Source organism: Elgaria multicarinata, chromosome 6 (genome assembly GCF_023053635.1).
Source record: "Elgaria multicarinata webbii isolate HBS135686 ecotype San Diego chromosome 6, rElgMul1.1.pri, whole genome shotgun sequence".
Taxonomy (NCBI): Eukaryota; Metazoa; Chordata; class Lepidosauria; order Squamata; family Anguidae; genus Elgaria; species Elgaria multicarinata.
The window spans coordinates 120548072-120609019 of NC_086176.1; the positions used below are offsets into that span (position 1 = coordinate 120548072).

At 51.8% G+C, this 60948-nt stretch overlaps 1 protein-coding gene across 1 annotated transcript; it reads left to right on the forward strand.

The window, feature by feature from the left end:
• Positions 1-27516: 27516 nt before the first annotated feature.
• PHF24 (PHD finger protein 24) lies at positions 27517-60208 on the forward strand. Its single transcript, XM_063128723.1, has 9 exons — positions 27517-27563; positions 44968-45074; positions 45759-46158; positions 54276-54464; positions 55503-55581; positions 56124-56326; positions 57793-57959; positions 58373-58474; positions 59906-60208. Exons 3-9 carry the CDS (start codon positions 45763-45765, stop codon positions 60003-60005), a joined length of 1236 nt encoding a protein of 411 aa, XP_062984793.1. The 5' UTR covers positions 27517-27563; positions 44968-45074; positions 45759-45762; the 3' UTR covers positions 60006-60208.
• The last annotated feature ends 740 nt before the right edge of the window (positions 60209-60948 follow it).

The window sequence follows — 60948 nt, forward strand, 5'->3', positions numbered from 1 at the left end:
TTATTAAGACTGGAAAGAACGCAACTTGGTCTGGTTAGTGACTGGGAAACTGTTGTCAAAACAATTTACAAATTGCTTTGGGGCGGCTTCTCACAACAGCCCTGAAAGGTAAGTTAGGTTGGGAGATGATGATGATGATGATGATGATGATGATGATGATGATGACGACTTCCCAGTGAGCATCCTGGTAGAAACTCCATCTTCCACATTCATCACAGCACGGCCTCAAATTGCTGCAGGTTACTCTACTACTCCCTCCCTCCCTCCCTCCCTCCCCCCCCACCCCCACCCCACCACTGTCTCATCATCTGTAAAAGAGAAGAGCTGGAACAAGGGTGACCTGGCTCAGAGGGGGGTTGTAAGGATGAACCCAGGAAAGGCTAAAGGGCTGCAGGTCAGTGGCAGGGCAGCAGTTTTACATACAGGAGGTCCCAGGTTCAATCCTTGGAATCATCTCCAGGTAGGACTGGAAAAATCCCTGCCTGGAACCCTGGAGAGCCGCTGCTGCCTGTCAGTGTCAGCAAGACTGGGCTGGTTGGACCAAGGCTGGCAGCTTCCTGTGTCCCGAGAGCCCCTCCCATGTGGCCTTTCCTTCCTGAACCCCGATGACGACGCCCCCCATTCCTTGCTCTCCAAGCTAAGGCGGGGCTTCTTGCACCCCACATCCTCTGCTGCCTTCTGCCTTGCTCATCCCCTGCGCAGAACGTGCTCAGCTGTTTTGCTTTTCTTGAGGGGGAAGCAGGTGGCAGCAAACCGGTGAAAGTGAGCAGATGTCACATCTTCAAGACATGAGATGTTAGGTGCTGTCAGTGCACCATCCTCTGTGTGTGTGTGTGTGTGTGTGTGTGTGTGTGTGTGTGTGTGGTCTCTCTCAGTCTTTGTGTGGGTGAGTGATGTGCTGCTAGCTCGGTTTCCACTGTTCTCCTTGTCACTTCAAATGAGGTTTTCCACATGTGATTTCCCCCCTCCTGTGACAATATCCTTGAGCTGTTACAAATCCATGAACCAGAGAGGCTTTGATTGTGTTCGCATGGCCCCTGGGGAAGGCAGGTCCTTGGCCCAGCCATGGCCTGCTACATCGTAGCCCAGGATGATGCTTCCTGGTGGAAGGAGCCCGTACAAGGCCCTGGTGGAGTCGTGGACTTTGGCTGCCTTCAGAAATGCTGAGCGATATAGCAGGGTACAGAAAGATGGCAGCAGGAGGGAGAGTCCTGGACAGAACACACGTGCTTGTAGGGGTGAGGAGACCTTGGGACTTAGAGGTGAAAGAGACCCATAGCCATGGCTTGGGACCCAGAGACCCCAAGGACTGGCTTGTATCACATAAGCCTCTCCAAACTTTGTGGTCTTCTTCTGAGCTCCCCTCCCCTCCCCACCCCTTGCTTCCATGTCCACGGTGATGACTTTGGGGAGAGAGGGCCTTTGGGGGCCTTTGGTGGTGGCCCCCATCTGTGGGATGCCCTCCACAGAGAGGCTCATCAGGCGCTGACTTGGATGTCATTTCAGCGTTACATTTGCTTGGGCATTTTAGCACGTCATGCAAGTTAGCCTTGATTCTGTGTTCAGCAGAATGTTAAGGACCTCCTTGAATGTCTGCATCGTTTCTATGGCGTCCTCACTGTTTTATTGTACCCCGCCCTGAGAGAGTGGTGAATGTGTCTTTTAACCAAAGACTGCCAATACAGGCATTTTCAAAACAGAATAAATAAACGCAACCCTGAAATGTGTGGTAGGACAGACACCAGCCTTGCATTCAACCCATTCCCAGGACTGCTGGTGCCCCAGGGATGCCAAGGGGGGGGGGGCTCCTTTGCAGATAACTCTGGCAAAGATGCTGAGGCACATCCACCAAGGCAAGGTGGCTGGAGGCACTAGCCACGCTCAGGGGAAAGCCACCCTGACTCTCAATATGGCGGCCCGTCAGATCCGGACGTGGTAAGCACCCACGGGGCCTCTTCCTGACGCTACCCGATGCCTAGAAAAACTGGGAGGGGGAAGAGTGGTTTGCTTTTGCTCTTTTTTTCTGTATTTTTTGAAAATAAAAAGAGAAGAAGAAGAAGAAGAAGAAGAAGAAGAAGAAGAAGAAGAAGAAGAAGAAGAAGAAGAAGAAGAAGAAGAAGAAGGTGGATCGTGTTCAGAGGAGGGCAACCAGGATGATCAGGGGTCTGGAAACAAAGCCCTATGAAGAGAGACTGAAGGAACTGGGCATGTTTAGCCTGGAGAAGAGAAGATTGAGGGGAGACCTGATAGCACTCTTCAAATACTTGGAAGGTTGTCACACAGAGGAGGGCCAGGATCTCTTCTCGATCCTCCCAGAGTGCAGGACTCAAGGGGCTCAAGTTAAAGGAAGCCAGATTCCAGCTGGACATCAGGAAAAACTTCCTGACTGTTAGAGCTGTACGACAATGGAATCAGTGACCTAGGGAGGTTGTGGGCTCTCCCACACTAGAGGCCTTCAAGAGGCAGCTGGACAAGCATCTGTCAGGGATGCTTTAGGGTGGATTCCTGCATTGAGCAGGGGGTTGGACTCGATGGCCTTGTAGGCCCCTTCCAACTCTGCTATTCTATGATAAGAAGAAGAAGAAGAAGAAGAAGAAGAAGAAGAAGAAGAAGAAGAAGAAGAAGAAGAAGAAGAAGAAGAAGAAGAGGAAGGAGAAGAGGAGGACGAGGAGGAGGAGGAGGAGGACGAGGACGAGGACGAGGACGAGGAGGAGGACGAGGACGAGGACGAGGAGGACCACCTTTCTTGAACCCAATGGGCCACTACTGTAGGGTGACCATATGAAAAGGAGGACAGGGCTCCTGTATCTTTAGCAGTTGTATTGAAAAGGAGATTTCAGCAGGTGTCATTTGTATATATGGGGAACCTGGTGAAATTCCCTCTTCATCACAATGGTTAAAGCTGCAGGTGCCCTGCCCTCTTTTAAATCTGGTCACTCTAGTATAGCTCCTGCACGTTTAACTGCTGTGATGAAGAAGGAATTTCACCAGGTTCTCCATATATACAAATGACACCTGCTGAAATTCCCTTTTCAATACAAGTATTAAAGATACAGGAGCCCTGTCCTCCTTTTCATAGGGTCACCCTAACTATGGAGAGGTCACAGACTGGAGAGAGACCACCTCCCCTTCTTTAAGTGCACTCAGATCTTTGGCCGTGAAACCATTCCAAAGTTTTCACTTGGCCCCTGTCTATACAACAACGGGATTGCTCCTCATTGAATATAAACCCAAATTTTCATTGATTCAAATCTAGGTAAAGAGCGTCCCACTGCAGCGGCAACCATGATTTATGTCCTGATTTTATATATATATATATATATATATATATATATATATATATATATATATATATTTGCAGTGCAGTTATTAATGCACATATATGCACATTCACACATATGAGGCTATGGATTATAGACGAGGCAAGCTATAAATTTTTATATGCGGAGCTCCGCAGATTCATAGAAGAGGAAAAGCGAGTGTGGAAAGGAACGAGGCAGCAGAGGAGGATGCGAGTGGGGGACTGAACAGGTCTCCTGTCTCTCACTGCCCATCCCCCTCTTTGTTTTCATTTTAAAAGCGCCATCTTAATTCAACATGCCAACGGCGAGAAGAAACGAGGCAGCCAGAGGACACGTTAGGTGGGAAGGTGGGAAATCAGCCAATCACTCAAAGCTCCACCCACATGTCAAAATGTGATTTAACTCCCCCAACGACACATAACCATAACGTGGTGCAAATTCAGCCGTGATCCAAAAGTCGCAGTAAATCGCAAATGCGAATATGCGCATTATAGCGGTAAAAAACACGGCACTATGGCAAATGGACGTCTGCGTCATGTGTCCTGAAATGCGAATATGCGTATTTAGGTTGGGGTAAACAAGCCGTATAGACAAGTCACTGGTCCAGTGGAACCAGTAGAGGGGCGTGGCTCAGGGGTAGAAGCCTCTGCTCTGCAGGCCGAAGGTGCCAGCTTCGATCCCTGAGCCGCTGCTGCCAGTCAGTGCAAACAATACTGGGCCGGATGATGCACTAAGGGGTTTGTGTGTCTGACTCCGCATATGGCAGCTTCCGATGTTCTAAGCACATGGCTCCCGTGCAGATCCCAGAGTGATTCCCCGGCTTGTCTGCAGCATGTGGGCAGTTGTACCCTGGTCACAAGTAGTGCCCTCATCACCACAAGGAAGCAGAGGTGTCATGGCTCAGGCCCTGCATCTTTCTGCTTCTAGTTCTGCATTTCAGGCGCTGCTGTTAATAATATTAATATTTGCAAACAGCCAGGATTTCCCCTTGGGCGAAAGCTGGCCACCGGGCAGCGGGTGTTGGGGAGACTTGTGCACAGTGGGCCGAGAGGGCAGAGAAGAGGCCGCCCGGCATGGTCTGTGCCCCGCTCAGCCCCCAGAGCTGCCTTCCTCCGTCTTCCCGCCCCCTGCCAGGCAATGAGGATCAGCGGCCTGCAGAGGGTGGGAAGCTGGCTCCTAATCACAGACGCAATTAGAGGCTGTAATTTCAGGTTCATTAGAGGAATTCCTTAATCAACAATGCAATTACTTCGGCAGTCCTCAGAGGAGGGGAAGCACCGATGGAGTAGTAGCGAGAGGGAGGAGACAGCTGGAGCAGGAGAAAGCCGGGCAGAAAAATGCAAGAACGCAATAAATCATCTTCAGGTCAGGAATTCTTGTCCCAACAGTTTTTGTGAACCGCCCAGGGAGCTTCAGCTGTTGGGCGGTATAAAAATGCAATAACTAATAATAATAAATAATAACAGCGGTTAGAAAGAAGCCTCCAAGACGCCAACGGACATTAAAGGCCTCCCTCTGGTATTTGCATCCAGCACCTGGCATCCAGAGAGAGAGAAATTGCCTCTGACCATGGAGGTTCCATATAGTTGTCACAATTAGGGCTGTGCTCCGCTTCGTTTCGGGTCGTAGAAGCGGGAGCGGAGCGGCCTGATTCACCTACACCAAAGGCGGATCCAAATTGGGTTGGGGGAGCTTTGGATCGAGGCGAAGCGGTTCGCCTCCATCCGGAGCTCCAAACGCAGGTAAGTGTGGGGGGAGGGGGTTCACCTGGTGGCGGCAGCGGCGCAGTCCATGCGGCAACAGCAGTGGAGCCAGGTAAAGGGGCTGGGGGTAGGGGGCTTATTCAGGCCCCATTTTTCCCCCTTCTCCACCTGCCTCCGCCGTCCACTGTGGAGGCAAGTAAATAGGGAAGGGGGCAAAATCTCGATCCACCCCTCCAGATCTCACTCTGCAGAGCGGAGCAGGGTTGGGTAGATCGACCCGAAGCGGTTCGGGGGCTCCGTGCACAGCCCGAGTCACAATGAGTAATAGACATAGACGGACATCTCCATGATTTTGCCTGGTCCTTTTCTAAAAAGCCACCTAAACTGCTGGTTCTTGCCACATCATCAGATGGGTGCCAGTGGGGAGGAGGCAAGAACTTGATGTAATATCTCGGTCTGACCCAGCAGGGATGTTCTTATAAAGGAACTGGGTGACGTCGACTAGCAGCTAAAGTAAAGAGGAATCACCAAAAAGTCACACATAAATACATTTCAGGAGGCACAAAAGGAATCACAAATTGTGTGCTAATGCCCAGAGACTCAGAGCCAAGACAGGTTATTTCATGGGCATCTTATTCCTCACTTACATCTGCAGGAAGGGTAGGAATGGATTGCTCCTGAACTCCCTCGGGCCAGGAGAAAACAAGGCCAGGCTGTCCAGACCGTTACCAGGGGAGCAATCAGCTCCCCCCACCCCCATGCAACGGCACTGCTGTCGTGGCCCACTGATGCCTGCAGAACAGGATACCTGCAAGAGAGCTGGCATCACTCCAAACAGGACCATAGGAGTCCAGGGAGCGCCCCGGGTGAATGTTCCCTGCTTCCCACTTACCTGTGCGAACACTGGAACCCATCCTTGCACGGCACCAGCAGTGTATAAGCCAGGCTCTCTGTGGGGACCAAAGGGTCCCATGCACGGGTCAGGAGGAGGAAGGGATCATGCCGTGGGTATGGCCCTGGGAGACTAAAAAGGCCTCGTCATGGGTTCCAGTTGCTAGCGTGTTGCTGTTTGGAGGGGAAGGCTATGTTCCGGCCATGCTGCCCCTCCCTTTCCCCATCTGAACGTAGCGTTGCCAGCAGGAGACGCAGAGAGAAGGCTGCGCGTCATTCCCATGTGCCCAGGGGAGGTCACAAATGCCTCCTCCCGGCTATGGGCCATTCTGAGGGCAGGCCCTACCCTTAGACAGCATGCTGCCATAGCCTTTGTTTCAGTCGCTGGATCTGAGGGCTGTGAGTACATCTCAGCATACGGTGAACATTTGTCCGACTTTACAGAGGACAGTTCTCTATATGATGGGGGATACTTGGCTCAGCAATACTACAAACGAGAAGGAACTTGGAATTGTTGTAGATCACAAGCTGAATATGAGCCAACAGTGCGATATGGCTGCAAGAAAGGCAAATGCTATTTTGGGCTGCATTAATAGAAGTACAGCTTCCAAATTGTGTGAGGTACTGGTTCCTCTCTATTCAGCCCTGGTTAGGCCTCATCTAGAGTATTGTGTCCAGTTCTGGGGTCCACAATTCAAGAAGGACACAGACAAGCTGGAGCGTGTTCAGAGGAGGGCAACCAGGATGATCAGGGGTCTGGAAACAAAGTCCTATGAAGAGAGACTGAAAGAACTGGGCATGTTTAGCCTGGAGAAGAGAAGATTGAGGGGAGACATGAGAGCACTCTTCAAATACTTGAAAGGTTGTCACACAGAGGAGGGCCAGGATCTCTTCTCGATCCTCCCAGAGTACAGAACACGGAATAACGGGCTCAAGTTACAGGAAGCCAGATTCCAGCTGGACATCAGGAAAAACTTCCTGACTGTTAGAGCAGTGCAACAATGGAACCAGTTACCTAGGAAGGTTGTGGGCTCTCCCACCCTAGAGACCTTCAAGAGGCAGCTGAACAACCCTCTATGATTCTTTGAAGGGCTGTCACTCTATGTTGGAGGTGTTCTCTGTTTGAAGAACTCTCCCTCTAGTCCGTGTCCTGTTTAAAGACAAAGAACCCCAAGAAGTGGGGGCAGCAGCCTTGAAGTTGCCCACCAAGGCTTAGCATAGAATCATAGAACAGCAGAGTTGGAAGGGGCCTACAAGGCCATCGAGTCCAACCCCTTGCTCAATGCAGGAATCCACCCTAAAGCATCCCGGACAGATGGTTGTCCAGCTGCCTCTTGAAGGCCTCTGGTGTGGGAGAGCCCACAACCTCTGTAGGTAACTGGTTCCACCTGGGCAGCAGACTGAGGAGGGTGCACAGGTTCCCCCGCACACACACATGCTATTGCAGCAGTGCACTTAATCCTCTGTGACATAGCTGTCTGCCATGGATTGTCCGTCTTGACCCCCTTTTGACTATCTCATTTGTTCTTTTAAAAGGAGAAAACGTGTACTTTGAGCATCATTATTTCAACCTGTTTGGTTTACAAATTGGTTTGTTTGCTGTTTGCTACCTTTCTTCTGTTGAAAGTTTGGAGCATCGAGGCCAACTGAATATCCAATTAACCTCCATCACGCCCCTGACCTCCTGCCAGCCTTCTCTCAACAGGGTAACTGTCGCAGACCCAGCATCCACCTGGTTTCCTTGGATTCTCAAAAATGGTTGAGTACAGACAGGCCCTTTCATAGAATCATAGAATAGCAGAGTTGGAAGGGGCCTTCAAGGCCATCGAGTCCAACCCCCTGCTCAATGCAGGAATCCACCCTAAAGCATCCCTGAGAGATGGCTGTCCAGCTGCCTCTTGAAGGCCTCTAGTGTGGGAGAGCCCACAACCTCCCTAGATAACTGATTCCATTGTTGTACTGCTCTAACAGTCAGGAAGTTTTTCCTGATGTCCAGCTGGAATCTGGCTTCCTGGCAGAGGTTGCCCTCCTCTCCAGAGTCAGTGTTCCCCACTAGGCCGGACGGCTCACCACCACTCACAGGCAGTGAGGAGAAATCCTCCGTGCGCCAGCTGGCCTGCTTCGTACAAAAGGATCCTTCAGCCCAATCAAGCTCCTCGGCTCAGCTACGGAACAAAAGGGCCTTGATTGTGTGGATAAATCTCGCTTTGTCCTCCGTCATGTGGAGGGTCCCCATTAAGCATTTTAGAGATCTTGGCTGTTGGCTGGAAAGAGGTGGGCGGGTGAGGAATAAGCAATGCAGAGTCCCTGGTTGGTCCGCAGGATGGCCAATCCCCTTGGAGCCTTCCCTGCTCCTGGAATATCAGCCAGGAAGTCATGATAACTAGAAGGCCTCTTCAGCTTTCTCCCTTCTGGGATAATGTGGATTTACATAGCTATCCTGGATAAGCTCAAGGACCAACTGCTGTGATACTCTCCAGATAAAATTGCCCCTCAGAACAAGTATTCAGAAGCTTCAGCCATGAACAAAGGAAAATTCTGGAGGAAACAAGGCGGGAAGAACATTCTATGGTGTCAAGGGGCTTAAGCTCCCCCTCCCCCCTGCCCCATGAGCTCCCAAAGGAGGGAGGGGGGGTTGCTTCTTCCCCAGGTTCTCCTTCCATTCTAGGAGTCGAACAATCTCACAAGATTCTCTGTGGCCGTGTCTCCATCTCAGTATTCCCACCAAGAGCCCTCCTGGGCATTGCAAGTGGCTTTCAACCCATCCGTGGTGCCTCTCCCTATTGCAACCCATCACACGCCTGTTCACATCTCCAGGGACAGATCAACTTGATGGGATTTGATTCTCTGCGTGTGCATTTAATTCATAAACTGCTTTCCACCAAAAGTGTTCCAAGCATGTACACCAGATCAAGAAAGAACAATAGTTAAAGAAACCACAATGTCAACTTCCTGACTGTTAGAGCAGTACGACAATGGAACCAGTTACCTAGGGAGGTTGTGGGCTCTCCCACACTAGAGGCCTTCAAGAGGCAATTGCACAGCCTTCTGTCAGGGATGCTTTAGGGTGGATTCTTGCACTGAGCAGGAGGGTGGACTCGATGGCCTTGTAGGTCTCTTCCAACTCTGCTATTCTATGATTCTATGAACAGGTGTAAAATGTTAAAAGCAAATTGCAACAAACCTCATGCCAGATGTGGAGTGAGTAAAAGACCTCTTGGAGCTTGCAGTTCATGAACAAGTAGTTTGCACAAAAAGAGGGAGAGAAAACTTCCTGATAGTTAGAGCAGTACGACAATGGAACCCGTGACCTAGGGAGGTGGTGAGCTCTCCCACCCTAGAGGCCTTCAAGAGGCAATTGCACAGCCTTCTGTCAGGGATGCTTTAAGGTGGGTTCCTGCATTGAGCAGGGGGTTGGACTTGATGGCCTCAAAGGCCCCTTCCAACTCTACTATTCTATGATTCTATGATTCTAAGATGAATTCCAAAATGTCTGAAAGAATTTTTAGAATGCAGTGCAGATGGAGGCCATGTTCCTCTTCCTCACACTGTCCACCCATCTGTACTACCAACACAATGAACTATTTTATTTTTGAAGCTTATTATACCTGCATATTTTGCACCTGAATAGAGCTCCTTTAGAGTTCTGATTGAAACTCAGAGCAGATTCACTGCCCCACTGACATCGGAGTCACCAGCCTCCACTGGATGGACGCATCCTGCGCGCCCTGCACACTATTTTTCTAAAGAGCAAAGGCATTTCAGGTGATGCCACCAGCCAGCCAGTGAGGCAAATGGGTGTGGCAACTGGTGTCCCTCAGACCCCTTCCCTTTCCCCATCAAGGCCTTTGATCCCGGTTAGTGACCTGCCCCGTGGTGCTTCCGTGGGCCTCACCTGGGCCTCTTCAAGGCCTTTGCTGAATGGGAAGAGAAGAAGAAAGGAGCCCCCCTCCCCACTACCCACCACATCCCCAATGAACATCCCCCCATCTTCTCTTTGCCTTTCAAACCTGCTCCAAGCATGTTTGAAAAGGGTTGCCTTGGAAACACTGGGACAAGGCCCTTTACCTTAAAAAAACAAATCGCTCCCGAAAGGGGGGCAGGGCAGATAAATGGAGCCATCCTTTCGTGATCAAAGCAAGCAAGCAATGACAGGTCCATCAGCAAACCCAAAGTCCAACTCCATTCGGACCCTCGTCTTCCATCCTAAACAGCAGAAGCTGCTGGTCAGAAATGAACAGAAGAGCATCAGAAGAGCCCTGAGGCTGGATCACACCGAGGGTCCATCTAGCCCAGCACTCTGTTCACACAGTGGCCAGGCAGCTGTCGACCAGGGACCCACAAGCAGGACACGAGTGCAAATAACACCCTCCCTCCCATGTTGAGATCCTGGAGGGAGTATGAGACTCCCTTTTGGGACTCCCTTTTGGGACTCCCTTTTGGGCAAAAACGGCCCCTCAGATCCACTCACTTAGCCTGTTCCCAGGTCAGTGCTTGAAGATAGCCAGAGCTAGTCCTCACATACAGGAACTTTGGAGACAGGTTCGTCGGGTGGCCAGGAGCCCTGCTTTATAGAATCATACAACCATAGAATAGCAGAGTTGGAAGGGGCCTACAAGGCCATCGAGTCCAACCCCCTGCTCAAGGCAGGAATCCACCCTACAGCATCCCTGGCAGGTGGTTGTCTGGCTGCCTCTTGAAGGCCTCTAGCGTGGGAGAGCCCACCACCTCCCTAGGTAACTGATTCCATTGTCATGCTGCTCTAACAGTCAGGAAGGTTTTCCTGATGTCCAGCTGGAATCGGGCTTCCTTTAACTTGAGCACAGCTCTCTACTTTGGAGAGCTGGCAGAGGACAGTCCTCTATTTGATGGGCTGCCCAGCCCAAGTCTGGTTTTAAGTCAAAGAACCATAAGCAGGGACAGCAGGCCGAGGGCATGAAGGTGCCCACCAACACTTAGCACCTGGACAGCAGGCTGAGCAGGTACACAGCTCACCTGGTCCCAGTCTTCGCCACTCTGGTGATAGGTCTGGCATATACAGTTAAATAATGATGATCAGTTGCACCTGTACATATACATTTGCACATGCACATTTTTATCCTCGTTTGTCCTCTTTTTTGGTGATGCATTTCCTCTTTTCTGGCACTGCATAAGTGGCCACTCTTACTGGGACACTGTGCACAGTTGTGCCTTTATTCAAACCTCTCTGCTACTCTTCCTTCAGTGCACTGAAAGCAGCTTACCTGGAGTCCTCAGGAAGCCTCCCCCATCCAGGCACACAGCAGGCTGCTTAACACCACGGCTGCAGGCAGCAGTAGGCATCAAGCGGACGCCTTCTCTGGCCAGGGATGGTAGCCTCATCTCAAGATGGATATATCACTCAGCTGGGGAAGGTTCTCAAAGGGGCAGTTTGAAACGAGAATCTTCCCTATCAATATCAATAAAGAGTTAATAGGACCAGGCTCTGTCATTCAAGCAGGGAAGGGAGAGAGCTTTACAAAAGGATGCCTGGGGCCGGAAAAGCGAGTATAGAAGATCTTCTAGGACTCAAAAGTGGCACTTAATGGAATTGGATGGGTGGTGCATTCCGAGCAAATACAGAGGAAACACGCCTTCATGGAACGCATCAATGACTTATGGAAATCGTTGCTACAGGGTATGGGTAGGGTGACCATATGAAAAGGAGGACAGAGCTCCTGCATCTTTAACAGTTGTATTGAAAACATTGAAAACATGAAAGCATTGAGCAGGGGGTTGGACTCGATGGCCTTGTAGGCCCCTTCCAACTCGGCTATTCTATGATTTTATGATTCTATGATTCTATGAAAAGGAAATTTCAGCAGGTGTCATTTGTATATATGGGGAACCTGGTGAAAATTCCTCTCCGTCACACCAGTTAAAGCTGCCCTCTTTTAAATCTGGTCACTCTAGCATAGCTCCTGCAGCTTTAACTGTTGTGATGAAGAGGGAATTTCACAGGTTCTTCATATATACAATGGCACCTGCTGAAATTCCCTTTTCTAGGCAACTGTTAAAGATACAGGAGCCCTGTCCTCCTTTCCATATGGTCACCCTACGTATGGGGGCAGCCCCTCGTTTTTCTATGGCTTTCTTGGTGGCCCTGTTCAGAGGCAGTGGACTCCGGAGACGAAGAGGAGTGAGTGGCTTTCTCCACCACCATCCTTATGAGCTGCCAACGGAGGACAGCTAGAGAGCCTGCAGACATATTGTGCTGGGGAGATCAATTCATCACTGAGTTGGAGAATGGCTGGTTGTGCTCTCGGTTTGAAGCGCTGCCAGAGCAGGATTGCCAGGAACCAAGCAACGGCGGGTTACTTACGGGTAGAGTCTGCATCTGTTTGCGTCGGCGTAGGGGTCAGGCACAGAACGGAGACAGAAACCGGGAGCAATAAACTGTGGGGCAGGCCCACACTGCCATTCCCCCCAAGGAGCTACCTTGGGCGAACGAGCCCCATCAGCAGTGCCCTCACCTCCGGGGAGAGCGCCACCAGGACATTCCCCCATAATGCAGGTGGCCTAATCAAAACACAATGCCAGAACTCCTGCCAGGAGATGGCCTCCCACACTGGCACTTTCTGAGACAGGGACCAGTTCCCCAATCCTCAGTTCTCAAAGCAAAACTTGTTTTTGGTCCGCTGGATCCAGCCCGCCTCTTCTTACGTTGTTTATGATCACCTGCAGCTTCTTGCGCAGGGAGTCGGGCTGGATAAGAGGCATTGTGACCCTTGAGCTAATTCTATGCACCTCCTGACCTGTTTCACACACTGAGTGGCCGTTTGGCCCTGAGGTGTTGCTAATGCTGCTGTTCCCGGCAGTCCATGGGCCACTTGCCAAACACCTGCCAAGGATTCTTCTCCTAGTCCTCTGCTCATGAACGGCGGCCACCTGAGCTCGCCGCTGTGCAGATGAAATGAGCACCATGCAAGTTGGTAGAGGACTCCCCTTTCCCCTTGCCTTGCGCTCTGCTTGCTCAGTCATCCTCTTCCATGCTGCGTGTGCCAGGCAGACTTTTATTTGTCTCAAGGCAGCACAAAATGCAGAGCATCCATTAGGATTATTATTATTAGCCCTGAGTAGGGATGGATCGAAGCCTGACTGACTAATTAATTGGTAGGGGAATGATGGATGATTGAGGAGTTGGCAGCCCAACAGGCCAGGGGATTGGTTGTTGATTTATCTGACGGATCGTGTCGGCTTCACATGCTTGGCCCACAGCAATATGGGATTGCAATTCTTGCTGCGAGCACGTCACAGGCCTGTGTAGGGTGTGTAAAGGAAACCACACTCAGCCAAACCGGCTGTCCACTGGATTTTGCACAGATCTTGGAATAAAGCACACAGCTCTCAAATTGAAAGGGTTAGGCCCAATCCTTTATTGAAATTGGAAGGGTAAGAGGCAAGCATCACATCAGATTAGCTACTAAAATTGATACAGAAACAACACCCTGAACCCCAACACCAGCAAACTAATACATTGTTACAGAATATACTTCCCCAGCCAGGTGTCCTTCAGCTCAGGCGCCAGGCCCCACGTTTGGTAGACTTTTTATGGCCACTCAGCTATTCTACTCCCCCCTCCCTCCGGATGGGCCATTTTCTCCCTTCACAGATGCAAATTGCCCCAAGGCCACTTCTCTCGCCTTGACGGAGCCAGGAGATGGCCTCACGCCCACGGCCAGGTGGAGAGATAAGCGGTACTTCTGCAATTCTATAACAGACAATAGACAATGAATAAAAATTCTTAAAAACAGCAATTCTTTGTACACTTAACCCCTTCCTTACAGGGTGTAGACAGAGCAGAAGCTGCTGGGCTGCACATGGGAAGCAAAGGCATGGGACAACACCCATGACTGGAGTCCAAGAGGGACCAGTGCAACTAGCCAGAGACCAGGCAGGGCGGGAGGTGAGCTGGGACCAGGGGCCCATGGCAGAGCTCTTGTGCATGCAGAAGGCCCCAGCATCTCTAGTCAAAGGGAGCAAGGAGCAAGTGATGGCGAGAATTCTCTGGCTGAGGCGCTGGGATGCACTGACTGTCAGAGTTGGCAATACTGAGCTGGATGGACCAACGGCCTGACCTGGTATACGGCAGCTGGCTACGTTGCTCCTTCATTGATGACAACCCACTTGAGCCCTTAAGTTTTCTGATGTCAGAAAGACTCCTCCTGGCTCTGCCTTCATAGGAACATAGGAAGCTGCCTTGATCCAACCAGCCCAGTATTGTCAACACTGACTGGCATCAGCGGCTCTCCAGGGTTTCAGGCAAGACTTTCTCCTGCCCTACCTGGAGGTGCCAGGGATTGAACCTAGGTCCTTCTGCATGCAAGGCAGGGCCTCCACCACTGAGCTATGGCTGAAGACAAGCCCAGAGCTGGACCAGATAAGCAGATACCATCACAGAAATGCAGAAACAAGCACAACAGGGACATCACCAGTTTCACAGCGACACCCTTCCAGTCCACCAATATCCAAAGCTCAAGAGTGGAAGTTTCAACTCATATTCTCCCATCGCGGAATGGGTGTAGCAGAATGTGCATTGTAGTCGGTGGAACTGATTGAGCAACAAAAAAATGTGTTCTTTGATACCATATTTGTGTTGTCTGGCTTGAGGGAAGTTTCAGAGACCACGGCCCATATAACTTTAATTCTTGAAGCCTGGAACACCTGGTAAAGATTTGCAAATCTACCCCTGAGTGGGGTCTGGCTTTAAAGCTCTTGTGTTCTCTCTTGATCCAGTGAATCTCAGAGACACCCGTTCAAGTTTGGGAAATGCGCTACTCGGAAGGAGAGAGAAGCGGTTCATCATCTCATGGGCAGCCCAATTTCCGTGCCCAACTAGCTGTGATTTGGGGGTCATTCCAAGGTTGTTTTAAACCAGCCTTCCCTAACTGGGCACCCTCCAGAAGTGCTAGACTACAAGTCCCATCACCCCAGCCAACACCCATAACCCTGCTGACTGGGGACAATGGGAATTGTAGTCGAACAGCTCTGGAGGGCTCGAGTAATGAATGGCTATTTTAGACAAGGAGAAGCCAAAAGGCGTTGGTTGCCTCTCCCCAAGGGCCCATGCAGCTCTAAAGGCACAATCCAGGCATGTCCAGACTGGGAAAAGACCTGCGGGACCTTTTTCTCTCTAAACAGGCAAAGGTTGCACCTGAAGTCTGTTTTAATGTATTTCTTTAAAAATCTAAACATAATAAATTCACAACCTCATCCCTCAAACAACCGAACAACTAATAAAAGCCTGAAAGATATTGAATGTTTAAACTCCATGTTTAGGATCATGACAGACCAATGACTACTTGCCAAATTTCTTTTCAGAGTCTTGGCTTGTTTTCGAACAACCTGCAAAGCTGGACTGCGGTGGACTCAAAGGTGGGCTGTGGAACTTGCAGAGGGCTGTGAGCAAGGAGGCCTCGCCCCGTGCTGTGGCACATCTGATATATATCCTACGTTAGGTCCTGAGCTGGGCCCTCCTGAGAAGTAGCTTCATCCCACGTACCTGTTTCCCTTGAATTACCCCTACAGCACTAAGCTGTCGGCGTTGTTGCTGTTGTTGCTACCGGACGGCAAACTCCTTTGCATACCAGGAAATGGGTTTAAGGGGGGGAAATGTAAAAAAAAAATCATAAAAAATCAACGGATGACCCAATCTGATTACTGTGCCAATTTTGATGTCTTTATCTTTAAAGCTTACGCAGATGTAAGCATTTGTTTAATTTTTCTTCAAATCCTGCTCCAGCGCCCCAGTGGCCGCTCGGATGATACGCTCGAAAACTAGTATCAAAATACGGCGAGTCTTTTGCCTTTATAGAACAATTAAAGCAGGATGCCTGGGAGTACTTCACAATAAAAGCAGATTATAAGCTGGAAAACTTCGGAGTCCTTTGCACGCAATTCACAGTGATTGCACAGTATAACGCTGGTGTGATAAAGCTCAAGGACTCAATGAACAGAGAGGTCCATCTGGGGAGGGGGCTTTCCCTGAGCTGCACCAGCTCCAGGCTTTGGGGGACTTCAAAGATTAAAACCGGCAACTTCAACTGGGCACAAGTGTGTGGTGGCTGAGCTTTATCCGAGCGTCTCCATTTTCCCAGCAAGAGATCCATCTCCAGTTGGTATAACACAACAGCACGGCATGTTCTCCGCAGCATGATATGGGGGAGGAAGGCGGCTCCCTCGCTGATTTTTCCTGCCCAGCAATGTCCTTGTCTGTACATCAGCAGCTTATCACCTCCCTCAGATAAACAAACAAACAAACACACACACACACACACACAATGCAGGGACAACAAGAGCCTGAATGGCCGTCTCTCCAACCCCCTGGAGAGAGCAGGAAGGCTCAGGCGCGCCCGCGCGCACACACACCCCGGGGCCTGTCTGGCACCCCCGGTGTGTCTGGTGAACCCTGGCCTTCCTCTGCAGATTGCTTTTTGTGCCCGGGCTTGTGGGTCGCACGCTTGGGTGCTTCAGACAGGGGTGACCCCATTTCTCTCCACAGACCTTTCCACCCACTAGTTAAAATGAGAACATGAATTGCTGCCATTTATTTATTTATTTATTTATGGAATCCAGGTCCAGTTCTTCCAGTGGCAGTGAAAAGCTTGAAAACGTGACCACAGTGTAAGCAAACTGTACAAACAGGAGTGTGAGGCATTCTGTCCTGAGTACAAAGAAGGGATGGGAGAGGCACGCAAACACACCTGGCTCCAATGGCTTGTGCAAGTGCAAAAAATGGGGAGGGGGAGGGGGACGCTGGAACTGGACACCGAACTCAGCATCTAAGTCCAGTTCTGGCACCGTGGTTTTAGCCCTTCTGGCAGGGAAGAGGTGCTTGGAAGTGTGTCGACCATGCTGGGTAAAATCCTTCAATCCAGGACCCAGTGTTATTTCTGGGGATTAGGGGGTTGGGCCATGTAGCTTTTGGATACGCAAAAGCAAAATAAATTGTGCAAACTAAGAAAAAGTTTGGGAAGCTGAACGTTTCCTAAAGCAACCAGAAATGAACCCAAACAGTCATTTCCAGAACAGGTCAGGTCAGTGGAGCTCCCAGAAGGGAGTGTTTTGGCTCATCTCTGGGGTTGCTTTAGGAAGTGCAAGCTCCCTGCTACACTCGGGGTGGGTCCCACTGGCACAATGCCATAAATGGAGGCACAGCAGAAGTATGGGATGCTGCCCTGCGTCTGCTTCTTGGGGAGGGGGGGCACTCAGCCACAGAGCACACAGACACGTTTTTACCCAGTGCACCACCTAAAATTAATCTCTGGTTTACTACTATAAACTAGGGATGTGCTCCGCTCCGATTAGGAGCGTAGAAGCAGTAGCGGATTGGCCTGCTCCGCCTTACCCAGAGGCGGAGTAGGAGCGGACCGTGGACCCCCTAGAAGCAAGGCGAAGAGAAGCAACCATTTTTCGGAGCTCCGAGTTCAGGCAGAGCGCTCCGGTCGCCATCTTGAAAACATTTCGCCATAGGATTGCATTGCGGCAAATAATCGCGCATAACTACGTTGTTTTTGAAGCTATCGCTCTGGAAATTCTTGTGCTCAGAGAGTCGTGGATGGGGGTCATTTTGAGACCACTCTCACCTCTCTGCGTGCTGTGGTTCACGTGCAATATTTTTTTAAAAATCGGGTCAACCGCGCGGCTCAAACTGCGTTTCGGCTTTTCGCCCATAGGATTGCATTGAGGGAAAGAATCGGGGATAACTGGGGGGGGGGGTTAAGCTATCGTTCTGAAAATTCTTGTGCACAGAGAGTCGTGGATGGGGGTCATTTTGAGACCACTCTCAACTTTCTGCGTGCTGTGGTTCACGTGCAATATTTTTTTAAAAATCGGGTCAACCGCGCGGCTCAAACTGCGTTTCGGCTTTTCGCCCATAGGATTGCATTGAGGGAAAGAATCGGGGATAACTGGGGGGGGTTTTAAGCTATCGTTCTGAAAATTCTTGTGCACAGAGAGTCGTGGATGGGGGTCATTTTGAGACCACTCTCAACTTTCTGCATCGTACGGGTCGCGGGCTAGAAGTTTTTAAAAAATCGGCGGGAAAAATACCTTTTTCAAAGGGCTGAGGGGCAGAGTCAGCTCCCGGTCATGATGATCCCAAAGTTGGAGGAGGGCATAGGCAAAACAGGTAACTTGGGATTCTGGGAAACTTCTCTTTCTTCATCTGAACGGGCTTTTCCCCGTGTTTTTTAACACAGTAGCCCCACCAAATGCACAAACACAACCTGAAATCATATACTAAGCCAAGAATAAGAGATAGAAACACAGCACTGCTCCCCACCCTAACCTTGGGGAACAACTGAATCGATGTGGTGCAAGGGGATGAGCTCCCCTAGGGCATCTCATCGTGGACGTGCCCCCACTCTCTCCTGCACTGGAAGGCCATAGAGCCTTCCAAAGAGAGTAAAACGGTGGAGCAATGCCTATCATGAGTTGAAGTGAATGGTCACTTTTCAGTGGTAGAGCAATGCCTGTTATGAGTTGAAGTGAGCGTTTTACTTCTTCTCAGAGCTGTTGGTGGCTGTCATTGTCTTGAACTGGCAGCTACTTCCCCCTCCCCCGGGCACGTCCCCCTATTGCTGGTAAAAGACAGATATAGCCTTTTTAAAAAAATTCTTCTTGCTGTTTATTGAGCAACACTGCTTCTTTTAATTCCACCCCTCCTTTGTTTATTGATTGATTTATTCCATTTTATATGCATTACTGGCTTATCCTTGGCTCACTTCCTTATGCCCCCAGAAATGCCAGCTGCATGCCTGCCTGCCTTCCCTCCCTCCTCCCCTGCCCACCTCGCAGGGATGTTGTGTGTGGGGTGCCCGATTTTCAAAAATTCCCCAAAAATCAGGGGATGATGGGATTGCTTTGAAACTTGGCATGCGTGTGTATATCCCCATGAGGTGTCATGGTGCCAAACATGAGGTTTCTAACTTGAACAGAAAAAAAGTTGTATAATTTTTTAGCTTTCAATGCAAGCCTATGGGGGGGGGAAACGGAGCTCCGGATCCGGATCCGGAGCTCCGGGCGGAGCGGAGCGGAAGGGGGCGGAGCGGGGGCGGGGCGGAGCGGCCCGATCCGAAAAATGGCGGATCTGCAAGTGAAGCGGAGCGGGGGGTCCGTGCACACCCCTACTATAAACACTGCCACGTATCCCTTTACTTCTGCTGTCTGCCTACCTTGGACTTTGTGTGTTTTATCCAAGGCAAGAGACAGGTCTGAGTCACAGCTGGCCTTTATGTTTTCAGGCAAGGATAGGGTGGGGAGACAGCCGTTGCTCCTTTGTCCCAGAATGCTGGGTGTGAGACGGTACCTGCCACACCTGCCACTGACTCCTTTGTCCAGTCTGCGCTCTCTGTTGAGACTGAGGCCTCCTCTACACCAAGCAGGATATTGCACTATGAAAGCAGTATATAAAAGGCAGGAGCCACACGGCTGCTTTATAGCAGTATTGAAGTGCACGGACAACTGTTGGGGCCCATGGACACACATACCATAGACCGCTTTCATAGTGCAATATCCTGCTTGGTGTAGATTAGGCCTGAGTCTAAGCTGCAGTCCTGGAGGCCAGAATGTTTATATCCCCACCCCTGCTCCCCCACTTCTTGTACCATCTCACCTGATGAAGACTTCTGGAGAACCCCAAAGCTTGCACACTCTTTTCTGGCATTTTGCTTGGTCCTAATAAAGGCATTACCTGACTGTGGATTCTGGAGATAAAAGATTCCCCGTTCTCCAATAGCTGAGAACATCATGCCAAGGGGAAGACCAACCTAGCCGCATACATTGGCCAGAGAAGGAACAGCTGTGGGGAGATTATTTCTCCCTTCCCTGCCAGAAAGAACATCTATAAGAACGTTGAAATGAAGACCTGGTGCCTGCGTTAGTTGCTGCTGCTTTCTTCTCCTTCTTCTCCTTCTCCTTCTTCTCCTTCTCCTTCTCCTTCCCTCCACCCTCCCAATCCCTTTTCCTTTTCCATCTTTTAGATGGTACAGCCAAGGGCAGGGGTGGTCTTATCTTTCCAGTCAGTATTCCATGCCCACTGATCATGCTCAGACCTCACTGGGCAGTGGAGGTGTTCCTCCGAACCAACTTAGTTCCGTCACCTCCCCAAAAAGATTTTCTTGTACTTCTGCAAGCCTTGCCACTCCTCCAAACCTGTCGATGCCTTTTACACAAATGGTGCCTTTTTAACTGCACTCAGAGAATGAGTCTGCTGTTAGTATATAGACAGCAGACTTGGCAAAGGCCCCACTCCGCCTGGGACCCCAGAGAACAGACCGACAGTGGAGGAGTGGAGTCAGGGCTCATGGAGGGTTGACATGCTGGGACCTTTTGACTAGCAGGGATGCTGGCATCACCTGGGACGGACACACACACACACACACACACACACACACACACACACCACACACACACCTTAAACTTCCATGCACCTTCTGCAGAATAGCTATGGGGGGTTGATTTCCCCAACAACAATATATTGTTCTGAGCTATCCCATGCGTACATATACAATTCAGAGAGAGAGAGAGAGAGAAAGAGAGAGAGAGAGAGAGAGAGATTTGGATTGATCCAGCTGCCAGCATTTTTGGACTCCCCTTGGGGCCGTGGCTACAGTGCCCTGTCATGTACGCTACACCCCTGCAGTGTGTGGAGCAAGAGTTGGGTTTATTTTAATTTATTTATTTATTTATTTATTTATTTATTTATTTACTTCATTTATATACTGCCCCATAGCCGATGCTCTCCGGGCAGTTTACAAAAGTTAAAAACAGTGAACATTAAAAAGTATACAAAATTTAAAACCATCAAAACAGCAGTATAAAAACAACGGTATCCATTGTGTAATGCAGCCTCATAGAGGAATGGTACCTCTGACTACAGAGGCCCCTCATTCACTTACACTCCCCAAATCACCAGCAGCATATATGCTCCCTTTTTTTCCATCTGTCCCACTACCCACCCACCCACCCGCTGCACCTTCACTCTCAATCTCTCTCTCTCTCCCTACAGGAATGACACCCTGGGCTCTTGACCACCTTTCGAGCTCTTCACTGAATCCTGTCTATAGGTCTCAACTTCCTTCTTTCCCTCCGGACCTCACTCAGAGGTTGTTATGCAACCAGTCACCAGGAAGCTTGTGGCTTTGATGCATTAGAGAGGCCTTCACAGAGGCATTTCCATCGTGCCCAGAGCAGTCCTTGCAACTCAGCAGTGACGTGATGCTGCTCCTTTCCACCACCCACTGCCTGCCGGCGTTTCCATGGTGCTGGGTGGCCATGTACCAAGAGGCTTTGGTGGGCTGCCAGGGTGGCAGATGCCTGGAGCTGGGACTCGCTGCTGCCTCTGGCCCAGCCCTCTGCCCAAAGGTGGGTTTTCCCAGGCTCAGTCATCCCTGGCAGCAGTCTTGGCCAGCCTGGACTTCTACGGAAGACCTCAAAAAGAAGACGATCCCATTACCCCTGCAAGCCATGCGTTTCAAGCCACACAGCAATGCTGACTTGATGATCCTGGGCACTGTACTCCAACGCAGCTGGAGGGTGCTGGGCTGGGAGAGGCTGCTGTATTCACTTAACCTCATTGCTGGTAGGGGAAGGGTGACAGGTCAGTCCACAGCCCCTTAATCAGTGCCGGTTGCGTAGACACTGGGTACTCATCAACCCAGGAAAGGAGTAGATAGTGGTGGGGCCTGGGAATCATAGAATCATAGAATACCAGAGTTGGAAGGGGCCTACAAGGCCATCGAGTCCAACCCCCTGCTCAATGCAGGAATCCACCCGAAAGCATCCCTGACAGAGGGTTGTCCAGCTGCCTCTTGAATGCCTCTAGTGTGGGAGAGCCCACCACCTCCCCAAGTAACTGATTCCATTGTCGTACTGCTCTAACAGTCAGGAAGTTTTTCCTGCTGTCCAGCTGGAATCTGGCTTCCTTTAACTTGAGCCCATTATTCCGTGTCCTGCACTCTGGGAGGATCGAGAAGAGATCCTAGCCCTCCACTGTGGGACAACCTTTTAAGTATTTGAAGAGTGCTATCATTTCTCCCCTCAATCTTCTCTTCTCCAGGCTAAACATGCCCAATTCTTTCAGTCTCTCTTCATAGGGCTTTGTTTCCAGACCCCTGATCATCCTGGTTGCCCTCCTCTGAATACGCTCCAGCTTGTCTGCGTCCTTCTTGAATTGCAGAGCCCAGAACTGGATGCAATACTCTAGATGAGGCCTAACCAGGGCCAAATACAGAGGAACCAGTACCTCCCATGATTTGGAAGCTATACTTCTATTAATGCAGCCCAAAATAGCATTTGCCTTTCTTGCAGCCATATCGCACTGTTGGCTCATATTCAGCTTGTGATCTACAACAATTCCAAGATCCTTCTCGTTTGTAGTATTGCTGAGCCAAGTATCCCCCATCTTGTAACTGTGCATTTGGTTTGAGCCAAATTGAGCCAAGGGGTGAGCCAAGTTGTTTCTGCAAGAAATTCAAGTCACAGCACCTTCAGGAAGACCTGGATCTAGAGCCCACTAACAGTCCCTCTTCAGAGACATTTGGGCTGCAGATTGGGGACTTGGTGGAAGGGATGGGTGGTCTGTCCGGGATGTCATGTGCCAGGTGGGGTTCAAGCCCTCAGTGACACAATTGTGGTTAGAGCTGGATGGACTCTGCAGAAAGATGTTCTCTGACCAATTTTCCTCCTCTAGGAAAGCGTGGGAGCTGTCCGTGGTGCTCAGTTTTTCACAACCTGAAATCAAGAGAAACCACAAAGAGTCTTGGGCACCTTCACAGCTACCACGGAAATGGCTCCAGTGAAAAGATGGAAGGAAGCAGATCCGTGCAGTCTTTTCAGCCACATCGCAACCTTCAAGCCTGCAGGGATGATGAGAGAGCATCAAAGGGTCTGGTCTTGCCATGCCCCAGGTGTTGCACTGCAGAGGAACGGGTGATTCACAAAAACTGAACATCCAAAGCAAACTAAATTATTCTTTCTCGGCCGGCTCAGTTGGATTTGTATTACGAAAGTATACCAAGTGAGAGCCCTTCTTTCCCAGCTCAATTTTGAATTGGGAGGGGCCCCGGCCTTAGAGTCACATGCATCGATGCACAGCATTGATTCAAAGCCGGTGCACTGGCCACCCAGTTGCGGGCTGCTTTAATGCGCCTGTTGTCCCCCGGAAGTAGCAATAACGCCACCTGCTCCTTTACGTTTGCACTCAGTGAAAGCTTTTGGTGAGATTCTGCCACACCTTTGCCCACGTCACAGCAGCACAAGTGACACAGTCCAAATGAAGGCCTGGAAAGTATCGTGCAAAATCCTGTGCAACTGGGCACCTCTTCTCCCTGCCCCTGAACCTGCTCCCTGTTCAACACTAGCTCTCCCAGCCAGCCATGCAAGAGGCTGCCCTGGCTGGTGGCTAGAAAGTGGATTGCTGTTCCCCATGGCTCACATGTGGCTGGCTGAGTTGGGCTACGAGATGCCCCATTGCCCACCAGCCAGCAGAGAACCCTGATATTTGTGAAAGTTTCCAGGAATCATAGAATAGCAGAATTGGAAGGGGCCTACAAGGTCATCAAGTCCAACCCCCTGCTCAATGCAGGAATCCACCCTGAAGCATCCCCGAAAGATGCTTATCCAGCTGCCTCTTGAAGGCCTCTAGTGTGGGAGAGCTCACAACCTCCCTAGGTAACTGATTCCATTGTCGTACTGCTCTAACAGTCAGGAAGTTTTTCCTGCTGTCCAGCTGGAATCTGGCTTCCTTTAACTTGAGCCCATTATTCCGTGTCCTGCACTCTGGGAGGATCGAGAAGAGATCCTGGCCCTCCTCTGTGTGACAACCTTTAAAGTATTTGAAGAGTGCTATCCTGTCTCCTCTTCTCCAGGCTAAACCTGCCCAGTTCTTTCAGTCTCTCTTCATAGGGCTTTGTTTCCAGACCCCTGATCATCCTCTGAACACGCTCCAGCTTGTCTGCGTCCTTCTTGAATTGTGGAGCCCAGAACTGGACGCAATGCTCTAGATGAGGCCTAACATGTGGAGTCATAACACGTGGAGGAAGGGAGATAAAGCAACCTAATTAATAGACCCCGTTCCATCCGCAGTGCAAGTGGGCCCAGAGGGGCTTTGCCTCAGTAAGGCTGCTCTTCGCCCACCGCCTGCCTCCGTCGACAGCCACCCGCCTGCCTAGGTGCTTTGATGCGAGGCAACAAGATGGAGCTGAGATTCTGCGAAGGAGACAGCAGCCACCCAGCTGAGCTACAGCTGTGCCAAGAGGGGACGGCTGCGTCCTCGCCATCAGCTTAATTAAGTGGCAAAAAGGCAGAAGACTTTGGGAGCATTCCTCTTCTTCTTCTTTCAGAATAAAGAAAGCAAAGCAGTTTCAAGGGAAATGTTGCTAATCAAAATCTCCAGAGAACAGTCAGCAAGGCGAAACAGCTGCATCATGCCATTATGATCTGAGAGCTGGGGAAAACGGTAATAATAACCCAAAACTGTGTCTCATTGCAGCTGGCCATTTTGCTTAGAACTCTGTCTATGGCTAGTCACGAATTTGCCGTTTCTCTGCCCTGTGCATTCCGTTGCGAAAGGGGAAATCTCCACCTGAACCCCACCCTGGGACTGGAAGCTCCAGACTTGATGATAAATAGATCTGTCTATCCTCCCTTCAAATCCCATCAAGCCCCCCTGTTCCAGGCTCCTGTAGCCATTAAAGCCAAAGTAGTCCCTGCATGTGGGGAACTCTTTAGTAACCGACTCTCTCAAGAAGAAATACCAGGCAATCAAGTGTTGTCCCAATTGGGCTTATTATACATGCAAAGGAACTCGCCCAAATGAGACAGGGAGAAAAGCTGATGGGCAGATGGAGACCCATCGTGGGCCAGAGGGTCCTCATGCCCACCGGGTCCAAGCTTTCATCCATTCTTTCAGCTCCAGCTGAGATGACTCTCATGACTTCCCACCTGGTAGCCACTTGAAACCTACCTACTGCAGCCTTCAAGCTCAGCAGTTGGCTCACTCTCCCAACACACCTTTATCAAAAGCTTTCAGGCCCACACCTGCATGGTGAAGATATAGGAGACACGCTTGATGTATCTTGCCCTAGTTAGTCTTTGTCTGCACTTGTGGCAGGGGTGGGGAGGCTATGAGGTGGGTGTGCAGAGGAGTGCAGACTGGATTGTCCAGTTTCCAGATGTAACTGGCTCAAGGTGACAGCAATAATAATAATAATAATAATAATAATAATAATAATAATAATAATCCCTTAACATGTATATGCATTCCTGCATTGAGCAGGGGGTTGGACTTGATGGCCTTGTAGGCCCCTTCCAACTCTACTATTCTATGATTCTATGATATATCACTTTCCAGTGTTGACTGCTTCACATGCATTATCTAGTACTAACCCTTGCAATAACCCTGTATGGTAGGTCAGTATTATTAGCCCCCATATTGCAGATCGGTAGGGGGAGGCTGAGGCCAAGAGAGGGCAGCCTGCCAAAGTCAGTTCATGGCAAGGGCAGGATTTGAACCAGGGGCTTTCTGATTCCTCGCGCACCCTCTCGGCTGCTGCACTACACCACAATTCCCAGGGAAGCAGAGCAGGCTGTACTGGAGTCCCGGGGAGTTCCTCCCTCCCCACTTCAGCCCAGAAGCGCCCCCAAGCAGAGGGCCCCTTGCCTGCATCTCTTTCACGCCAGACCCGTGGGCGCGTCCATGACCCAAATTCTGCCAGGCTGTACGTGACTGGCAGGACGAAGCACTTGCTTGCCCCGGGCTCAGCTTTTCCCATCTAGGTCAGCCTGCCAGCCTTGCCTCTGCGTCGGTCAGGATACAAGCAGGGGACTTCACACACATACACAACACACACACACACACACAGGGGAGGTGTTCACACAGCAGCAAGCGCCTTCTTGCGCTGCTCCAGGAATTGAGCAGGTCGCAAAGTGGTTCGGCGTGGCTGAGTCGTCCTGGCCCAGGGCTGCAGCTTCAGCAGCAGCAGGAGGTTACGTAAGACCTGGAGCCAGGATGCTTCCAGCGGGGCTAGCCCAACCTGCAGAAGGATACAAACTGCACCAACGGTGCATGGAGGTGCATGTGCCGCCCGCAGCATGTGCATAAATGTTGGTGCTGCTGGTTGGGCAGGACTGGCCCGGACACACCCAGAAAGGCCTGCCTTTCTCAGGGCAACCAGGGCAGGATCTACACCACTGCTTTATAACTGTAGTGACAACTGTTGGGGCCCAGGACACACCCCGTAGACAGTTTCCAAACTGTTTCCAAAGTGTCATATCTTGCTTGGTGTAGACGTGGCCCCAGATATACAAAGTCCAGGGATAAAATACCAGTGGGCACTCGCTGAGATCGAGACGTTTGGCAGAATGTTCGGTGATGGAATTCAGCTGTTGAGAGGAAGACCTCTGTGCAGCCAGGAAGATGTGCTCCGTGTCACTCAGAGAATCAAGCCCGCCACATCTCCAGGGCTAAATGAATGCAGAGAATTTCCAAACTGAGATCAGAGGCTTGCCAGAAGCAAAGGGCTTAATCCGAGGCCAGGTTTGGCTCCAGAATCAGTTCTCAAGGCTAGTGCTTCGTTTAGGGCCATGTGGATTAAGAATAAAAGATGCCGTGCGGCTGAACATGCACAGAGGGCAATTCCCTCCCACACATTTGGGATTAGAGGGGAAGGGGCTTACTCCACCCAAGGGGCTGGGAGGTCTGTGGGCAACTCCTATGGCTTCCTAGGTGTTGATTCCTTCCTATGTTATTATGGGTGCCCCCGCCTGCGCGCCTGGAGGGGGCTGCTGCCCCACTGCTGCAGGGCACACTGCGGGGGGCGGGGCACACACTGCAGCCCCCCCTCCCCAGCAGCCTGACTCTCCACAGGCGCGCACAGAGTGCGTCCCCTCCCCCTCCCACCCCCCGCGATGCGCATCCCTCCGACGGGTGCCGCCGTCCCGGCTCAGGGCCCGCCTGGCCAGCGGTGCGGCTGGAGTGCCGTCGGGCCGCGCAGGGCTGGGGCTCTTGGCGGGAGGGGGCCGGGGGGGGCGCGGAGGCTGCCCGGCGCTGGGCGCCTTCTCCGGCGCAGGTCCTGCAGCGGACGGCGGCGGGGAGGGGCTGGCGCGCGCGCGGGGGGGGGGTGAGCCGGCGTCCTGGGTGTCCCCCCCCCCCGCGCGCGTCAGAACGCTTAAAAGCGGCTCCACGACTCAGCGGAGAGGAGTCGGGGCCCGGCCGGGGGGCGAGCGGCGCGGGGACGCGGGGCCCCTCCCTCGCACGTGAGGCTGCGCATCTCCCGCCCCTCCTCTCCCCTCCCTCCGTCCCTCCCCTCCCTCAGCGCGGGTCACGGAGCCGGAGAGGAGCAGGCACCGGTGCTCGCCACTGCCGCCGCCGCCGCCGCCTCGGAGCGCGTCAGCTGCCCCCTCCCCCCCCCCCGCAGCCGCCTGGGCTCCGTCTCCTCGCCGGGCGCCGCCGCCCCCGGCCTCGGGCTGCCCGGCTCGCCTGGCCCGGCCGGCAGCACCTGCCAGCGGAGCAGCCCGGCCGCCCCGCCCCGCCCCGCCGCGCCCCGCGCGTCCGTCCCCGCGCGCGCTCGGTGCCGCAGCTGCAAAGGCAACGGCCGGGCTGGGCTGGGCCCGCGAGTAGCTCTGCAGCCGACGCAGCCCGGCTCAGGTGAGTGTTGCTCGGCGGGGCGGGGGAGTCCCGGAGGGGGAGGACGGGGCGGGGGGAGCCGGGGCGAGGCCGGCCCCCAGGGCGAGGGGGCGAGGCCCCGCCGGTCCTTCGCCGCCTTCGAGGGTCTCGATCCGTTCAGCAGCGGCCCAAGGATGCCCCGGGGGCTCTCTTGGTTCCGGGAGTGACCTGGATTGGCGCGGCGGGGGGGGGGCTTTGTGCAGAGAAATCATGTTTAATTCTGCATTTGTACAGCGCCAGGCACAATGCTGGCAGGGATACATAACAAGTGAACTCGGGGCTTGCGGGTTGGGGTGGGGCTGATCGACTCCGCTATCATACGGCACAGAAACTCTTGGGCAGGGGCAGTGCGGGAGGCACGGGGGGCTGAGTGGGGGGGGGTGGCAGGTCTGGTGCATCTCTGTTCTGCGGCTGGCATGATGCTGGCAGACAGGGCCAAGGCGTACAGGTCCGAACGTGCCCCCTGCCGTGAGAGGGGGCTGGGCGGGGGGCGGGGTGGAAGGCGCCCTCCTTGTCATCCGAGAGTTGGCCAAGGTGAGAGAGGAGGCTGTTGCAGCTCCCCATGCAGGCTCTGTCTGACCGGAGGGGGCTGCAGCTCTACGCCCTGTGCGCAGCCACGGGCAGGGCAGGCAGCTGCAGCTCTGCCTTTGCCAGGGCGAACGAGGCTCTTGGCAAAGCCCCCTCCCCACACTCCCACGCCCCAGAGAAGCCCCAGATCCAGCCCACCAAAACACCCCCAGCCCAAGCCTCTGCCATCTTTGCACCACTGCTTTGCTTTCTCTGACTTGGGGCTGGGAATGGGGCTGTGTGGGCAACCCCACAGGACAGGTAACCTCAGGTGTCTGAGGTGCAAGTGGGGTGGAGGGGCAGAGGCAAGGCGGATGCACTGGCAGGCGCCGGGGGGGGCACCATGAGGCAGCAATGAGGTCAGCCTAAATTTGTGCGTCCCCGTCCCCGTCCCCGTCCCCCCCCCCCCCCCAGCAACCAAAGCTGCATTTGGTCTGGCCAGAGACATCCTTCTTGAAAAAGAAATCACTAAGGCCAACAACCATATTCTATTCCTGGCTGTAAAAGCTACAGAAGCAGGAAATGTGAAGTTAATCAAGTGGGGATATTAACAGGGACTGCACCTCCACTCTGCGCTTTGACGCACAGAACATCGAGTGCCCGGTTGTGATCAGCATGGCGGGCAAGCAGACTTCTGGCCTGACTGGTTAGACTTCATGTTTATTCCCCACGACTGTAGCCCAGACCACCACCACCACCACCATCCCCGCAAATCCACAACTGCATTTTGAGAGAACCCACCTACCCCCAGGTGCAAACCCCCAAATGGCAGGTCTGGGAATGCTGTACAGGTTACAGGGGATAAAGGAGGGCCTAGAATGTTAGTATAGTTGTGGGGCAGTGGAGGGTGGTATTGATGTCACCAGGAAGTTGGAAAAGATCATTTTGTGCTAGTTGTTTGGAGAAACAGGATACCATGAAGTTAGCCTGCAGGAGTAAACTGAATAGCACAACGTTGAAGTAGCAGGCACCTCATACTGGCCCATAAATGGGTCATAGAATCATAGAATAGCAGAGTTGGAAGGGGCCTCCAAGGCCATCGAGTCCAACCCCCTGCTCAATGCAGGAATCCACCCTAAAGCATCCCTGACAGGTGGTTGTCCAGCTGCCTCTTGAAGGCCTCTAGGGTGGGAGAGCCCACAACCTCCCTAGGTCACTGATTCCATTGTCGCACTGCTCTAACAGTCAAGGAGTTTTTCCTGATGTCCAGCCGGAATCTGGCTTCCTTTAACTGAGTCCCCTAAATGAATGTGATTATATCAACAAACTGGGCAGCTGCGCAGGCAGCAGCAAAATGACACACGTCAGGGGACACTTCTGAAGCATTATAAGACACAAAGGAAGGCTGGAAGCCCCAAGTATATGATGGGAGAGAATTGTCTGTGCAGCAGCACTTCCAAGAAAGGTTTGAGGGAAGCCGATTTATAACACAATGAACAGGAACCATCAATGCGATGCTGCAGCGCAAAAGGCCAAGAGCATCCCTAAAAATGGATGTTTCCATGGTAGAGGGTGTCATGGTGTTGCTCTGCCCAGCACCAGTGAGCAGTCATGAGGAAAACTGTGTTCATCTGCCAGAGATAGCAGAAAGGGTTTGTCTATAAAAAGGTGATAAGGGAGCCCACGGCTCCTTGATCCTGGAGTTTATTCTTCTCAGTACACTTCCTGCACTAAAGAGCTTTATCCCCAGGGGGCATTTTCCCCGGAAGGGCTCAATTTGAGCCTGACTTACCAATGCTAAACTCCACAGCCAGTTTTTAATGCCAGGCATCAGGCTGGGAATGGGTGAAATAATAACAAAAGTATGCAGAAAGGGAATGGTTAACACAAAAAGAGAGAGAGAGAGCATTGGAGGGTGTTTGGGCCTCCACGCCCCCTCTAAGTCTGGGATAAGGGAACAGGACTGTCGCACCTGTATTTATTGACAAGAAAGAGCCTTGTGACGTCTCAAAAACTAAGAAATTTATTCCGACGTAAGTTTCCATGGGTTTATTATCACGCGCACTTCCACCATCATAAATGTGTTAGTCTTGAAGGTGCCAGAAGACCCTTTGTTCATGCTGCAAAAGAGTAAGAGGGACGCTCCTCTGGACATTGCCTTGATCTGCTGAGCGCAGTAAACATGTTAGTGGAGTTAGCACCCTGGGGCGGGGGCTGAATAGCAGACCCCCCCCCCAGCATTGCTTGCCAAACGTCTCGGGTTCAGTCTTTGCCATCTTCAGTTAAATAGATCACATGGCAGGTGCTGGAGAGCGCTCTCTCTGCCCAGGCCCTGAGAGCTTCCAGATGAGGCTTTAATGCCATCGCACTGCCTCATTCACCAAATTTTTCGAGGGGTTGTGAGGACCTCTCTCCCCATTTGTCACCCGCCTGTGCTTTGCCAATGCTGCTTCTGGCTTTTCCTCCCTGTGAAAAGGCTGTTAAGGGAAAAGGGATGGGATGCCACCCCATGCCTTATGGTTGGTAGCGCTTGGAGACCTCCATCTGGGCACCCCCCCTAAAGAGCCTCTCCAAGTCAGCAGAGCAGACAAGCCCGCCCTTCGCAGGCAAATAGCCTGACCACCCCACCCCACCCCAAAGGCTGCTTCCTTTGCAGTCAAAGATCACTTCTCTTCTGGGTCAGGGAAGGAAACTAAATCTGGTCCTGTATGCTTTGAGGTGGATTCCTGCACTGAGCAGGGGGTTGGACTCGATGGCCTTAGAGGCCCCTTCCAACTCTACTATTGTAGGATTCTACAATTCCAAGATCCAGCACGTCTCTTTTTAGAGCCTCCCTCCCTCTTTATTGATGTGTGTTGGGAGTGTTCAATTGGTTTCAAAGGAAGGCTGGACGTCTCCTCCTCCTCCTACAACCACCAGGAGGCAAGTGAACAAGTGTCCATTGCCAGGCACAGCAGGGCAGTCCCTGAGTGAAGGACCCCCCCCTCCCCTCCTCATCCCCTCCCCCCAGTGCTTCCTAGTTGGAGTGTGGAGCAAGCAGAGAAAACACTCTGGCTCAAAGCTGCCTGTTAGCAACATCATCAGTGACCTTCAAACCCAACTTCCTAATCTCAGATGTGTGTGGACTAGCAGTAATTTCTCACTGGTGAAAGAAAAGTACTCTTCCCATGCACAGGGACACTCTCTTCTTAATCTTTATAATAACTTCATGCGTTCTCCACACCTCTTCCAAGTTAGGCGATGGTATCATTGTTTTGCTCAAGGGTGAACACGGGGTTCTTCTTTCTCGTACTGGTCCACTGGTCACAACTTGACCACAGCTTTGCCGGCACGATTGTCTGCATCTCAGACTCCAGGCGGCAAACCTCGAGGAAAGGCAGGCCTGCTTGTGAACTGAGGCTTCACTCCTATTCCATGCCACGGCTTCCTTCTAAGCCCTCTGTTCCCAGCACTTGAACCCAAAAAGAGACCTGAGTAAGAGAGGGCTCAGTTCACACGTGACATTATCACTTGACTCACAGGCAACTCGCATGTCAGGAAGGCAGCGAGGCCAGAATCCTTCTTCTGCCATGATGGGGAATCATCCAGTACTGGATACCCCAAGCACAGCATGGCACACAGCCACGGAGTCTGCTGATCGTGGGTTTTATCAACGGAGTGGTGCGCTGTGGCATGATCCACACCTCTGTGTTCCAGAGGGCACAGAGTTGGATCTAGCACCAATCAGGCTGCTGAGATGGGATATCTCAACCACCCAGCATGGGGTTCAGCAGGTGATCCTGTTGGCTTGATTTCCAAGGCACCATCTGACAGTGCCAGGAAACATAGTGTCTCCATCCAGATGACTGCCAACAGCAGCTCCATGCTTTGAACAGCTCCACCGTGGGCAGATATCCAAAAGGTACAACTTCCATCACTGCACCTGCTTGGACAGGAGACTGCACCTGTTGAATGTCCACCTCTGCTGCCACTCTTATCAGCACAGAAACAGGAGGAGGGTGCTAGACCTATCTCACTGATGCGTATAGATGTAGAATTATTTTTGCTTTAGATACTGGGTTTCTTTGACATGTCATGAGCTAAAATGCAGTTGGCGTATCCCTTTCTGTGTGCCAGATGGCTTGCTGCAGAAAAATGTCGCTTTGCAAAGACAGTAAGAGCTCTGGAATAAAGTGGCCAGAAATTAGGCTCCCTGGCTGCTGCCTGAGATTACAGGTCCATTCATGCCAAGTTTCCTGGAAGAACCCCACTCAAGAATTCCCCCCTCCATCCTCTTCACCTCTGGGCCGGATGTTACTCGAATATGCCTTGCAAATGAAACGTGGTTCCAAGTGACTGACCCACCTTCATTATTACCTGTTGTTTAAGTAGTGCTGTTAATGTGCATGGGTCTTTAGAGTATGCAGTTGGCCAGCTCTCTGCCCCAAGGGGCTTACAATCAAAAATCCAACACTGGGGAAACAAAGAGAGGGAGGGGAAGCAGCAGTAGGCAGCGGACGAAGATGTGTTCATTCTAGTGACATATACTTGGCTTCATTACTGTACAGTTTGGGGGCAGTTCCAGGCATGAGGTGCCGGAAAGGAGATGATTGGGAATTGTTTGAGAGAGCAGGAGCTCTTGGGATGGCAGAGAGGGGAGGAGCTGTGGGAACAAAGGTCCTGGGAAGGGGTGTAAATGGATCTACTTTAGGTCACTTGCGTTCTGGGCCCCTCTTCCTGAAGCCTCAGGAAAACGGCTCTTTAAAATAACTTTAAAATCATAGAATCATAGAATAGCAGAGTTAGAAGGGGCCTACAAGGCCATGGAGTCCAACCCCCTGCTCAATACAGGAATCCACCCTAAAGCATCCCTGACAGATGCTTGTCCAGCTGCCTCTTGAAGGCCTCTAGTGTGGGAGAGCCCACAACCTCCCTAGGTAACTGATTCCATTGTCGCACTGCTCTAACAGTCAGGAAGTTTTTCCTGATGTCCAGCTGGAATCTAGCTTCCTTTAACTTGAGCCCGTTATTCCGTGTCCTGCACTCTGGGAGGATGCCTTACTCTTGAAGGTGATGCTCTGGGCGTGGCAAGGGACAAAGATCTAGATTTCATTCACCTTCTAGATCACAGGCAGGCAGCGTGGGGCTTGCGGATACCAGGGCGCCCCTTGGGCACTTTTCTTGGTGAGTTTTTTTTTTTTGCCCCACAATGCTAGACAATTAGCCATTTTAAGCAGGCCTGCCAGCTGTTGCTTGCACAGGACAAGATCTGTTTAACTGGGAGGTGCCACAGAATGTTGCTGCTGCTGCAACGTGCTGTAATCTGACCTGAGACTTCAGAAAAAGGTGGATTGGCAATGGAAGTATATATGCGCAGACATACAAGGCGAGTGGGCAACTCTTAGAATGGAATGGGTCAGAACGGGTGCTGGCTGCATGACTGAAGGTGGAGCCTGGCTCTGGCCTGGCCTCTAAGGCCATCGAGTCCAACCCCCTGCTCAATGCAGGAATCCACCCTAAAGCATCCCTGACAGATGCTTGTCCAGCTGCCTCTTGAAGGCCTCGCCAGCACACAACTCTGGGGCTGTAATTAGAGGAGGGTAAATTCACTCTCCTCTAGCCTTCCCTAGGCAGAGAGACATCCACCAGATGTGTCCAGCTTCAAATCCCATCATCCCCAGCCAGCCAATGGCCAATGGCACTCTCACACACGTGCACGGCCAAACTTGCTTCAGCTTAGAGAACTGCACTGACATTCGACGGCCTGCACTGTTGCTGGTCTGCGTTAGGTTTGTACTTCTCCCCCTGAGCTGGTGCCCAGCACCAGAAGCTCTTTTACATCCTCAGGCAGGACAGGATGGTACAAAGGGGGTACCTCTGATCATGTACAAAGTGCCTATCGCCCATCCTCTCCATACCCAGTCTAGGATGCAACTGTCTTTCCTACCCCGGTTTCAAACTGTGGAGTCAAAGGAGAGTCAGCAGCTGCAGAAAGAGAGAGAAAGACAGCCACTGGCTTCCTCTTGCAAAAGACGGCTAGCTGGCTGACTGGCCCTGGGAGCAAGGGAGATGAATGATGTGCCCATCTGTTTGTGCTTCTGTTTGTGTGCCAACACACGCCCGCAAAATCACACATCAGCCCCTTCGGAACTCGGCCTTTTACTGGTCACTGTACTTTATGAATTAGGGAGTGTAGGCACACACAGACACACAATGCGTCGCTCGGCTGGCTGGCTGCCTTCCAGCACTGCTTTTGCTACTTTAATTTGATGGGGGTCGTTTCACTGCAATTACTCATAATGATACTTCTAGGCAAAAAAAACCCAAAAAAACCAAAAACCCTGCACACAGCCTGGCAGGGACTGTGAAACTAGCAGCATCTCAGTAGTCAATGAAGCCTCCACACACCCCTGATGCTGCCCCAGAAATCTGACTTCATCTTATTAACGGGGGGCTGAATGCCGGATCTGCCCTCGGCATGAGGATGTGACCTTCCGCCAGAGGAATGGCCCCCACTTGCGGAAGGCCCCTCCATCTGATTTGGGGGGGGGGGACCTCCTTTGCCCATACAAAGGACCAGAAGGGCTGCTGTGGGAAGGAAAAGGCAGGGAAGCCCACGTCCACCAATGAAGTTGATCCAGTGAAAATCTGGATGTAACCCTTATTCTTCTTATTAGAGAGACAACAGCGTGCATGAAGCTTGAAAGAATAACAACAACTGGAAGAGGGATCCCTGCCCCAGGGAGCTTGCAATCTACTATTAGACACAGGGTAGACAATGGAGGCAGCGAGGGTGAACAAGGATTCCTGCATTGAGCGGGGGTTGTTGGACTTGATGGCCTTATAGGCCCCCTCCAACTCCACTATTCTATGATTCTAAAGGAAGTGTATTCCACTAGTAGATCTCTCTTTCTCTCCCTCCTGCCAGGGGGAGTAGAGAAGTTAGGGCTAAATGGACCAACACTCCAATCCTCAGTGGAAGGCAGCTCATGCTGCACACTCTGACCGGCAGGGGCCCTTTCCCATCCCAGCTGCCTGAAAGCCGTTTAGGCCTAATCTACACCAAGCAAGATATTGCACTGTGAAAGCAGTCTATGGTATTGTGTCAATGGGCCCAACAGTTGTCGGTGCACTTCAATACTGCTATAAAGCAGTTGTGTGGCTCCTGCCTTTTATATACTCCTTTCATACCATTTTCATATTGCAATATCCTGCTTGGTGTAGATTAGGAATGACCCTGGGGCCTTCTGAAGGCAATGAGAGACGGTGCTCTCTGGCAGACTATCCCCTTCGATGCTGGATCCGTAGTCAGAGAGCTTCGGCTATAGGGCGGTATATAAATTTAATAAATAAATAAAAATAATAATAAATAAATTCAGATCAGCTCACACTGCAATGGCCTGTGGAAATCGCAGCATGGGAGTCGCCAGCCAGCTCATCCAGGCTTTTGCCATACTGAACCCAAATGAAGGCCAGGCTGGGACTAGCAGGACCCGTGCATGCAGCACCTGACTGAAGAAGAGCCCTGCTGGCAGAGCAGCCCAAGACACGTTTGCTTTCTCCGGTGGAAAAGCAAATCCCCTCTGCCCACAGACAAGGGGGCACACAGCACCCAGGGCTGGCCAAGTGATTTTGGCAGCTAAGTCAGAAACCCCCCGAAGTGCCTCTCCCTGGGAGTGAAAATGCAACCATAGCCAATTAAATCTCTAACAACTTGCTGCCCTTTCATGGCACTAAAACCAGCAGCCTGCGGTGATTGCCTCACTCTGCCGAACGGTAGGGCTGGCCCTGCCTGCTGGATCAGACCAAGGTCCATCTAGTCTAGCACATGAGCCAGTGTGGCGTAGCGGCTAAGGTGTTGGACTGGGAGTCGGGAGATCCGGGTTCTAGTCCCCACTCAGCCATGGAAACCCACTGGGTGACTTTGGGCCAGTCGCAGACTCTCAGCCCAACCTACCTCACAGGGTTGTTGTGAGGATAACATGGAGAGGAGGAGGGTTATGTACGCCACCTTTGGTTACTTGGAGGAAAAAAGGTAGGATATAAATGCAATAAATAAATAAATAAATTCTCTTCACACATTGGCCAATGAGATGCCGCAATGGGAATCCCACAAACCATACAGGAGCGCAATATCACCCTATCTCCCATGTCCCCCAGCAGCTGATCTACAGAGGTGAGCTGCTCCTGATCCTGGAGGTGATCTATACGGCAGCCTTTTCCACCATGGATTTGTTTAGTCGCCTTTTATGTTGCGGTGGCAGATTCCATAGCTTGACTCTGCGCTGTGGGAAGAAGTACTTGTTTGATTCTGCATTTATTGCATTTATATACTGCCCCATAGCCTATGCTCTCTGGACGGTCACTTCCTTTTACTGCTTGTCCTGAATCTCCCAGCTATTAGCTTCATGGGATGATAACCTCTGCTATTAGCAGAGGGCGGGGGATGCTTTCTCCACGCCATGCGTAATTTTATACACGTCTATCGCTGCTCCTCTCACTCACCATTTTTCTAAGCTAAACAGTCCCTGATGTTGTCACCTTCCCTCACAGGGGAGACGCTCCAGCCCCTTGATCATTTTAATTGCCCTTTTTTGCACTTTTTCCCGCTCTACAGTACGCTTTTTTTAGGTGCGGTGACCAGAAATGTACATGATGCGGTCGTGCTATAAATTTGTGCAAGGGCAGAATCATATTGGCAGCTCAGTTCTCAATTCCTTCTCTAATTATGCCTAAGGTGGAATTTGCCTTTTTCAAAGCAGCGCACACGGGGTCGATGTTTTCAGCAAGGTCTCCGCCACAACCCCAAGATAGTGGGGTGCAACTCGTGGGGCACCAGCGTGCCTTGGCCCAGCCCTGGTCTCCATAGCCCCTCTCCTCCCCTCCCAGCGTAGAAACCTGCACCAGGGGAATCCGCTTTCCACGCCAACACTTTGCCTCTCTGATCTGGTTTTACACAGTCACTTCCTTTGTTCTCGCCAAGCTTCGTGCCCCTTATCAAAAGGCGCGTCTTCTCTCGGCTGCCTCTGCCTTCCCCCCAACCCCTATAGGTGCCTGATGTCATTATCATCTCATCGGTGACTCAGCCAGGCTTGCAGGCGGGCTGTGGCTGGGGGCTGAGCGCCTTTACGAATTTACCCGGGGCGTCTGCTAGCTTGAAACTGGTTTAACTAGCAGATGCCCTGCAGCATTCCCTCTGATCCCCGGAGGCATCTGGAGTCTGGAGACCTGGGTAGCTGCAAACCCTTCCCAGCAGTACTGGCTCCCCAAATCAAGCCCAAGAGAGCCCCTCCTCAGACCCTTTTATGTGTCTGTGTATCTCAAGATGACAATTTCTTAAACTGTTCAGTCTTGGATGATTTTTGCATCCCTTAAACCAATGGGGCAGGAACCGGGGCGTTTTCTGTGTTTGTTTTTGCATCCCTTGGACCAACAGAATGGCCAGTTCATGCCCCTGCCTAAGGCAATGCATTCCTGAGAGGTCTGTCTCTTGCAGGGTCACCCAAAGGACTTCCCTCTTCACACAAGGCATCATTAGCACATGCTGCAAGATGTGGGGGTGCCCCCAGGCTGAGATGGCCTTAGAAGGGGAACAGACAAATTCATGGCATAGGAGGTCTATCAGGGGCTACTAGTCGTGATGGCATAATAGAACCTCCAGCTTCAGAGGCAGCCTACCGCTGAACAATAGCTGCTGGCAGGGCTGATGGCAGTATCTGTTTGGCCACACTGGGAAACAGAAAGCTGGATTGGATGGACCCTTTATCTAATCCAGTTTCTGAGTTCTTCACATGTTCTTATAACCTAGATTTAGAGAATCCACAACTTTGTTCCACCTGTTCGTTTGTTTTTAAATCGACCAAGGAAGGAGCATGGATGAGGAAATCCTTTTAATTGTGCTTCTGTTATTAAGAGTTGCCTTCCTAGCTTTGTTCTGACTGCTTTTCAAATAGCAGATTAAGCTCCCAGCTCATTGAAGGCTAAGATAGATATACATTAATTGGGAAAGGGAGACACGTGAGGTTATGCCCCAGCCCAATGGGTGATCTGCTCAATCCACATAGTCTTTGGTAGACAGAACCTCCGAGGGAGGTGGGAGGCCGTGCTCTTCCCGACTCCACAAGAGCCGTTCAGCTATGGACCACGCAGTCTCTGGGGGTGTGGACGTCTCATTAAGAAACCAGGCTTACGTCTTCTGTGAACTCATCAGGAAGCTTAATTCAGCTTTTGATTTTAAGGGAATTGGCGAGAAGCACAGTGCAAGGGCCACCCAGGAGGCTCTGCCTTGTATGGAGTCAGACCACTGGTCCATCTAGCCCAGTGTTGACTGCTCTGACAGGCAGCAGTAATGCTCCAGGTTCTTTCCCATCAGCTGCTGCCTGGAGATGCTTTCCCCAGGGATTGCACCTGAGGCCTTCTGCGTGCAAAGCAGGTGCTCTGCCACTGAGGTGTGGCCCTCCCATGCGCTTGAGGTCCTTTCAAGAAAGAGCTCTTTGGCCTGTGCTTCTTGGCCATAACCGAATACAGAGTTAGGCTCATTTAAACCAATAGGAATGTGCTGGACTGTACGCCTTGCCTTTTGGCTTGTCAACTCACCTATTTCGGGCTGCTATTTTGGGCTCATTAATAGAAGTATAGCTTCCAAATTGTGTGAGGTACTGGTTCCCCTCTATTGAGCACCGTTTAGGCCTCATAAGAACATCAGAAGAGCCCTGAGGCTGGATCAGACCAGGGCCCATCTAGTCCAGCACTCTGTCCACACAGTGGCCAGGCAGCTGCCGACCAGGAACCTACAGGCAGGACACCGTGCAAAAGCACCCTCCCACCCATGTTCCCCAGCAACTAGTGTATTCAGGCTTACTGCCTGTGATACCGGAGGTAGCACCTAGCCATCAGGACTCATAGCCATGGATAGCCTTCTCCTCCAGGGATTTATCCAACCCCCTTTTAAAGCCATCCAAATCGGTGGCCATCGCCACATCTTGGGGTAGTGAACTCCATAGTTTAATTATCTTTCTATGATTCTGTGAAAATCAGAACTGGATGAAGAGCAATTAGCAAGTGGTGGAAACTCTCAGGAAGACTACTTCATGCATTTCTCCCCGTCGCTGCTGCACATTGGCTTCTGCCTTCTGCCTTTCCATGCTTTCGCCCCCAGCCCCAGCATAAGAAGAGATTAGAAGCCAAAGAAGGTTGCAATGAACCTGGATTGCCACAAACCCGTGGCAATTTTTTGAGCAGCTGCCTGAGGTTCCCATATCTGTGCAATTATCCCTGAGCTGGTTCCTTCTTCCTTTTAAATGAAGCAATAATGTAGAAACTGTCCCGTAGACCTGGCACAAAAGCAAAGTACAAACCAGCAGAGGAAAGATAGGACGCAGCGCCCGCCAAGCCACGGGGGAGACCTGCTATTGCTTCCATGGCCAACAGCATCCATGGACTGGACTTTATCCTCATCCTCCCAAGTTGCTTGCAAACCCTCCTGTTTTTGATCCACTTGCAAATGCCATCATGATAATCCAGAGTTGCTCTTCTGTGGCTGCAAACCCAAACACACTTAATGAAATCCTATTGAGTATAGTGGGGTGACTTCTATGTAAATACGTGCAGAAGAATTGCTTTAGGAGTAATCCAGCAGCTGGAGATGAGAGGCTACCTGGCTACTGGCTTTGAGAATCTGGCTTTGGCTGCAGCGACGTGCAACTTTGCCAGATGAATACATAAAAACTAACTTCTCTGGGATTTTCAGGTTCTGAAATAGCAATGGTGTTTAAGAATTAAGGATTGACTGTTAGAGCAGTGCGACAATGGAACCAGTTACCTAGGGAGGTGGTGGACTCTCCCACACTAGAGGCCTTCAAGAGGCAGCTGGACAACCACCTGTCAGGGATGCTTTAGGGTGGATTCCTGCATTGAGCAGGGGGTTGGACTCGATGGCCTTATAGGCCCTTTCCAACTATGCTATTCTATGATCTCTGGGGAGCACCATTGTACACCCTCATCCCAAAAAGACATTCCTGTGTAGGTTGTGGCTGTTTCCTTTTCACCCAGCTTCCCTGACTTTTTGTAATAAGGCACTGGTCATTTTGAAAATACATTCTGTTTCAGCCAGGCCGGGGGGGGGGGGGGACTCAGTTGGAAACCGCTGCTGCATCAGAAGAGAGGGATTGCTTGGCACAGCCAGCGATCGATAATGGGCACATCAGCTCCCAACAGCAATAAATGGAAGAGGCACCATTTTTAGCAGAGACGAGTGCTTACAGATGGTTCACCTGCCAAATCCTGGGGGGGGGGGATCCTGAGTTTCCCAGGCAACAGGAAACAGAATCAATCACACCCAAGAGCAGCACAGCAAGCAAAGAAGGATGTGGAGAGGGGGGCAACCTGGGAATGCCAAACGCTGGGAGGGGCCTGGAGGGAAATGAACCAACCATGCCAACGTTAAAGGGAACTTTCAATGTGTACATTAGGCAGACGTGTGAGGAAAACTCTGTGTGTATGTGTATGTGTGTGTGTGTGTGTGTACATACTTCAGAGAGAAGAAAATGGCACATGCTGTGTTTTAAGTATGTGGCATACATGTTCTGTGTGTTTGTGAATGTGTGCATGCACACATTGCAGCCCCAGACGTGGCAGAGCTTTGCTCTCCCCATTCTCCCCAGGTGGATTCTGAGTCAGTAGCCAGTATGATATCTCAGCTGCTTCCTGACAAGGAACCCCAAGCCAGAAGGCTTTGATTCTCATCTTTGGGGGCGCCTCCTGTACTGGGGTTAGGAGAGGAGAGCAGCCCCAGTTCAGCAATCCCAGCTCAGTCCTTTGGCTGGAGACCCATCATGCAACCCAGGGCCAGGAAGTTCAAGTCCCTGCTCTAGTGGACAGCGGTCTCTTTCTCTCTCTTAAAAGGAGGGAGATAAGGGTGCATACTTAAATGGTTGTCACACAGAGGAGGGCCAGGATCTCTTCTCGATCCTCCCAGAGTGCAGGACACGGAATAACGGGCTCAAGTTAAAGGAAGCCAGATTCCAGCTGGACACCAGGAAAAACTTCCTGACTGTTGGAGCAGTGCGACAATGGAACCAGTTACCTAGGGAGGTTGTGGACTCTCCCACACTCGAGGCCTTCAAGAGGCAGCTGGACAACCCTCTGTCAGGGATGCTTTAGGGTGGATTCCTGCATTGAGCAGGAGGTTGGATTTGATGGCCTTGTAGGCCCCTTCCAACTCTGCTATTCTATGATTCTCTTTCCTGGTCCTGTCCCTGATCAATCACTCTCCTGGTTTTGCCCCTACTTTTCACCTCTTGGAGATGCTTATGCAAAAGCTTGCGGTATGGCAGGGTTGGGGAACCGCCGGCCCCCAGGGCCAAATCTAGCCTGCCTGGAGTCTCGACTTGGCCCTCCAAGGTTCCCCTGCCCTTCCCCATGTGTTCCCTTCCCGGCATAAAGAGCTCCCCACTAAAACCGACTGGCGTTTTGCCTCCCCCCCCCCCCCCCGGGAGCTTCTCCGAAAAAATTTGGTCCTTGGGCAGAAAGAGGTTCCACCCCCACCCACCCAGCCACTCCCCCACCCAGCAGGGGTCTCCAGATATTAAAATCCTGGTGTGGGTGGGGAGCTGCATCTGGTCTCCATCCCACATCCATGTGAATGCATGCGCATGAGCACTGGGGCACATTGCAGCGCACTGCCGGCCGCTTCACACACTGTGGTGACTGAGCTATACTTTGAGCTGTTGATAACATATGGCAGGACTATTAAGTTCATTGAGAATATCTTTAAGCTAAATTGCAAGTATCGTCCTAGCTTTCAAGTCAGGGCAGGGAGGGCGGCCGTGGTAGAGGCAGTGGATGGATATAGCAAGCAGAGCAGAGAAGGTTAGGCTCAGGCACTGCTCTGAGCTGTGAGAATTGGACTGTTACCAGCACATCCCTCTTTCCATCTGTGAAATGTTGGGGGGATGTATGGGACAATGGGGGATTGTTTTCCCTATGAAACAACAGGAAGAGATTGGTGTAGGTGGGTGTGACAGGATTCCCTTATCCTGCCTAAAGAGCAGGACCATCTTCCCCTTGAGTGATGATGGAATTGAGGCCACTAAGGAAAAGGCCAGGGATGACTTTAAGAAGAGAAGAAAATGCTGCTTCCACCACCGGGAAGCAGTGCACATGGACCCATGGAGGCTGGCGGCTCCGAGCTCTCTGAGATGCAGAACCCCATCCCCAAAATGGTTTCAGCACCCTGGATAGCACCTGGGGCACACAAGGAGCGAACACTGTGAAGGCACATTCGTGGTTTGCTGGCAGAATTTTTGCCTGCCCCACAGGAGGCCCAGCTCAGCCGTTGCTGAGAGGGAGATGAGGGTGCATGGATGTTGTTAAATCTGTTCCTTCTGTGTTTCATGGATTGTCAGGTTCTGTTGTCCCATCCTATGCTCATTGACATAATCAGAATTGTTATTTATTTATTGCATTTATTTATTGCTTTTAAGGAAAAGGGAAAGGAAAGGAACCTCTCGTGCAAAGCACTTGAGTCATTGCTGACTCCTAGAGGGACGCCTGCTTTCGCTGACGTTTTCTTGGCAGACTTTGTAGTGGGGTGGTTTGCCATTGCCTTCCCCAGTCGCAGTTACCTTTTCCCCAGCTAGCTGGGTACTCATTTTGCCGACCTCGGAAGGATGGAAGGCTGAGTCTACCCGAGCCGGCTGCCTGAGAACCAGCTTTCTCTGGGATCGAACTCAGGCCATGGGGAGAGTTTCGGATGCAGTAACTGCCGCTTACCACTCTGCGCCACACGAGGCTCAAGGAAAGGGACCTCTTGTGCAAGCACTGAGCCTTTACTGACTCTTGGAGGGATGCCAGCTTTCACTGACATTTTCTTGGCAGGCCTTATAGCGGGGTGGTTTGCCGTTGCCTTCCCCAGCCGTTATTACCTTTCCCCCAGCTAGCTGGGTACTCATTTTACCGACCTCGGAAGGATGGAAGGCTGAGTCGACCCGAGCCGTCTGCCTGAAGCCAGCTTCCACTGGGATTGAACTCAGGCCGTGGGGAGAGTTTCAGCTGCAGAAACTGCTGCAATCCCACCTTTTTTCCCCCCCAAGGAACACAAGGTGGCCTACATAATCCCCCTCCTCTCCATTTTTATCCTCACAACAACAACCCTGTGAGGTAGAGTTGGGCTGAGAGTCTGTGATGGGCCCAAAGTCATCCATTTAAATGTTTCTCCTCCTCCAGCTGCTTTACCACTAGTATGAGATGAAAAAATAGGGACCAAGAGAAGAAAAGCAGCTGGGTGTGTGGGTAGTGATTAACTAGCCCAAGGGTGAAGGGCCTCTTCTGCTCCTGCCACGCTTCTCTTCCTGGCCACAGCTGCCTTCCAGAGCAACCGAGAAAAAGAGACTCAGAAGTCCAGATCTGGGCTAGCTTGACTTTGAAGCAGAAGGACTCAAATGGCAGGAAGCGAGAGAGAGGGAGAGAGGGCTGAGCAGCTCAGGGAGCCGAGGATCAGGTGAGGGTTAGGACAGGTGGGGCAGTTACAGCTAACCCAAGCTTGGGGTCGTTGATTCAGTCAGGAAATGTCGTAGGCATTACTTATTCGTAGTTATAGGGCAGTGCGGGCAGTGCTGCAGCTCACGTCTGTGCGTGCCATTACAGAAAGAATGGAAAACAGGTACTACTGTTAATCGTTCCAGAAGCTGCCTCTTCTTTATCCTCAAGCACCAGACCCAAACCTGGTGGTGTGAGGAGGGTGTCTTCCTTAGTTAACCTCATGAACAGGATTGTCCTCCAGCCAAAGCTGTTTGGACAAGGCTGGATGGGGTCTTAGAATCATAGAACAACATAGCGTTGACGTGGCACAGGCAAGTTCTGCCCTGGGGCATCCCGCCTAAAGCCCAGGCTCTCAGCTACGCCCCTTCTGAACTACTCCTCATGACCAGAATGGGTCATAGTCTGGCCTTTTTGATGTAGGCAAGAGTTAAGGGTTGGTCACCCAGAAAGAAGTATTCCTGTCTTTGCTTGAGCAAGGGCTGCAGAGATGACAAGAGCTCCAACCCTGCCCGCCCGCCCACCTCCAACCGGCAGGACATACAGGAAGGACTGTGTCACCATAGAATCATAGACTAGCAGAGTTGGAAGGGGTCTACAAGGCCATGGAGTCCAACCCCCTGCTCAATGCAGGAATCCACCCTAAAGTATCCCTGACAGATGGTTGTCCAGCTGCCTCTTGAAGGGCCTCTAGTGTGGGAGAGCCCACAACCTCCCTAGGTCACTTATTCCATTGTCGCACTGCTCTAACAGTCAGGAAGTTTTTCCTGATGTCCAGCTGGAATCTGGCTTCTTGTAACTTGAGCCCGTTATTCCGTGTCCTGCACTCTGGGAGGATCGAGAAGAAATCCTGGCCCTCCTCTGTGTGACAACCTTTCAAGTCTTTGAAGACTGCTATCATGTCTCCCCTCAATCTTCTCTTCTCCAGGCTAAACATGCCCAGTTCTTTCAGTCTCTCTTCATAGGGCTTTGTTTCCAGACACGCTCCAGCTTGTCAGTCAGATGAAAGTTCTGGGCAGCAGTAGCAGGAGGAGGCTGGTGGCCACATGCATCCTAGCTGTGCCACGTGCCTTGAGTGCCATTTTTTGGTAGACAAGGGTATAAACCAAATAAATAAATGTTGTTTTGTTGCCCCACTGTTTGCCAAATCTGGATTCTGGGAATGCGCCCACTCTTTGAGTTTGTTTATTTACGAAAGGCCAAGTCTGCAATTTGCCTTTCAATTACATGAATTGCCTGAGAGGCAAAAGTCTGAAAATTGTGGTTGGACTGCAAGTGAAGAAGTGCAGGGTTGGCTGGAGCAGGAAAGGCTGATGGTGGAACACATTTTACAGAGGTTCGCCTGGACGCTTCATCCTCACAGCCTCAAGCAGACGTCTGATTCCTGCTCCCGAGGGCTCGGTGCTCCTGGATCGCATGGAGTCTCATTAGTCGTGCACAGCCCAGAAGTGGACAAGGATTCAAATCCAGGTGAGTTACTGGGAGATGAACGTGTGGAGGAGCAAACGGTCCAGCAGGAGCAGAAGCTGCTGTTGCACCAAAGGTGTCCGCGTTGCTAGAGTTTAGGGAGAAGGCGGTGATCACTGCCTTGGCGATGCCCAGCACGGCTGCAGATGGCAGCCCAGAGGATCCCAAGCTGGCACTTGGGAAGAGCAGCCTGGGCAAAGTTGGGAGACGCCTTAGTTACAGATGATAAACAGGAATCTGGAGGAAACTGGGAATAATAAGCCTGGAGAAGTCATTACCAGAAGAAAATTGGCTCTCCCCCCCCCACCCACCCCCCGGCCTTTTCCTAAGAATTTTTCATGGAGCTAAGATGGTTTTAGCTGCGGTTCTTGATTTATTCACATTTTGTATTTTACTGGAGAGTGTGGTTTTAATGTTAGCTGGTTTTTATATCACTTTCTCATGTTTGTGTCTTTCGGAAGGCACCTTTGGAGAAGTTTTCTCTTAAGGATGGCATGCTGCTATCTAAACTAAATAAAGCCTGCCCTTGTGATTCTTGTCGGAAGGACAGTCTTGCACAGGGCGGAGGGAGGGAGGTTAGGTGTACAGGCAGGATGCGTGTGTGTGTGTGTGCGTGTGTGTGCGTGTGCACACCTGGAAAGCCGGCCTCGCCCTCCCGCTCACCTGTCCCTTCCCCCCTCCGCACAGAGCCATGGGGGTGCTGATGTCCAAGCGGCAGACGGTGGAGCAGGTGCAGAAGGTCAGCCTGGCGGTGTCGGCCTTCAAGGACGGCCTCCGAGAGCGGCCCGCCGCGGCCAAGCGGAAGACGGAGGGCACCAGCAGCCGGCGGGGGACCCTGGAGGACACCGTGCAAGAGGAGCTGCCGGCTGGCGAGGGGGCGTCGGCAGGGCCCTCGCGACAGCAGCAGGCGGTGCGCCGGGCCGGCCGGGCTGCCTGGGAGCGGCTGCGCGATGGCCGCGGGGTGGAGCCCGACGAGTTCGACCGCACCCGGCCCTTCGCCCCACCGGCCTTCACCCGCCCCCCGCGCCGCCAGCACGACGCTGACGCCGATGAGCCCGTCGAGATCAGCCTGGAGCCGCGGGAGCAGGTGGGCACCACGGGGGGGGGAGGGTCACAGATCCCCTGGGGGAACAGGGTGGGGGGAGGACTCACGGAGGAGGCGAGAGCCAGCTGCCTGGCACCCGAGCTGCTATGGAACATGGGCGGCGAGAGGGTGCCACCGCAGCACACGTGGCCTTCTTGGGCCTGGCCCCTGCGTGGGCAGCAGAGGGCTGGACTTGGGGGACCCTGGGTCTGATCCAGCCTCAGGGCTCTTCTGAGGTCCTTGGGACTCGTGCTGGGCTGAATGGAGTAACACCACAACGGCCGGCTTTCCTGCATTGTGGGGGTGTCCGCCACTGAACTGGGGGTTGAAGTTTGGGGGATGAACCCCGTCCATGTCCGCCCCCTCGCCCCGCTGCATGTTTCAGGAGGGCTTGTGGGGCACAAGCACAACTTCCTCTCCATTTAAAAACAAAACCCAAAAAACCCTTCCTTGGCAGTTTAAAAAGCCACCAGCTGGGCCAGCTGCAGATGGGGTGGTGAATGGGCCGGCTATTTCTGACCCCAGGGCAAGATGTGCTTTACCCGTGGATTCCTCAAAGTGGTAGAAGCAAGACCCCAGTAATCTCCTTCTGGGCATCGCATCCCACCCCCACCCCAGAAGGTGTGCGCAGCAGTGCTCGCCCGGAACCCAGACAACCTTCTGGGTCCGTCTGAACAGCTAGAATCAAGGCTGCTGCTGCTGCTGCGTCCACCACAGGGCCAGCAGCCCCACGGCTGAGCCCCCACCTGACACCCCACCACCTCACCACCCACACTTTGTGTCCAGTTAGAGGAAACCCATGAAGAACTGGGTTAAAGTTAAAGAAGAGGGGAAGGAATGTGGAGGAGAGGAGGCAAGAGAGCAAAAATGCAAAAGCCACTGAGAAATCATTAGCATGCATGTAGCTTTTGATGGGATTTTCTTGCAATCCTTATTTATTTATTTATTTATTTATTTATTTATTTATTTATTACACTTGTATACTGCTCCCATAGCCAGGGCTCTCTGGGCGGTTTACAGAAATTCTAAAATTGAGATAAAAACAAGTATGCAAAATTTAAAATTCTAAAACACAGAACATACACACATAAAGCATTAAAAACCGTTAAAAAACTAAACGTGGGTGATTAAGATGTGCTGCCATATGCCTGGGCAAAGATGTTTGGATTTTATGGATTAAGCAATCCTTAAAACAACAACATCAGATAGGTCAGTATTATCCTCATATTGTAGCCGAGGCTGAGTGGGAGCAGCTTGCCTAAGGCCCGCTCGTGAGTTCAAGCGAGTGTGGAATCGGTGGTGGGCTGGATGAGGGTCAGGGCACTGAAGCTTAATCCTGACAAGATGGGAGATTCGTGGGCGGGTGGTTTATACGTTCCGTGAGGCCACGTTCAACTTGTTCTGGATGGAGTGGTACTCCCCCCTAGAGCAGCCTTCCCTGACCTAGTGCTGCCCAGATGTTTTGGACTCCTAACATCCCCAGACAGCATGGACAGACAGGAACCCTGGGAACAGCTTCCCTATTAGGGATGTGCTCCGCTCCGATTAGGAGCGTAGAAGCAGTAGCGGATTGGCCTGCTCCGCCTTACCCAGAGGCGGAGTAGGAGCGGACCGCGGACCCCCTAGAAGCAAGGCGAAGAGAAGCGACCATTTTTCGGAGCTCCGAGTTCAGTCGGAGCGCTCCGGTCGCCATCTTGAAAACATTTCGCCATAGGATTGCATTGCGGCAAATAATCGCGCATAACTACGTTGTTTTTGAAGCTATCGTTCTGGAAATTCTTGTGCACAGAGAGTCGTGGATGGGGGTCATTTTGAGACCACTCTCACCTCTCTGCGTGCTGTGGTTCACGTGCAATATTTTTTTAAAAATCGGGTCAACCGCGGGGCTCAAACTGCGTTTCGGCTTTTCGCCCATAGGATTGCATTGAGGGAAAGAATCGGGGATAACTGGGGGGGGGTTTAAGCTATCGTTCTGAAAATTCTTGTGCACAGAGAGTCGTGGATGGGGGTCATTTTGAGACCACTCTCAACTTTCTGCGTGCTGTGGTTCACGTGCAATATTTTTTTAAAAATCGGGTCAACCGCAGGGCTCAAACGGCGTTTCGGCTTTTCGCCCATAGGATTGCATTGAGGGAAAGAATCGGGGATAACTGGGGGGGGGTTTAAGCTATCGTTCTGAAAATTCTTGTGCACAGAGAGTCGTGGATGGGGGTCATTTTGAGACCACTCTCAACTTTCTGCGTGCTGTGGTTCACGTGCAATATTTTTTTAAAAATCGGGGTTTGGGTTTTTTTTTATTATTATTATTATTTTTTTGGAAGCGATGACAGGCACATTCAACTCCCAATCCTGATGAGAATTCATCTCCTCAGAAAGCATCCTCCTCCAATCCCAGCGTTGGAGGGGGGACTAAGGCAGACCCACCCTGAGAACTTTCTGTTTTGTGTCTCTTTGTGGGTTGGCGTTCGTGGAGGGAACACTTACTTAGCTAGTGCTCCTGCTTTGGAGATAGATTAATTTAATATAGGTTTAGTTTGGCGCGTGTGTGTGTTTGTTTGCTTCTTTCTGACTTGTAGCTTAGTTTGCCCTGTGTTTTCCCCTTACTTTGATTTAATATAAACTTTATTTTTGAATTTTGGAGTGTGTGGTTGGGTTGGTTGCCCCCCCCTTCCCTGTATTAAAGCCTGACTGTTCTGCTTTTGTGAAAGCTTTCTTTTGAAAGCATACACACACTTTTTGTCCCATTTCCCTACATTTATATTCTTAAACATATTTTATTATATTCTTTCACATAGTCCATTAGTATATATTCTCATACATATTATATTAGTATTCATATTTTGTTCTTCTTATAGTAGTGGTTGGTTCTTTTTCCCCCTCCCCTCTCTTAAATCCTGATTGTGTTTCCTTCTATCTTCTATATACCAAATATACCAAAAAAATTGGATTCTCTTTTTCTTCTCTGTGTAACTTCGACGGAGTGGGCTGCTTTTGTCAAGTTCAACAGGCAGCCACAGATTGAGCATTTTGGGGAAAGCATACGCACACCATTTCCCTATTCTTAAACATATTATTATTATATTCTTTGACATAGTCTTAGTAGTCTATTAGTATACATTCTCATACATATTAGTAGTAGTATTCATATTTTGTTCTTCTTATAGTAGTGGTTGTCCCATTTCTTGTCCCATTTCCCTACATTTATTAGTAATATTCTAAAACATATTATTATATTCTTGTAGATATTCTTAGTAGTATATTCTCATACATATTAGTAGTAGTATATTTTATTGTTCTTGTCCCATTTCCCTACATTTAAACATATTATATTCTTCTTATACATATTCTTAGTAGTACCTTATACATAGTATTAGTAGTATTAATATTTTGTTAGTCATCATGAAAAGAGAAAGCAGGCGTGCTGAAAGCAGCAAGGCTCAGTCTGCCAGCAGGGCTTCCTCTCCTCCTGTGAAACTCAAACGGGCAACTCCTTGGCTGACTGCTCCAAAACAGAAGCAGGACAAGCAGCAGGCAGAGCCACTCTCTTCTGCAACTTGTGCCCGGCGTTCTCTTTTTGAGGGTGGGAATGGGAAAAGTGCCCGTTTGCAAGAGGCACGTGGCAGCAGTGCCATTAGAGGAGGAGGAGTATCCCCAACTCCTTCATTCTCCTTTCAGCCCACGAGCCCGCTGATGGACCTAGACGAGGTCCTCAGCACAGTGGAGGGGGGGGAGGAGGAGGAGGCGGTGGGCCTCCAGGATGTGGGGGCTGAGGAGGAGCAGCAGCAGGCCGAGGCTCTCTCCCCAGTCTCATCCCACACCCCTGTTTCTGTGGCAACACCAGAGAGCTCAGGCGGGCAATTGGTGGTGTCACCACAGAAACGAAAGACAAGCATCGTGTGGGACCACTTTGAGTTGGGAGCGGATCCCCGCTTTGCTGTCTGTCGCCACTGCAAACTCAGCCTAAGCAGGGGTTCATCGACAGGGCATTATGGAACCAGCAGCATGAAGATGCATCTTCATAGGCAGCACCAGGCGATCTTGCTGGGGAAAGAGGCGGGCAAGGCGACTGGTTCCAGGGGAAAGCCGAAGGCTGCTGCTGGCACTGCCACTCTAAGCTCTCCATCTCCCATCCCCACAAGGGTTAGGCAGGCAACCCTGCAGGACATGGGGTGGGGGAAGTATTGACCCACAAGATGGCGTTTTCCAATGCCCACCCAGGGTGCTACTGTGTTGGGGCATCTGCCGGGACTGACTCCTCCCCAATACTAGATCTATGACATGTCACTCTGCCTGCCCCTCTGCTAGCCTGTCCTCCTCGGTGACCGACTCGCTGGGATGGTTTGCGTTTGCAATGCGTGACTAACTGCAATGCTGGCTTAGAAACCAGCCATCACTTCCTTGTGCCCCCAGAAATGCCCGCAGCCTGCCTGCCTGCCTGCCCGCCTCCCCCGGGGTGCTGCTGTGGTGGGGCATCTGCCAGGACTGACTCCTCGCCTACTCTGCCTGCCTCTCTGCCCGCCTGGTGCCTGGTTTGCTCCCAATCGTCCTCCTCTGTGCCCCTCAAGGCGTAACTGCTGGCTTAGAAAGAAACAACCAGCCATCTTTGCCTCACTTTGCGCCCACTTATGGGTTGGTTTGCTATGCGTTAGTGCTCAAGCCATCCTTGCGGCACTACAATGCATGCTGCCTGCCTGCTTTCCATTGATGGTGCTATATAAATAAATAATAATAATAATAATAATTCTCCCCTTCCCGCCTTGCAGCGATGGTGTATGTGTCTTGCTTTGACTCAGGGGAGAAGTCCTTCCTGCGCTCACTTAGACTTTATCAAATTCAATAATCCCTTTTTCAAATGTGCCAGAAGATTTAGGGTTATCTCGTGGCATGTTGGGATTGCCTTGGAACTGGCCCCATTGAGCTGTCTGCAATTGCAACTTTAAATCCCTGACATACTGGAGTGTTCAAATTTCAAAAGTTCCCCTAACATCAGGGGATGATGGGATTGCCTTGAAACTTGGTGTCCATGGGGACACATGGGTAAGCTGTCATGGGACCAAAGGATAGGTTTCTAACGTGCAAATTGACGTAGTTGTAGAATGGGACTTGATTTGGGGTGAGTTAAAAAGTTTAAGCCGCGCCAAAAATCAGGGGATGATGGGATTTGCTTGCAACTTGGCGTGCATGTGGACACATGGATAAGCTCTCCTGGTGCCGAGTTTGAGGTTTCTAACATGCAAATTGACGGAGCTATCCCAAGGGGTGTGAATGGGGTGCCCGATTTTCATAAATTCCCCAAAAATCAGGGGATGATGGGATTGCCTTGAAACTTGGCGTGCATGTGGACACGTGGATAAGCTATCATGGTGCTGAGTTTGAGGTTTCTAACGTGCAAATTGACGTAGTTGTAGAATGGGACAATTTGGGGTGAGTTAAGCCATGCCAAAAATCAGGGGATGATGGGATTTGCTTGCAACTTGGCGTGCATGTGGACACATGGATAAGCTCTCCTGGTGCCGAGTTTGAGGTTTCTAACATGCAAATTGACGGAGCTATCCCAAGGGGTGTGAATGGGGTGCCCGATTTTCATAAATTCCCCAAAAATCAGGGGATGATGGGATTGCCTTGAAACTTGGCGTGCATGTGGACACGTGGATAAGCTATCATGGTGCTGAGTTTGAGGTTTCTAACGTGCAAATTGACGGAGCTATCTAAAGGGGTGTGAATTAGGGTTATGGGAGGTGCGTTAGAGGGTAGAGCCGCGCCAAAAATCAGGGGATGATGGGATTTGCTTGCAACTTGGCGTGCATGTGGACACATGGATAAGCTGCCCTGGTGCCGAGTTTGAGGTTTGTAACATGCAAATTGACGGAGCTATCCCAAGGGGTGTGAATGGGGTGCCCGATTTTCAAAAATTCGCCAAAAATCAGGGGATGATGGGATTGCCTTGAAACTTGGCGTGTGTGTGTATACGCCCATGAGGTGTCATGGTGCCAAACGTGAGGTTTCTAACTTCAACGGAAAAAAAGTTGTTTACTTTTTTAGCTTTCAATGCAAGCCTATGGGGGGGCAAAAACGGAGCTCCGGATCCGATCCGGAGCTCCGAGCGGAGCGGAGCGGAAGTGGGCGGAGCGGGGGCGGGGCGGAGCGACCCGCTCCGAAAAATGGCGGATCTGCAAGTGAAGCGGAGCGGGGGGTCCGTGCACACCCCTATTCCCTATAGAGCCAGGCTGGGGACTGGGAGGTGCTCATAGATCAGCGTTGTCGTTAGAGACCCACTTGGCCTGGGTGGACCAGGGTGACGGTCACCAGAGGAGCCAGTGTCCCCTCCTGGGCAGAGATGGCCCGGCCACAGCAACGCCTGCTTAATCACTGAACTTAAGCGTGCTGTGAAATACAGACTCACAGTGATAGCAGAGTATACAGCGGCTCTTAACTATGAACACAGCAAAGACCAAAAAATATAAGGCAGAGATTTTTGTTTGTAGGGTACAAAAATAAATACTTTACTGACAGAAAATAATTAGTTATGGCAAAACAATGTACAATTCAATACTCACACATGGTCACATGATATACAGCTTACAACAGGGTTCACAGCAACAAGATAGATGATTTAATCTGGTTACAGTGGTTCCAAACACTCTTTATATACATTTTCCAGTACAAATGATGCAATCAATAATTGGCACTAATAGAAAAATTAACACTATGTCATAGTCCAATTATTCAATCAAGCCCATCTGCAAAGTTGACCTTTCAGTGATTGTCTTTTGCTGACTCCACACTTTATCCAGGATTTGCAGAACAGTCCAGAAATATGGAAAAGGAAAAACAGAGTCCAGTCCAGGACTCAACAATAGAATCATAGAATAGCAGAGTTGGAAGGGGCCTACAAGGCCATCGAGTCCAACCCCCTGCTCAAGGCAGGAATCCACCCTAAAGCATCCCTGACAGGTGGTTGTCCAGCTGCCTCTTGAAGGCCTCTAGTGTGGGAGAGCCCACAACCTCCCTAGGTCACTGGTTCCATTGTCGTTCTGCTCTAACAGTCAGGAAGTTTTTCCTGATGTCCAGCCGGAATCTGGCTTCCTGTAACTTGAGCCCGTTATTCCGTGTCCTGCACTCTGCTGGATGTAAGGCTATACTGCCTTACATCCAGCATCCAATACCATAATGTGTTGCATGGGGGGGCGCTCCCTTGGAAGACGACTCTGAAACTGCCATTAGGGCAAAGGCTATGGCTAGGCCACTAACTGGGACTGGGCGTTGGGGACACGTCTCACTGGTGCTGAAGGGGTTCCACTGTCTCTCTGCCCATTTCTGAGCGAAATGCAGCATGTTGGTGCTCACCTTGAAAGCCCCGGACTCCGCCTGGGACCTGAGTAGCAGAGGGAGTGCATTCACCTATCTGTGTGCTTTAGACCACCTTTGGAGGCCCTCCTCTGGGTGGTCAGCCCAGGAGAAAGCCTTCGCCATGCAAGTGGTGCCAGGCCCTGAACCCACAACCCTGCCTGCCTAACTCTCCCCCCAGAATGTGCTCTAGCCTGTCCTCGGCTGCCTTCCTTTTGGAAATCACTCTGGGAATACAGTCGAAAGGCAGCAAAGAAAATACGTGCGATACAGAAATAATAATAACGGCCTTTCTGGTGAACAGGTAAAATACCTGTTTGTTCTCCCAGGCTTTTTAAACTGCTGCTTTATGATTGATTGATTGATGATGGATGGACGGATGGCAAATATATACTGCCTTTCAGTCATGCTTCTAGGGCAGTTTACCTTTTTGAAAGAGATGAGTGTTTTGATGACGGTGGTCTTTTATTATGATATGATGTTCTTGTTGTGGCTATTATATTCCCCCGTGGAGAGGCATTGACGAGCCGCAGGCAAGTTCTGCCCTGGGGCATCCCGCCTAAAGCACAGGCTCTCAGCCACGCCCCTGCAGCCGTGCCGGCTCCTAGCCTAAGGGTGGAGACACGGCCCAGAGTGGCCTTTTGGAGAGTCCGGCAGGGAACGCTTCTGCCAGGGAGGAGCCAAGCAGCTGCCCCCCTGGCAGGCAAACGCCCACGGCCTGTCGCTGCTCTGCACCTGAGCTTCCCCCTGGGCTGCCTTCCTTCCTCCTGCAGGTGAGCAACGACGAGATGTGCGAGGTGTGTGAGGTGTGGACAGCGGAGAGCCTCCTGCCCTGCCGGGTCTGCACCAGGGTCTACCACGACGGCTGCCTGCGCCGCATGGGGTTTCTGCCCCACGACGACGACGCCTCCGAGGTCATTGAGGCAGCCCATGCGGAGGCCGGCTGGAGCTGCTACTGCTGTGTAAGCAGGCCGGGTTGGGGGGACTAGCAGGGATGGGGAAGGGGGAAAGAGGTGGGTGCTCCTGGGATCTGGCCCCAGCGAAAGAGTGTGCCAACCCCCACCCCTCGACGGAGGAGCACTCCCTCCCTCAGCCTCACATGTCCGGGAGGGAATCGGGCGGCCGTCCTCAATGGCAGCTTCCAACATTCCCATCCAGCAGGGCGTTGGCAGCCCAAACTGTCTGGCGGAAGGCAGGCTGGGCAAGGCTGCCTAGTGGGAGAGAAGCCAATCTGTGGCCATCGGCCATGATGGCTAACGGAAGCGTCTGTGTTCAGGGCAGTCTGTCTCGGAAGACCGTACGCTGGAGGAGCCACAGCGGAAGAGGCCTGGTACCTCCTGCTCACGGACTTCCTTGTGGAAAGTAGGGGGTTGGGCAACAGGGGCCTTTGGCCTGATCCTTCTTACGTGTTGGGCAACTTTCAGCATCCCCAGACAGCACGGGAAGGCAGCTGGTGAAGGAAGCCCCACTTCACACTGTGTGAAGCAAGCAGCCTTGGCTTTGAGCAACAGTCCCACAGAACGTGGCTCCTGAGCATAGAGACCTTGCTGGACGAATCCATCCCCTTTTCCACTGAATGGACGGTGTCTTAAAGATGTGTCCAAATGGTCACCGATCGCTGCCTTTTTACCATGAAAATGCGGCCCAGCAATTTGAAGGTTTTCTAAAATGCCCAATTTTGGGTGCTGTTGAGTTTAAGGGCTAGGGAACGCTGCGTTTTGCAAGTTAATGATATTGTCTTTTTAAAAAGAGAGTGGGGAGATCAACAGTTCTTGAGGTTTAGTTTCTCTTCCAAAAAATGGTGGTCGTACACTTTGGAAGCAGGGTAAAGTGTATAAATGTGCCTGTGTGCACATTTCTCTCGTTTGCACCATTTGTTTGGGGGCTGAATCTGGCTGTAAAATGTCGGGACGTGGGAGTGGATGTAGGAAGTGGGAGGGAACATCCCAGAAACTCACTCATCCTGGGCTCCCCCTTTCTTCTTGCCACCTGCCCCCCAGGACAACCTCAACCTGCTACTCACAGAAGAGGAGATGAGCAGCCTGTCCGAAGCCTTCCGTCGGTGCAAGGTCACCCCTGGTAAGACTCCTGTGCTGTGGATGCAGACTTCGCTCCTCCCACCAAAGGCCTGCTCACATGTCCAGGCAGCAGGTGCTGGGGGGGGGGCTCCCACCAGCTGGTTCACCCAAACCCAGGAGGAAGGAACGGCGCCAGCCCTGTTCGCAGGTTTGGTTGAACAATGCGTGAAGGATGGGGCCAGAAGACAACATCACTCACTCACCCCGCTCCTGCATGCAGTGCCTTTTGCATGGGTGAGCAGTCTTCAAGGGTCTCTGGCCTGGGAATTGGAGGCCAAGCCAAACCCCAGAGGAAGCTGAGAGGACGGTGCGGGGGCACCATGGAACTTGGTCAGAGATGGGCTATTCCAGCAGGGTCTTCAATGGGGCTAGCTTGGTTACCAGCTTCAAGGCTGAGGACTCCCGTTAACTGAGGGCCCTCCACTTGAGGGTCTTGGGGTGGCCAAGGAAGGGGGGCGCACACCACTGGCAGCTCATGGTGCTAGTCCTGGTGAAGCTGACACAGCCCCCTGACTCACCCTGCCCCCTTTGCTGGCTCCACAGAGAGCGGACTGAGCCTGGATGACTTCTTGTGCTACAAACGCCTGGTGAGGCAGCAGGAGGGCGACCAGCCCGGCGGGGAGGACCACGAAGAACACGACGCCCTGCAGTTTGCGGCGCTGGACCCTGAGAAGAAGGGCCACGTTGAGTGGGCCGATTTCCTCTCCCACGAGTCCGTCTCGCTGCTGCAGAGGACACGCACACAGGTGGGGATCGGTTCACGCCCTGCACCAGCCGGCTGGCCAGTTCCTCCAGCCGGAATCAGATCTGCCCGTGACGTCCCTGTTTGCCTCAGGAACTGCTGCGAATTAGCCCGGGTCCAGTCAGCGGTAGATTGAGTTAGCTCAGCTAGTTGTTTTGGGCCACAAGAGGTAGACTTGAGTATTCTCTATTTTGTGGTCCCAGAAGCACTTCTTCAGCCAGACAATACAAAAGTGGCACCCGTGGAGATATATATATATATATATAGCATTTCTTGCTCAAACAAGCATAAAAAATAATATACGTTTGCAATGACGAGGCAAACAACCAACACTCCGATATACCCTAGAACTATGATTATCTAATGTGTTTATTGGAATAGTAACTAACATATTAATTAATTGTGACTACGATTACCATTCCACTCAACAACATATTTCTGATATTGTAAGATATACAATATATTTACCTATTTGGAAGAGCTTAAATAAGCATGTGAGGCATGTATTCCCTTCTCCCAAGATCTCTTTGTTCAGCAGTGTTATAATCTTTCCTCCATTGCATTCCGTCTAAACCGGCCCACGTCCTTATCTTAAGAAAATACTCACATTCCTGATTCAGGGAAGCTCTGCCTAATTCTGGAGAGCTTTTCTGAGAAGTCGTCTTCTCCCTGATCCAGGCAGCTCCGAAGAATTAATTCTACGCTGCATTAGCCTATAGCCCATTCCGATGACAATAAGTTAATCATGAAGGGAAGGGGGTCAGGGCTGAGTAGTGGAGACCCTGAATGCATGCTGGTTCAATCCCCGGCAGGCAGGGCCAGGAAAGAGCCCTGCCTGAAACCCTGGAGAGCCGTGGCTGCCAGTCAGTGTCAACCACACTGGGCTAGTTGGACCAAGGTTCTGACTCTGGATCAAGCAGCTTCCGATGGCCCTGTGTTCATTCCTAAAACATTCCTAAAACATACAATGCTTGTCGCTGTTACGTGTATATTCCATACCTGTATCTCTTAGCCTGGTGTAACACCGGTGAGCCGCAGGAGCCTAGGAAGAGGCGACTTTCTACCGAGTCAAACCACGGGTCCCTCCAGCCCAGTGTTGTCTCCTCTGACTTGCAGCAATTCTCAGTCCTGCTGCCCATAATCCTCTGAACTCGGGATTGCACTGGGGCCTTCTGCAGACTAAGCGAGGGCTCTGCCATGGATTGCCCCTCACTATAAACTACTCCGTATCACCCGTGAACATGCTGTGGATTGAACCATGTGCAGGCAAAGCGTGAGCGCCACTCCCCTGAGTGACGGTACTTGGGTAGACTTTGCCTCTGACAGACTCAGGCCCTTGGCCCACCCGGCCTGGTACGATCTGCTGTGAGTGGCGGGGGCTCCCCAGGGTCTGCAGCAGGGGGGTCTTTCCTTGATCACTATTCAACAAACCCCCTGGTATGCAGAACGCCCCCTGCCTTCCCTCCACAGAATGCCCTGCTGCACCTGCTGACAGGCAAGGAGAGGGAGAGAGCGCGAGCCACGTTCCTGGCCCTGGATCAGCACCAGGATGGGCTCATCAGCGAGGTGGAGAGCCGGCGCACCCAACACACGTGGTTCCGTAAGCGGCACAAGGAGACGCCGTCCTGCAATGTCAGGTAACCAGAGTCACAGCCTCTTCCGGCGAGTCGCAGGCTGTTCAGATGGGGGGGCGTCTGCCCCCGCTACTGGGTTGCATTTACAGGTGCAGCAGAAACTCACAGCCTTGCTGGTCCCAAGAAACCTGAAAACGTGTGTTGGTTTTCTCCAGCTTGGGCAAGCAGTCCGGTGTTTGTGGCTCGTGTGCATGTCTTAGTTCCTTTGTAGGGCAGAACAGACATTCTCCCCGCCCACACCCACCCTGCAAGCAGTTATGCAGCAGCATCTGAAAGATGCAGCCATGCAAGAATTTGATGCAACATCCCAGAGATGTGTAGGTGCAGCTCTTGGACTTCCTGAGGCCACTTGAAATGCCGACCAGACCTACAGGCCCTGTGATCTAACCCTGGGGGTGTCTGTTGGTCCTTTGCAGCATCAGCCACGTGGGGCCCATCTCGGAAAGCAGCCCAGCGAGTAGCACCAGCAGCAAAAGCCCGGACAAGATGTTGTTGAACCCAGAGCCGGAGGAGCCCAGGTGAGTAGCGGCGGTCTGTCCTTGAAGGACGCCAGACGGAGGCCTCTGCAGACCTTGCCTGGTTCCAGCTTCCCTCTAAAAGGGAGGCTGCAGGCTCAGAACAGGCCTGTGACAGGGTTCAGCAGGAGACTGCAGGCTTCCCTTACCTAAAAAGTACACCCCCTCTGCATGTAGAAATCTAGCACATCCAAGAGAGTACTACTCTAAACACTCCCAAGACCCCCATTGGCTGAGATGTAAGAAATACATCATATTGTAAGTAAGTAGGAACTTTCTCCATGATGTGGTAGTTCACAGTGTTCAAGGAGATTTGGTATGTGGAGGAGCATTCAATCCTATGATATCTCCCCCACCCCCATCTGAAGTGGTATAACCCCAATGGGGCGGGTCCATGGGACTATTCCACGTGCAGAGATCGTGTGGTGGGGAACGGTTCTATTCCCCATGCTGGGCATAATTCTCTGTAGACACCCAGGTTCGCCCCCTCCCCCGCACTCACTCCTGCCTCAGTTTCCATAAGCGTACTGTCACTTCTGGCTTCCCAAATGGTGGGGAGATGCGTCAACGCTTGTAATAAGCTCAGCCTCATTAGGAGTCAAGATCCGACTCCTGCGTTTCCATGGTAACTGTTGGCAGGAAGACAAACCCTAGAATCTTCCCAGGCAGGGAGATGACACCCAGATCAGCAGGAGGGAGGTGGGCGACAGCGAGACACGCGCCCCTTGGGAGCTGGGGGGGCCCCTCTAGGAGGCGCTTGGGAGCAAAGTCCCCCGGGGGATCCGAAGGAGAGCATGCCGTTCCGGCACACTCGCCGTCACTCGCACCCGGAGCAGATTGGCAAAAGAGAGCCGGGGGTGGGGTGGGGCATCCCTGCGGCCACCTGGCTCCCAAATCCTTGCCAGATGAATGGGGGGGTTACAATGACCTGAGGGTCAGCAGGTGTAAGGCAAACACATTGGAGACTGGGGATATCACTATATGGCAAGATGACAGAAGGGAAGATTATCAGGGGGGAACTGAGGGGCAGCTACAGAGAGCCCAGCGGGCTGACGAAGGCCCTTGGTGGGGAAATGGGAGAAGACGATGAGAGGCAGGTCTCTGGCCAAGATGCAATGGCTGTGACATGAGGCCTAGAACCCTGCCCAGAGCCCATGACACGTATCTGCCTGTATGGCCGAATGAATGGGAGGCTCAGCTCAAGTGTTTGGGGGTCGAAGGTGGAGCCAGCAGGCGCATGCCCCTCCCCTGATCCCAACCGTGCACTCAGGCACCTGGATTTACCTGGCACGCAGAGCGTGGCTCTTGCAAACTCCAGTCTAATCAGGAGACCCCACCCTCTTGGCCAGGCCCCCTTCTCTTGGCCCTGCATCTGCCAGAGGTCCTGCCTTGCTAACCTGTTGCCCGGCTCCTTCCCTCTTCTGTCTCCCACAGCCGGACCATCAACTGGCCAACCTTCTTGAGAGAAAGTGCCATCTACATCCTTGCTGCGCGGCCCAACAGCCCTGCTGTCCACCTCAAGCCATGGGCCTGAGACGGTCGCTTGGCCACGGGGCCGAAGGCAAACAGACTTGCCTCATTGACAAGGGAGAGAGGGAGGAGAGGCAGCTTCTCCACAAGCCCACCTTGCCCACCTGGATTTATACGAGAAGAACTTTGTGGCCGGAGAGCCGCGGGGAGCACTGCCCACCCCCCGTTGCCAGAGCACTGCCAGGAGTGGTGAAGGAGAGAAACGCGATTGGCCGCTTTGCCCATTGGCCCCTGCATCTCCAGATCTTTCCACATACACACACACACACACACACACACACTACACAGGCAGACACACACAAGTAGGCACGGCCCTCGTTGCGTGGGGAAAGACCACGCCTCCTAATCATTACCTTTAAAGCTTTGACATCGTACTTTCTGGTTGGACAACTGATAAGGCCACACCCAGACATCATTCCCACCTCATTCAGTTCGGCTGATTTCATTCTGACAGGCTGAGAGGGGTCTGGATCCAACTATTCCAACAGCGCTCCAGCTTCTGCTTAGCTAAAAGAGAACTCTAGCTTTCATCAGCCTTCTCGTTCTCCTCAAGAAGGCCCAGCTTACGCATCACAGCCAAGCTCTTGTTTCTGACCGGCCCAGATGGGAGCATCTGCACATCTCAACCGCTTTTTGGTTTTGAAATGGCCAAGGGAGGGCCAGATCACAGCAGCCATCTGGTTTCTGATTGGCCAAGAGAGACCCATGTCCAGGCACTGCAGTTGCATTCTAGTTTGCTATTGGCTACGAGGGGACTGAACACATGCATCCCAGTGGCATTCTCATTTCTGATAGGCTGAGAGATGACCGAGCCTATGGCCAGCAAGATCTCGCCTCCTCACATGTCCTGTACAAATTGATTGACTCCCAGAGAGGCTAGGCAGAGCATGTTGCCAAGTGCCACAGGACCAGCCTAAGAACAGAGGGCCACAGGGCCATTTCCTCAC

Bases quoted from the DNA above. Each gene is read 5' to 3' on its own strand.
- PHF24 (XM_063128723.1), top strand. From the start codon at position 45,763: ATGGGGGTGCTGATGTCCAAGCGGCAGACGGTGGAGCAGGTGCAGAAG. The intron at 55,582-56,123 runs GTAAGACTCCTG...CTGGCTCCACAG, and splicing joins TCGGTGCAAGGTCACCCCTG to AGAGCGGACTGAGCCTGGAT. The intron at 56,327-57,792 runs GTGGGGATCGGT...TTCCCTCCACAG, and splicing joins TGCAGAGGACACGCACACAG to AATGCCCTGCTGCACCTGCT.